We start from the raw sequence: 62,458 nt of genomic DNA on the forward strand, positions 1-62,458 counted from the left end.
ATTCATCCGTCAAAGTAGGGGCGCTATTGACGGGGAGACCGTGTGGTTATGCATGTATGTGAATGGACGTCGCCCAGAGTTGTGAACACAATTAAATGTGGGCATCTAGTGCCGAGTCAGGGAATTGAGCAAGTCTATGGGGCTTATTGTCGGGGCTGCGCCACACGCAGTTCACGTCACGAGATAGCAATCCGCCTTTATATCGACCGTAAGCTCCTATCAGGAATTATACCGCACCACCAGTCAGCTCCTTCAACCTACCGAGGCCCTCAGCGACACACGCACCACTCGGGACTTTGGCACAGTCACACTAGGCTAGGAAACTTCAACCATTGCACAGGATTCTTGACCCTTACCTCAGGGTCAGTCCTTGACTCGTCCGGACCACAAAACCTAGCCTGCGCGCCCCTTATGTAGCTTTGCGAGCGGGCCGCTGCTGCAACTACGCTTGCGCGCGCACTACATGTGACCACAGAGCTACACGATGTGACCATAGCAGTGACTTCCGCGTTAACCAATAATTGCTCTTCGCGGAGTCTATGGTTGTACTACACCAAACACGCGCCAGTAGAAAACAGTGCAAAATCAGACCGAAATAGCTCGTGAAGAGGTTGGCCTCCATTTTTTCAGTGGAAGTTGAAGATTATGGCCAGAAGATCACTTTTCGTTTCAATTTCGTGGGGGTTTGCCACGAATTTTTTTTATTCGCCTTTGAACGATGATACCCCAAAATAGCCATAAAACTAAGCGCTCATTTCTGAATGTAGCCGCCCGCCTCTATCCAAAATAGGTCCGCAATTTGGGGTTTTTAGTAAAAGAAATGCCGCAAACTGGAAGCTATCAGTCCTAAATTCGGGATTGATAGAAATATTTCTATGATGCCTCCTGGTTATGCCCTGTCTGTTTGAAAAATCCCGTGGGATCACAAAACATTCAGGAGCTCGCGCGCAGAAATACAACCATTTGTTGGAATGCACCCCTATGCGCTGCGCTTGCTTAACACACGAATATGCGCGTCCAACATTTGCTCTTGTTACTGGGCAGAACGCCATCTGTAACTTCGCACCATACCTTAGTGACTAGCGCCTTCTGTCTCGTCACAATACAGTTGTATCTTTCAATTACGTGAGCTTAAAGCTGACAATCAATGGTACGAAAAAAATGAATTTTTCTTCCCACTTCTCTTGTAAAACAGATGAAAAGTGGTCCTCTTTATGTACTCAAGACTTCTAACCCATCTATTTTCACCTTATCTCTCTCACAGTTGACCTATGTGACCAACAATGCTGAAGTTCCCATGGGAGGCATCTTTTACCAGTGCGCTGATATTCAACTGTTCTAGGGCAACACATTAGCTGATCTTTGACCATGCCGTAGCATTCACTGTTTACTCTCGATCTTTCTCGTCTTGCTATCTCGATATCCTTTCGCACAGTGACACACAATAATTCCGCAACAGTGTGGCCTAATGGTTTTTTTTAATGAAATGGAAATACCTGAAATACTTTTCAATCATCATGCAGTGTTCTATAATTTTGTCTTCAGCCTTCACTAAATCAAATCATGGGATGGATTGGACAACTTCTCTTCACTAATGTAAATCTTCAATATGAGAGTCCTCGCCCGGGAACACAGTTTGATTCTAGTTTAATTGAACTCTTTGGGTATAGAATAGTAATGCACGAGTTCAGCTGGCACAGTATGGTAATATTTTTTTCTTATCACTTTCTCCGAGACTTAAGTTTGGGAAATTAAAAATAAAGCACTGAAATAAAGGTTTACGGCAGATTAATTTATTTACAATGATGAATAATAAATATTTGTAATTTATTCTATGTCAAGGTTTTAAGAAACATTTAAAGTAGTCGGTACCTCCCCATTTGACAAATTACATTCAGGGAACATGATAAAAAGTGGCTTCTCTGAGAATAAGGTTCTTCTTTGAAACTCGTAATTGAAGGTAGGTACCAGAAGGTGATTTTGATGGAATAATGTTGTTATAATAAGGGAATAAAATAAATATGTGCTTGTCTGGTCTTAAACATGAGTTTCAGACCGGCTCAGGAGAATGGACACGACTGATCAGCGTTCAGCCTACTGCCAAGCGCATGTCTATTCCTGTTCATAAATACCTTTTTAGTCAGAGTCAAAAGAAGTCAAAATGTGACGGATTTGCAACGATGTTGTTCTAGAATTTTACTTTCAGTTTTCCGAACACCCTGTTCATTTATGGTATGTTCCTAGTGCAATTTATCCAAAAGAAACTCCTTATACGGACTTGGCGCCCGCGTGGCGAGCCGCATGCACACAGACTCTTGACCAATCAGAATCGATTGGCTATCTTGTATCCAGGTGCCAGCGCAGGCATTATCAAAATGTTAATACACGGTCCAGTTGCACGTTGTTGAATAGGGAGACTGTCTGAGTATGAATTTCAGATTCACTCAGTGAGTCAGTGCCTAGGTTCCTTCAAATCCATTTTAGATCCTCTCCAACCATGAATTTAACAAGCGTACTTTCTAAAATGCGAACACGACGTGTTGTCTCCCTTTGGTTATTGTCCCTAAATAGGAATTCAATACGACCCCCAGTTTCAAAAATATCATACCTCTGTAATTATTTGCCTTTAGTGAGGCACCGTTATTCCTTGGTGTGGGCCCCATTTGTTTTATTCACTTCACTAGGCCTAAATTTGTTATCTTGATATAAAGAGACTTAGTTGTCTTGAGTGAGAACAATTGTATTTTTTTTGGGGGGGGTGCTGTTTCAGTGAACCTTTCCTGATGTGAGATACTCTTTTGCTACATAAATATGAGATTGTTGGAAAGATCCGAGGTAGCTTCCCCTACGACTAGACATGCCCGCTTTGTACATGTAGTCCCTAGTCTGTTCAATCACCGGCATATATAGGCCTTAGTCTATTGGGGACATTGCGGTCACAGCTGAGTGAAAGGGAGCTATAAAACGGCGCTTGCGTCATTAAACTTGTGCAACATTAGCCTTAACAAGCAATTCGTTTGGTGTTCTAAAGCGGTCAGGCAAACGTCGTGATTGTGAGTTTGAACGTCTTTTTGTAAGTTTGAACGTCGTGTTTGTGAATTGCAAACGTCGGAGTTCGAACGTCGTGCTTGTGAGTAGTCAGGGCCAATTTCATGGATCTCTAGCATGATTTTTTTCCCTTGATAAAAACAGGATTACCAACCACAATACTCCTGTGTTGTATATTGCTTGTGACTGGTGTTCAGCTGATGTTCGCTTATCATAAAAATGACATGAATTTTTGTCTGGTAACCTGTTTTTCCTGAGGGAGATAATACTCTGCTAAGCAACTTTTTGTGCTTAGCAGCTTCATGAAATCGGCCCTGACCGCTTACAGACACGACGTTCAAACTCACACACACGACTTATACAAGGACAAGGTCATTCGAAAACAAAGCACGTGGGAGTCACCGTATATACTACCGAAGTGACGCTTCACGCACAATCTTGTGTCTCCGGTTCGTAAGTGTGACGTCCAGGGGGTACAATCAATTTCAAAGCGTATTTTCAGCAAATGTCAGCAAATGTGAGTTTCGTACGCCATTTTGTTTCAATTTTAGGGTGGAATGACGTCATACCGTCTCTTCCGTTCGTGTCTGCGTCTTCGTGTCTTGCAGACAGTCTGCATTACAAACGACCATATTGAAACCAGGCTTTACATTTTACTCAAACCTTCACACCATACAGCAAAACCGGCTCAAATGCAGTACAATAATAGAGTTCCATATTAATGTTCCACTGTTTGCGTCCCCATTTCTTCTCATGAGTCATTTAAGTTGACAATTCTGGATGAAATCTTGATCAAGTGTGACAAATGGAACAAGCAAATTACTATAAACGCCACATGTCGGGCATTTTCAGACACCATTGCAGATATACAATTCAAAACAAGACACAAGACCAGCTCAACTGCAGTCTAACTGAGGGTTCTACATAAATGTCATCTTCCATTAAGAGTTTGGGTTCCACTTTTTCTGTCCACATTTCTTCTTATGAGTTATTTATGTTGGCAATTCGGGATGAAATTTTTATCAAGTGTGACGTATGTGAATGCGATAAGCAAACTTCGTTAACAATTTCTAATCACTATAACACGAAACCACTAATTCACAAATCTAACGTAACGTTCCCCCCTTTGATAATTAATCATCTGTCAATTGGATATGTATACCACGGCTATTACTCACTGTCCGTTCATGGATTATTTTAGAGATATCATTTAATATACAAATAAAGTGCTACGGATGTACATTAATTAACTTGCATGCAAAACAGTGACTTGAGAAACAAACGCTATAAAAGTTTATTGCGTTAGGTAATTGTCTGTTTGGATATCTAAAATTCACTAAATCTACAAGGTCCAGTTCATGGCGCAGTTCAATCGCTGATTGTGCGCTGATCACAGCAAAGGCAAGCTTAACTCCATCGGAGGCAAAAGGTTTCTGAAATCGGTGACCTTACACCAGACATCTCCAAGCTTGCAAAACCGCCCCAACGCTTAGGACATGAAATAATTAATGATTCAACAGCATGACTTTCTGCTACAGTGAGCATAAATGTTCTGGTAACCGTAAACTATGCTCCACATTACGCATCGTAATGGTTATAATCATCTTTATGTGCATCTGAATTAAATTTCATTTGCTGCTTTATGAGCTCCCTACAGGCAAAACAAATCGCTTCTAAGACTTATTAGAATATCTAAACAGACAATTTTTCAATATGTATATTCACAACGAAACATCATTATCGATTATACTTCATGTCAAACATCAACACAATACTACTTATTAACCCATCTACGTTTTAAAAACTTGCAGGGCAACATGCAATTGCGAATGCAGTGACCCAGTTTGATGCTCAGACATCAGCCTATACAACCTTTAATTAAAATGTCAGACCTTAACGATGTGGACTATTCTCATTGTCTCTTGTCACTGTCTCATTGCTTATTACTGATGTCGACGTTAGACCTTACATCCCATTAATGCATGTAATGTAAGGATGTCACACATGTATATCTGTAAGTAGACTGGTAAATGGCAAAGTACCCCCATGCGGCGGCGTGGTCATTCATCGTGTAGTCTGGGTACCAGACCCGATGATTCTGACTACTCTACGAATCAAGGCTCCAGTATCACTCAATGTCCACGTGACCAACGCTGGAGGAATTCCTCCAGTTTCTCGGAAATAGCCGAAATATTCCGAAGTCGTCCAGTCTATATTCGGCATGTTCGGATGGTACCGTTGATGTTCAGTTATTCCCGGCCGGGTAGGTAGATTAGCCGTTGAAAGTAAACTCCCGCATCCTAATGACAGCTGTTGAATCTACAATATTTGACTTTACACTGAAATCGAAAGTCTCCTAGGTAATCTCCCTAGAAGAGAAGCTAGGAAGAATCAGGACCTGACGACTGGCAAATACATACAGTATGTACCACTGTCGTGAAATAAAAAAAAACTGGGCTCTCAACTTGTGACCCCTGACCCTTGCGTCATATCTATTTATATCCGTGGGAGATCCCTGACCTAAGAATTTTTATTAAGAGTAGTCAAGGAATCTTTGGGCAGGGAACTAGATTATTCCTCGTGTTGCCGTCGCCTCCGCTATTGGCCGGTTCGCTTCGCACAATTCTTCACTCGAAATAATACCAGTAGAGATCCGATCTGGGTGTTTCGGTGTACTCAGTTTGAAATCAGGCATACCCCCCCCCAACACACACACCCACACACACACCGAAATAGAGCCCCTTTACTATACTTAACGCACATTATACATTATGATGTAAGCGATGTGTCGCGAACAACGAAAACAAAAACGTAGTCCTCGCTGAACAATAGCCAAAGCCAACTGGGGAAAGCTTAACAGTGAACAACGTCGAACGCAGCGTACTAAGGTAATCGGTGTAACTTCATGTAATTTACTTACAAAAATGTATGTGAATTGCACAAGAGAGAGGTTTCTACAACTGTGAGACACTACAATCGTAACTTTATAAATGTAGAAATATTATTGTCAACTTTTGAAGAAAATCGAATCCTGTATTACGTATCTGATACCATACTGTCCTTTGCAAGTCATGACAAGAACCCCTCAACAGACGGGACTGTTGCTTAATTAAGAAGATTTCCGTATTAGGCTACTGAAAAAATCACAGTCACTGAAAATGTTAAAATGCTGATAAACCTGACAGTTCAGGGAAACCTCATTTAAGTTTCTAGAGGCTTCATTCCTTGTTGCTGCTTTCTGATTGGCAATCAGTCACTATCGCCATGCCAATCCCAGTGGACATAATACGGCCTCTGCAAACATATCCCTGTTTCGAGAGCTGCCTGCTGGCTTGCAGTGTTTATTGGTGGGTGGGGGTGGTTGTGGGATGGGTATGTGGAAAGGGGCTAGGGCTTACATTTCAACAACTATTTTACTTGCAAATTCATGTTTAACCAAAAGGTAAATTGCCAGACTGCTTCGGTTTGTCATATTCGTGCCAAGGGAGCCTACATTCAACCTTTTCATGCACCAAAGGACAAGGGACCGTTCAAAGCCGTCCTCTTCACATCTGACGTTTTCAAAATTTGTATTTATTTTGTATTGCTTGGCTGCTCTCATGACGAACAAATGAACACATTCTGTGTGCAAATTTGAAGCACATAAGAATTAGCCACATCCAATGATACGTACAAGAATATTAAATTGCACTATGGCTATACCCGTTCGTTCGCTTTGGCACAAGTCCGAGGGCAAACACCTCTCAAAATATAACGTGTTTAAAATATGCAATGCGTTGTGAAAATTGCCATTTTTATGAAGGTAGGTGGAGTATTTCTCATTTTAGGTCTAGAGCCTGGTGGTACAAGGACAGGCACAAATGGATTCTATCCAAAACAGTGTCAGACTTACTGTAGACTAAAGTGAAAACCCTTCTTAAAACGCGGTTACAGCTGGGACTTAGTTTCATGTTGAAGCTTATGAGTTACTTTTAGTTACTGAGATTCCCTTATACTTTTCTGCTCAAAGTAGTTTCATTACAACCGGGTACGTGAGACTGAGAGATAATTGATCTCACCCAAAATACATGTAATATATAATAAGATGAACCCCAATGACTACATGTACATTTGCACTTAGCCTACACTTGTTACAGCTAAACTGCAGATATTTTTAGGTGAACTCCTCAACGGCAGTCCCTGCTCCCGACTTGCCATTGAAACTTCCCCTGGTGCTTATGGTATGGAGTGGCACATCGGACGCCGATTTTCTTTGCTCGGCGTTTCTGCAAGCAAAGCAGGAGAGACTTTTTCTCCAGAGCGCCCTCACGCGTTGATTTAGACAAAACGCCAGAAATATGAAGACCCCCTGCAGCGTGTTCACGATGACGCTGATGTAGGACAGGACCACGTGGCTGACGGCCTCAGACACAAAGGCGAGAACCCATGATGTGCCAAAAAGAAGCATTAGCTGATGATAAAGATATTGATGAAAAATTTTACTCGAAACTCCTGCCAACAAAAATCCTGTATCAGTCATGCATGAAAAAGTCAAGTAGAACCATACAAGTTACATTTCAAAGTTATTCTTGGAATCAATTGCCAAAAATATTCACAACATCATCATGGGCGTAAATCCCGGAAGAATGGGGGTATATATCCCCAACCACTTTTGAGGTTTTTTTGGGGGGTTGGGCTTGCCCCCCCCACACACACACACACTCATCCACACTTTTTTTGTGATGAGCAAAGGAATTTAAGCGGATTGTGAAGAAATGTTAGGATTTCCTAAAGACTAAAAGGTTTGCAATGTCACTAAAAAGGGGAAACAACTTTATAAAGCCATAAATATGCCATTCTGATGTAAAATTCGGCATGAATTTGATACACAGTACAGGTGTACATCTTTATCATAAACATTGCCCCTATGTTGTATATGGTGTCCCCCCCCAGCCCCCCACTTTTCAAATTTCAGTGACTGGGCAAGTCATCTCCCCACCTTTGCGCTTCCCTCCAAATTTCCAGCACAGATTTTCGCAACTGACCATCATTTTGGGCTACTTAAAGATTCCAAAGCCCGAATGTATCTAATTTTGTCATTTTACTCTCTTTGAAAATGGACCCACCTTCCCATATATCTTCAACTCATCAAACGTCTCCTCTATCTGTCGTCGAGTCCGCACCATCTTGCTGTCTTTCTTCGTTTTCCGTATCTTGAAAATGACGATGGCTAAGGCAACGGTGCTAACGAGGAGAGACAACGCAACTGGGATGCCAAAGACCACCAGTCGCACAGTCGTCTCTGCGATCCAGCACGGCTGTGACTCACTGTACATCGGTGGGAGGTCGGTGCAGTTGCAGAAATTCAGCAACAGGCAGATTGAGACAACTAGCAAAGCGCCACCCCAAGCAAAGGCCATGGAGACGAGCAAGCGACGACACTTTGGCTTAGATCTCCTGGAAGCTACCACCATGGTCCTACCAAATGTTCTGGCCACGTTGCAGGAAATTATAGCCATCCAAGCAAATGCAGACAGCCACAGCCAATGGCTCATCGAGGCAGCTGCCACACAGACGTACCCTTCCAACTGCAGAACCCCCGAAAGAACTGTAATGAGGATAGCAATAAAAAGCGCCCCCATGAGGTTCATATTGACGAGACCGCCCGTGTTTCTGAGTTCGGGGAACGCACAGTAAGTGACAAAGGTGGCTGCAAGCGCCAGAAGCGACAGGCAACTGCACACGACAGAGACCACGCCTAATGCAAAATTACCGAAGTCTTTCGGATCGATGGGTCCACACAGTCCCACCTTACCGTCGGGCAAGGGGACGTAATTCTTTACATTCCACAGGGACAACTGAATATAATCAAACATATACTCGTTGGGATGTAAGAGCTTAACATCAGAGCAGTTCTGGATCAATTCCAGGACATCAAGACACTCTTTTTGCACTGACAGCGACACACGACCAGCGGACTCCGCATAAACACCTCTTCCGATCCAAGTAAATAACTTCAGTACCGTAGAATCGGGAACGGATGTGTAATTGTTATCAATTGAAGTCTGAACTACACATTTCGCCTTCATCGAAGCATTTGAGCAAACATTTATTTGTGACAATGCAAAGGCTCCCTCTTCTAGATACATTGCGGCAGTTGTGATATTGCATGTTCTGAAGACAGACGAACTGTTTTCAAATATCGCCATTGCATTACCAAGGAAAGTGTTAATCTTGTCAATTGTCTTGACAAAGACAGACAGAGAAAATTCTTCAGGAAAATTTTTGACATCAAGGTCAGGGTCAAACACTGTACCTTGTAAGGGGACGGCCTCCCAGTACGAGGCAACATTGCCAAAACTCGTCAGAACCACAGCGTTACAGTTGTCGTCCAACAAAGAAAACCATTGTGAAGATGAGTTGTTGGGAGTCTGCAAACCATCCAGGAAATCACCATCCTCATTTGCGACACCGGACAAGGACAAATCAGTGCCACATTTGCCGGAAGAAGGAACAAAAAGCTGTTCCGGCGTACAAATGATGTTCTCATGATTTCCCCAGCCGAAATCAAATATAACCTCAATGGAAAACGTCTTAATACGGTTATTCAGCAAAGATCTACCCAGGCGCCATCTCCGGCCGACGACAGGGAATATGTCCAAGTTGTTGAAAGCTGGATATCTATCCCAAAGGTCCCATTTCTCGAGAAAACTGGGTAACCTGGGAGTGAATTTTTGTTTCTCACAGGTGGCTGTTGGTTGAACTGTCAGGTTATTGCACATCGCGCAGTGGGGGTTATGAAATCGGGAGCTACCAACCTTGACCGAAGCAAAGTAGTCCCTGCATGCGTCTTCAAGGGTCGTGTTCCTGTACTCTTCAAAGCAAGTCCCAGTCGTTTTGATTGGGCACCTCCTGGCAGCGCCCTGCAATCCAGAACTACTCCGCCGTGGCGAGAACATAATCCTCCCCGTCGGTGTACCCTTGATCGTCATGTTGAGGTGAGGATAGTGAGTTACATTGTTCCCATTTATGTATTCTATACTTGCTTTCCATGTGTGTAATTGTTCGGTTTTGATCCCGTGGCAAAGTGCACAAAAGACGTTTTTGTAGACGGCTCCCTCTACGACGTACACAGGAAGTATTCCAACCAGGTCGCCTAGGGCCGCTTTGCGTTCGCATTTCTGTCTCAAAAAGGAATCAGCCAACGTGTCTGGACAAGAACTCACCAAAGCGAAGCCTGTCAATTCGTAGTCGCTGCCGTAGCCTGGTACCCAGACGCACGAGTAATGCTCTAGGCTCACAGTATTTATTTGTATTTCTCCCCAGTCGGCAGCAGGGTTGCAGTTAGCTCGGTAGTCATAGCAACAGTCATTGAAGTAGACGCATGCATCGTCGCATTTGCAGACTTCGCCTTTCATAATTTCTGGGTCGAACTGGTCTGGATTACATTCATACCCACAGTAGTTTTTCTTACCACACAAGTAGGCAGGAACGTCAAACCTTGTCGTCACTGGGGAGGAAGTGACATCACTCTCACATTAACATGCAATTGAAAACAGATGTCAGTATACCGTTAAAACTTATGATCAACTGCTTGGATTGTAAAATTTAAAAATGCAGGTGTTTGAAGTTATCTTTTTTCAGGTTGTACGGTTTTTTGATAATGTTCGGTTATTCAAACCTTCCATGCACTCGACGTAGGGGAATCCTTCGCAGCTGAACTCGACGTCGGACACAAGGTTGCACTGTGACAGCTCAGTTTCGTTCCCGTGACAACCGACCGCTGATAGGAACATCGATTCTGGAACAAGACTGACATTTGTTCGAGATTCGCCACTGATCTGTGATTCAGTTACTCTCACTTGCCCGAAGAATCCAAGATGGCGGCATGCCACTTGCGAGTCTCGTCCGTCCCAGTAGTCTGAGCAGATCGCACCCCAGTCGTCGGTGGGCCTGAACCGGCCCTGCAAGACACCGGATCCATCATGCTTGCCGTCTACCAGTCTCAGCTGAATATTTGGTCCTTGCAGAAATGAAATGAAAAAGAACCTAAATGATGGGTGAAATAGGGCATTAAGAAAATGGAAATCCTACTACGTGTGTACTATGAGGAAATGCCCCCCCCCACACTAAATTTCCTTCCATTTTATCTTTCCCCAAATCTCGCCTTCTCTTCTAGCATTCCTGCATTCTCTTTAGGAGCTTAGATCTCTTAAAATTTAACGTTGAAAGTCCATTTTCAACAATAAATCCATCTCAGAACTTGTTGATTTAGTTGTACACTTAACAGCTGTTCCCGTGTATGTAAACTGTGCTATAAATAGGCTTGGTGTGCAATCCAACATGGTGGCCGGTCATGCTATTTATCGTCAACAAGCGTCAACACACACAACTAGCGTCAACAAAGCGTCAACAACTTGAAAATACCCTCTAAAGATTTAAAAGTGATTTTATCATATTTAGAGGCTCTATAAGATCTGCTACTGTGTAAGAGAAACATCGAATTCGCTCCCAGATTAACGCAGAAACATGAAACTTTTTCGCGATGTATGGGGCCACCATCTTTCTTTACTGCCGTCCACGCCAGAGTAAGGAAAGATGGCCACTGGTCGGGCTGTACGAGCAGGCCCGAATTTGTCGCTCAAATATAAAGACACACGTGTAACTTTTTAGATAAAATGGCACATTGAACATAATATGTAGGAGCCTTACTAATAATGTAAATATAAAATATTTCCATAGAAAAGCTTGAATATTTTATTGACGCTTTGTTGACGCTCGTTGACGCTTGTTGATGCTAAACAGCATGACCCCATGGCGGCTATTTAAGTGTAACTAGGAGCTTGTGGATGGGTTGAAAGGTCTTAAATTAATTCCAGACGACTGAGAATTTTAACTGATTTATGACATTAAAAGGTAGTTTGGAATACTTATTTAGGTTCTTTGCACATAAATCGGTCGATTTTGGTGGGATTTTAGAAGTTTTATAACTTTGATGACAACTCTGGACATTTTCGTCTGGTATGGTTATTAGTAGTCACTATTGAATATTCATATTGACATCACTGTCATTTTCTCCATGAAACGTAGGGCTTGTTTACATTGGATTTCGGGTTGTAAACACACCGGAAAAATGAGGTTTTTTTATTAATGTATTCCACAAGTAAGGAAAGTGAGAAGTTATAGAAAATTTCATGAAGATTAGCTTTTAGTCATTTGAGTGAGGTTTTGCTAGAATAATATGTGAAAAATTAAGGGAAATGCCGCGAATGAATTTGCCCACTGTGAACTTCAGAAGCAGTGGGCGTGGCCAAATTGTGTGAGTATAGTATGACGTTCCGCATGAGGCGCGCAGTTCAAAGGTACAAATGAGGTAAATTCTAGGTGAATCGGGACTAGTTGATGTTGGTCAGAGAGGTTTTAGTCATGGTGTTAAGCATATTTTGAGTTGGGGAGCTGAACCGGGGAGCATTAAACTCAGAACCGGGGAGTTTTTGCCAGAGGAGCTGGGGAGCTTTTGCCTGAGGAACTGGGGAGCTTTTGCCTAAAGTTTGTCTGGACGCCTAAAGTTTAAAGACGATAGGCTTAAACGATGCCTAGTTTTTTATCTATTGATTGAACAAGTTTATATGAAACCTTTTTTCAATCATTGACCAGGACAGGCGAGACCTAGTTACTTGAGACTACAGCGTTCAAGTTACCTCCCTTTGCCCCTCGGCAAACTGGAATGTTGCAGAGCTTGGCTTATTTTTTTGTCTCACTGGATTATTTTCCAAATAGAGAATGTAAACAGGAGTGCTGACTTGGTTGGGATTGCGGATTTTACAGTTAAAGAATGGTTCTACATGTGTTTTAAATTGCTGGAGTTCTGACTGCATTTATTTTAGTCTTTTCTCTCTTCGCTTGTTACTTCTCTAGAGTAATTGCGTCATATATTTTAAACCGGATCCACGTTCACCATCGTGAATTGCTAAACCGGAGAGGCGGAATGTTGGAGGTTTAGGCCTTTACGATTCCCCCTGGTGGCAGTATTATCCGGGTTTCATAAGGAGTCCCCCCCTCCTCTCTCTCTCTCTCTCTCTCTCTCTCTCTCTCTCTCTCTCTCTCTCTCTCTCTCTCTCTCTCTCACTCTCTCTCTCTCTCTCTCTCTCTCTCTCTCTCTCTCTCTCTCTCTCTCTCTCTTTCCGTCTTCCTCCACAGTACATCTACACTCTGATTTTAGAAGAGATTCCGACATTCCGTGTACTTCAGACAAGACCTTCCACAATCGGTTAAAATAAATCATTTAAACTAACAAAATCCGACAGATCATCTTCTCCTGATGAGTTTCAGAGCCACAGTATGAATAGAAAGGTACTTTAACACATCTGTATGTTGCATTATAGGGTCACAACTTACATATCATCCCTAGGTTGAAGATAAGGTGAAATGTTTTTTCCATTGCCGATGGGAATCTGTTCCTGGCAGCTCAGTGTAACGGTCGTGTTTCGCTCAACAACAGCCGTTTAACTTAGGGAACATGACAAACCCAATTCTTGAAATCAATGACGGGGATTTAAAACTGCTTACTTTGGTTAGTGCACATCAATCCCGCGTAATTTCGGCAAGACGAGTGATGCTGCGAAAGATAACAATTAGTTAGGTTGTCCTCCTGTCCACTGCAGAATGCACCATGCAGAAAAATAGAGTAAGTGTTCCTCAAAATAAATTTGGGCACAACAAAGGCTGAACCTCGAACAGTCACAGGGTATCCAAGATGGCGGCAGGCCAAGTAATGTGCATGCCGAGAGCCCAGCCAGTCGTCACCACAAACTAGTTGCCACTGCTGTTTGTCGTTGCACCGAGCTTGAAGGATGCCCTCATCTTCGTGGTAACCATGCTCCAGTTTCAACTCAAAATCTCGATATGTGAAGGAAATATACAGAATGCGACATGTTAAATCATAAGCTTTATCACTGTAAAAAATAATGTTAGGACTTGATCGATTTCTATAACATGAAACTAGGTTTGCAAGTCCTAATAAAGAACGGCAATTCAGTCGAGGATTACCGTATGCATCGTAACAAAAGGTACTATACAAGAGATTATTCCAATAAATGAACGTAGTGCTAATTAATTCACTCAGTGCATTAGTCCACCGTCCTTACAGAGGTCTGAGATAGAAATGATCTAGTTTAATAACTTGAGCGTACGTCAGAACTACAATTAAGGACGTTATTTAAGCACCAGTGGGCTACTTCAATCAATTAATGGGTTTGCCGCCGGGGTGGCGTAACCCAACTATCGTTATTTCTGCTGGGGGTAATTTGGTTTTTATATCGTCCAAAATGGGTCATGGTGGTACCTTTAGCTGCAGTTATACTGGTGTGACGATGGGAAAAGACACACTAAAGCATTATTAAACAGATGTTACATACTCAACTCCGTCAGTATTAAAACAAAGAGGGATTGCAGCCTGTAAGCCCACTAAAAATCTCTCCAGCGTGTTCTGCACGTCAGTAAATTTTGTTGAGGGACAAAATCCGGCTTTTCGGACATTTTCCTTAATTAGTGTATCCAAACATATTGTACAGAACGGCAGGGGTTGAACAAATGCCTAAACTTACCCGAGTCGCATGTTAACCAAAGAGCATCGTCCAGCGTACATGTTGGTTCAAACCCGAATTTCCCCAACGGAAAGGCAGCCAAAGAATGCAACAGGCTTGCATTTACTGGGCTCACATTCAGCTTGTGGACGCTACAAAAGACGCTGTAACCCGGCGAGTTTACAAAGGAGAGGGGCCTCAACTGGAATCATAAAGCGAAATTGGGTTCAATTTAATGACAAAGTTGGGCCAGAAATAAGAGATGGTTCCATCCTGGGTCTCATCAGACTCAGTGCTTCATTTTTTAACCAGCTAGACGCAAGATGGTCTTTCTCTTCAATTGGACAATTCTCCTCCTACATGCCAAATGCCATGGCTCTGAGACAGAGCAAAGAATTTTGGCCACAAGAAACCCGCAGCGGCTTATGTATTACTGACCCAGCACTGCCGAATACTCCAAGCTGCAGAAGGTGTGCCACTCGTTGACGGCTCCACGGTACTGGAAAACGCCCTCATTCGGTGATGCTCCACCTAGAAGCCGGGTGAAATTGTCATTTCCCTCTGGAACAAAATTCAAGTAAATGCGTAGAGCTGTTATATAGAGTGACATTATCTCAGCGGCAAACGTTGAACCTGCTGCGCACGATCAACAGACCTTCCACACCAAGTTGATTTAGAGCAGTGGCGTGACAGGGGTCAAAATTCTGAAGGGGAAACTTGTGGTGTGAACGTTTTCAAGGGGCACCAAGCAAATGAACTTCAGTTGAATAAGCTTTCTTTCTGGGTTTTGTTGGGGGGACGCCACGAGGGTGGGGCACAGACATCATAGGGGAGCAAGTGTACCCAGTGGCATGCACGAAGTCACGCCACTAATTTCACAACGTGAAATGTATCCATTCTGGGACTGATCAATCTTTCAGATTGAGAATTGGAAGTTTTCAACCTACTCAATACACCATCACCATACTCAATCACCATGCATGTTCCACACTGATACAAATATTCCCATTTTTTTTACCATGTATGTCCAAAAAACTGTTATTGCTGAGCACATCACTTCATTAAAATGGATACAAATAATAGGAAGAGGTTCTATAGTAAAGATTGCGGTAACACCATGTATTTATCTCTTCTTTGAGTATGTGTGGTTCTGAGAAGAACCGGAAAATAACTCGACGTTTCGAACAGTGTACTCTGTCCGTCTTCAGGAGACTGCAGGATTCTAACTGGGAGTGGAGCTTATATGGTGTAGAGAGGGATCCAGATGTAGGGATTAGCTCAGTGAGGCGTTAAGGCGGGAACAATGGATGCTGCACTGGATCCTGGGGCTGCATGCCCTGTGTGTGTGTTTACCGGAGCGTGCATCGAACGATGGTATCCCCGCCGCATTAGAGAAGCCATGGAAATCATCAAGCACGACACAGTTCCCCAAGACATCGGCTTCAACATCAGCGATATCTGGCGCCCCATCCTCACATCCCAGTCCAATGGGTCTCCTATACCCTAGGACTCCCTAGTTAGGTTTCCCCCTCAGTCAGCCTATGGGTCTTCTATACCCCTTGGCACCCAGCTATTCACTCTCCCACTGCCAACTCCAACTGACAAAAGAATGTTCCCGCCTTAACGCCTCACCGAGCTAATCCCTACATCTGGATCCCTCTCTACACCATATAAGCTCCACTCCCAGTTAGAATCCTGCAGTCTCCTGAAGACGGACAGAGTACACTGTTCGAAACGTCGAGTTATTCCCCGGTTCTTCTCAGAACCACACATACTCAAAGAAGAGATAAATACATGGTGTTACCGCAATCTTTACTATAGATCTAGTTTCTTTCACCATGAAAACCTTTAAGTCTTCTAGGAAGAGGTTCATTATGAGCGATGTATACTATTGGTAAAAGCTTACTAAAAATGAATGCTATAAAATATCCTCTGTTTAGGCCTATACTTTGCTTCAATAAATTCAAAAAAGCTTGTAAGCGCCCTCAGCGTACGTCAGGATTCTGGTACTCCCCTCTGCGCTGTAAATTGTTCATGCATGGTCGAAGGCCATGGCAGCATTGTTGACTTTTCTGAATTCACAAATACACGTAATCATTGCTTTTCATCTATTTTGATTTTAACCTTACTGATGCGAAGAAACTTGCAGAGTGATTTTCTGTAATTTCGTCCGAAATGAAATTATTTATATTTAATTACAAAATAATGATGTAATTATAAGTAATAATTATCATTACCGCTAATGGGTCATTAGGAGACATTCCCATAAGAATACGCACAAAATTTTTCCAACTTAACTTTACCGTCCCATAATTCAATATTCCCGAGTCTGATCTGAACGAAACTTTGTATGTTTTCATTTTAGACCCTAATCCATCATCTCTCAAAATATGGACCGTAATATTCCTTCTGGTAGTTTGAAAATTGGGAGACACTGAAATGTCTCCCTTAAAGCCAATGTCTCCCTAATGCTGAAAAATTTACCACAAAATGTCTCCCAAATGACCTATTTGTAAATACTTAATTATTTGCTAAGAATCCTTGCTTCATATCACCTCCTGCTTCCACTGGTAATCTCCATTCTTCACCCTATGTATTGTGCTATTTGCTTCTTTCTCCTTTGATGTGATGAGTGGACATAAATCAAATCAAATCCATATGGCGGATCCAAATGTGTCTTATTGTTAGGTCAAGTTTGTCTCAGCTTTTTAAATGTTTAAGCTTTTTTATGGCGCTCTGTATTTATTTTATCGCAAATGTTGGTCTTAGCCCCATAGTTTGGATTGAATTCTGATTTCGTCCCTTGATTTGGATATTTCACTCAGTAGTTTCTTTCTATTTACATGTAAATGTCTTCGTTATTATTTGATTTAAATCTAGAAATTGTGCTTTTGAAATCCTTGTGACCGTTACTTTCAAAGATTATGTGTGTATAGTAAGACTATTATTCTGAAAACAGTAAAATTATTTTTTTACCAATAAACATCAGGTATTTGGTGAATCACAGTTAAAAGCAACAATGGAATCAAGTTCAGTGGGGAGATAAATTTAGATCAAGCATTCTGCAGGCCACATTAAATTAACCTTATTGCATCACCATACAGTTTTGTATCACAATCCTTTTCTAATGGTCGTCTCAATGGTCTTAACGATTCAGAATTTTAATAGCCCTGTATCTCTACCTCTCAGTTTCCACAAAAAGAAAGAGAAGCCTGAAACATGATGAAACTTTGTAATGTTGAGTGAATCTCACACCGTCCACATGCTCGCCCAGTCGCGAAACCTTTTCAGTTATCAAATACGATGCACAGAAGACAGAATTTAGTCCGTTTAAAGGGACCATGAAATAGAAACATTTTACTAAATGGTACTTAGAGCAATGGAATTGCACCTCTGGGTTTCCATTTACCAGATTTAATTTTTTTGTTTTGCAATTTTAGCCCATATTTTGGAGCTTTTTTTATATATCTACTAATGCACATTTGCATATTCATGAGCAAAACTGCGATGTCATCAGAGGCACCAAGCTTTAATGTTGCAATGATTTGTGCACAGAAAATTTCTAGATTTTTTAAAACACTGCTATCGTAGATTTCATTTCCGTTGGCAAATCATTGCTGTGTAAGTATATACCAATAGCAACAAGCAAGCAAGCACCTTTTCACAGGAATGTTTTCAAATTTGGATTTCGCAATTTGAATATAAAAACATGCAAACTGAACCATGTCTTCTTTGATTTACATCAAAGGAAAAGCGCCCTCACTTGTCCAGAAATGCTTGATCAGTTTGGAATGTTTAAAAAGTGCACTTTTTTGTTCACGTAATAAAAAAAAGTCAAACAGTCTTCATATATTTAAGAAGTGTACAGAGATACATAAAAAGTGATTCTAATAGCAATTCATTTCATGGATCCTTTAACAATTCAGACGGAAGCCATTCATACATTCATAAGGCAATGCCAAATGGAATTCCACAAGGCACAGGTAACCGTACTTCTATCTTTTATCTAAACTCCGCTTTAGTAATTGTTTGACGTATACCCTACAGAGTAAACACAAAAAAACGAAACCATTACATTTTTCTGGCCCGCTCGTTTAATCATCTTCCGTATTATTTATTAACCAGCATCGTTAATTTACACGTACGATGAATGCAAAAAGTGCAGCACTCATTTATAAAGCAATTATTGTGGGATCAACAGTTTCCCATACAAACGAACGGGAAAATGTTAACTTCTCCCTGCTGGTTTCTCATTGACCACTGCCAAATATCAATGGACAACCAATAGTGTACAATTTAAAATGAGCTTTAAGCTTTTTGCTCTAAGACAGTCTGTAGGCGGTAATATTCTTTTCCCAGGGAGGTCGTCATATCATGCCTATATTTTTCAAACAATTCAGCAATTTTTGAAGGAAAAGTTGAAATTTTGGGCAACTGAAAGAAACATTTGCCTTACACAGACTCTCGGGAGAAAAACACCACTTGTAAATTGAACCAATACAAGGTAAGCCAGGAAAAATGAACCCAAGAGAGTCGAAGCATGGATCAGTTTATTCATAGTTAACACGGAATCACCAACGAGGCTACTGCTGAGGCTCGATAATATTGGCTTAAACTCACAACGTTTTTTTCAAAAACGTTTAGAAAGTTTAGCGACACAAGTGTTCTTTGTACGTGAGTAAATTAATCAATGATTGTTATATCAAAACTTCTTTTGAAACTTCTGGCTTATTCACGACAAAATCGCATCATTTTCGTAAATATGGACCGATGATGGATTCGGATTTTGTGATTGGTTTAGAGAAGGTATTTTCCAATCCGATGTCCGCGTTTTTATCTTGAAAAGACCCCCTCTTAAGATGTTTGCACCGTTTCTAAAGTATGAGTATTAAAGTATTAATCCAACCTTCCACTGCAACATGCCACGAGGCTAACTTGACCTCCCCCCCCCACCATCTCGCTGATTACACCACTATTATGGATCCCAAACTGCTCCGTAGCTAGGCCACGATGCAAAAAGAAAAACAATTAAGTTGAACAAATTGAAAAATTCATCAAGGCTCGTTGTTCAGGAAGGGCTCAGACATACACTATGGATAACTCATATCATTTCGTCTGGTGGTTCCTTTTTTCTTATGCAATTCTTTTTGAGCAATCTCTGTCATTTTTATGCTCCTAATAACGTTGTAGTTTTATGTTTTAATGGTTTTTAATGCTTATGTTTCAAAACTCTTTATATAGGCTAGGCCTATTTATATTTTCCGAAATTCCCGTAATTTACGGTTCGCCGCTGCAGGTGATTTTTTGATAAACAAGTCAATCATTCAGCACCCTAACAGGGTCAGTGAGACGTTTTAATAAACACAAAGACCCACCCAAAACCACTTTTGTTTTCTCGCATCATTTTTTCTTTTATTATTTTTCAAAAGAATTTTGGCTCATTTGGTGACATGGCCCTGTTGCCTCCACCCCAACATCCGCCCTTACCTGAAAAGTGGCTTGGATTGACTTTTAATAACAATGTGAACTTCAAACTGGCCCTTGTCTCGCACCTGTTCCGCGTAAGTTGTGTTTTTCGTTTTATATGCGACACTTTAAGTTATCTCTAATTGTTGTCAGTAATTGCTATTGAATTATTTAAGTCATTGTGCACAGAGACCTTATAAATGATAATACTAATGTTTGTATCTTCAGGATTGGACGCATTGTAATGAATTACACCGTTATTGCAATTGCCATAAATGTTTCACAATCGAACGCAAACTAGTCGCCACAACCTTATCTTTCATTTTTTTTCAACAGTAAAGGAACTGGATTGATGTGGAGCAATACATGCAGTTCAACATTATTCACAGCGTATGGTTCACCATTTTAAGTAATTTGAAAAATACAATTTTGAAAATGTGGAGATATATGATCTCACAAAAATATTCACCAGGACACCAAGGTAAATATTAACAAAATCAATGATGGATCAAGAACCAATTTTAGGGGGAGGGACTTGTTTTAGGGAGGGCCAGAAATTTGGGAATGTTTTATTTGTGTGTCCATATATAACCTTTTTTTGGGTAAGACAGCACGTTGGAACTTTTTACTTGCTTTTGGAAGGAAGGGAAACGAGTATTCCAAAAATGGCTCTTTTCTTGGGAGACATGACCCCTGTTGTCGGCCTTAAACGCACATTTAAGACCGGTCAAGCACATTCCCTTATTATAGGCATTTGCATTGCAGTTGTTAATTCATTCCTTTCATTACCTTATTCTAATGTAAAATCTGTGTAACGTACCAAGATCTGTAAATATGCGCGTTAACTTGTCAACGTTGGTTTTACGTTGGCGTTGGGTGAGTACCAGTGATTCATGCTCTTTGTCACTTCTACGTTAAGATGGCGTTGAAGGTATGTTTTTGTATTAATTCGAACATGGTCAGTGATAAAACGTTGAAGCAATGCTTATATTTAGTAAGCAGTGTGAATTGAACAGAGCTTCAGTAAACGACGTTGAAAATCGTTTGTAGTGGGCTAGGCGAGGTTGATTAAACATTGTTCATCAAACAACGTTAACGCATCCTTAGTAGGCTTAAGCACGGGCCGTGGTTTAAGTGTCCTTGGATTGCCTACCAATGCTAAAACAACGTTTTCTAAGTATAACAAGAACAGTTCGCTTTATGTTACTACGTTTTCTTTTTCCGTAGTTCAAGGAAGAGCGTGATATCGTCGTTTGCCAAAGGCTATCGCAGTTGGCTGGAACGTACACTCTAAAACTCTGAAGGAACGTTTGCTCAAGGTTGGTTGAGCCCTGGATCATGAAACCACGTCAAATCATCTTTTGTGGAAGGTAATCACAGTACCTCGGAACGTAATACATGTACATTTAAAAACGTTCAAGGAAAGTTTGCATAGGGTTTACAAGGTTGGTTGAAATGTGGTTAATGGGATAATGTGAAATCATCGTTTGAAAGGTTAACAAGGTATAGTTAAACCTCGGTTTACTAATCAACGTTGATTAAAGCAGCGTTTGCGAATAAGGTTAGCGAGTTTGGTCGGAACGAACGTGGTTCATCATATTGCATTAGAAAATAACGTTTGTTCAAGGTTTTTATGGTTGGATTACGGGCCACCAAAAAGGTACTTTAAAAACTTTATGGAATGATTCATTAATTTGCTTCTAATATTAACCACACTATTCAAAATGGCTTTAATTCTTATTGGCTCCCTTCATTCAGTAGATCCTGCATGCACTCATTAAAGATAAGTACAATGTGCTAGCAAATATGGCACTGAATGAGTCTAATCAATACTTACAAAAACAAATACTAACGTAAATGGAAAAGAAATACCGTTATAATACTGTGCAATGTGGCACATAAGCAAGGGTTGGGTAAGTGCTGATATTTCTCAGGACTTTCTCCTCTGAGTTTTATACAGAAATATTAATGGCCCAAACATGTTCAGATTTAATGAAGGTTTAAACATTGGAATTTTCTTGTAACGACTCTAAAAGTTGCCAACGAGAAAGTTGGCCTTATGACATTGCCCATGGGCATAAATCCCGGGGGAAGGGGTACCACACACCCCCTCTGCCTTTTGAGTTGGGGGTGGTCTGTTGAATCACAACCCCATATACACAAACACATTTCTACATAAGAAGTTTGGATATTCCTTTGTTATCCTATGGTTAAGGTATGCTGTTGTTCCTCCCACTAGGAAAACTTCTTCGAGCTGGATTTTTGATGATGATTTCGTGGACTGTTCCTCCTCATTTCGCCACGGATAACCTTGACCCCGAAATGCCCCTGAAACTGTTTTTAAGAGAGGGGGAAACATTGTGTGGACGTGTGCGAGTCCACACAACGCCATCGAACCCTACATTATGTGGACTTCTTTTGTGCAGAGGTCCATATATGTATGGCACGCATGTACATATTTTGATCAAGAGACGGGCCGTTAAATCTCCTCCCCCCTTTTTTTGTGGTGATAAAGATAAGGCGGATTGTGAAGATTTTTTCGGACTTCCAAAAAGCAAAATGTATTAATTATCATGCAAAAACGGGAGAGCCACAAAAAACCATATGCCATTCTGACGTAAGATTCTTCAGAAATGCAATACATATTACAGATGCACATCTTTATCATGAACATCGCCCCCATAATCATAGTGTCATATGGCGCCAGCACACACCCCTCCCCCGCTTTTATTATTCCTACGGATGGGAAAGTGTCCCTTTCCTCAACCCCCGCCCCCCATTTTCCGGGACAAATTTAGAATGATTTATAATTAGCTTGAAGAATTTTTGTTCAACAACTAACTGTAGGCGGTAGGTTTTTCTCCAGGGGGGTCATTTGATATACAGTTTCATGGACATATTTTTTGGATAGCTGATAAGCGAAATATGCCTTCACAAGCTTTTTGGAGAAAAAACACGTGTAGCACGAATACCAAAATGTTTTGAAAATGAACCAAAAAGAGTCGATTCAGAGATGCGTTTACCAATAGTTAACGTGGTCTCGTGCTGCAGTGACTCGAAGTCTTATGGACAAGTGATGCATGAATCCAGGATTTCCGTCCGGTTGGGAAGTGGAATTTTTAAAATAAGTCTTTCTTTTTTTCAGCTTAAAAAGATATCCCGGTAGAATACCTGCACAGTTAGCATGCCACAAGGCTGATTTGCCCCGCCCCAACAGCAAACCTGTCAGGGCCCCCCCCCCCACTGCTTTGCAGCCAGGCTTTGATATCGAAAACAGTCTTATTCATTTTTCATCGAGCTATGTTATTCAGGGATGGTTCGGATAATTCCCTTCACGTTCTCAATTACTTATTTTGATGGTTTGGACGAATTTTTCCCAACTTAAACGACCCCAAAACTCGTCGAAATTTTAACGTGGTGTTTCTCAAGTAATATTTTGGAAAAAGTACGTAGAGATCCGTAAGAAACGAATTTCATGAACGACCTTTCTGGCAATGTTTTTGCACGTTTATTTTCCATTATACGTGAAAACGAAATTTCACAATGTTATAAAGATTTGCGTTCCTGCAGGTGACGAATTCCAAATTCAGTCGAGTTGACCTGACGCTCTTCTTGAGATTAGATTATACTTAAGTATCTTTCATTAACGCAGATTCTTCTTTGAAGTTAATTTTTTTATATGAACTGTAAAATGCTCAAGACATTTTGATCTGTTTTATTTTAGCTTTTACCGAGAGATTTCCCATAGATTATAATTTTGTAACTTCATCTGCGTAAGAGAACACAGAATTACACTGGTCTTGATGTATTTTAGATTCTATAGATTAATGTGCTAGCAAGTATTTTACAAAAGCCTTTCTCCGATATGATTTTGAGAAGTGATCAAAACCGTTGGGAACGAATACAATGTCGTTTTTCCTATCAATCTATCAATTGGTCACGGACAAGCGCCAAAAAGGGACTATATTTAGGCTCTACGATTATGCAAAATATTACCGTTAAATGTGCAGTATCGTACTGTATTTTGAAACATTAATCCACAGTAAACGAAGTTAACAGTAAACTAACGTGTTTGTTACGCGTATTAATGTACTTTTGTGAAATGCAATACAATACCGTTTCTTGAACAATAATGTTTTACACCGTAGGCCTAAGCTTTGACCCGATTTGCATGTTGACACGAACAGGGTTTTATTGCTTTCCCAAGTATTTTTGCAATTTTCTATTCTTTATCCAAGCATTTGATGTTATTTTAACACCTGTTCGTGCTCTTCGGGTGTAGTTTTGCACACAAACACCATCCAATGCCTAAAGAGATAAAGTTCATATGAAAAATGATACATTTGACGTTTTCGTGTACCAACCATGGTTACATACTATTATACATGTACTATGCATATTATGGGCCGCAATTCAGGTTTTGGGGTGCCTAGTAAGAGAGTCGTGTTTTATATGCAATCATACTTGAGTATGCGCCTGCGCTACAAGTAAAGTACTACAAAAATTCTCAGGAAATAAATTAAGCTGTACAGGTGAAGGTTGAATCACTGTAGTACGTTATTGGTATTAGTATTTATGTCTAGGTGTCAGTTAGTACTAATTGCCAATTTTTATGTTCAAATTTATCGTACGTTTAAAACTTGAATTGTAACGAACACTTAAAACCTACTGGTTGGAAATTATTTTAAATCATTTGGCAAAATAATATTCCCAACAAAACATCGAAAGTTGGCCTTAAAGCATTGATATCATCAAAATAAATTGACTGAGAGGTGAAAAAGACACATGAGATCAAAAACATGGAGCCACCGCTCTGACGTTTTCTTGTTCGGGGGGGGATGATAGTCTAGGATGCTGAAAATTGACAAATCACTATTTTGAAATAACTTACCCCATTGCGCGGCAATTTCTGCTCCTCCAAGGGATAAGATTAAAACCACGGAGCAAACACAGACGTCTGTCATGCGAAACATGGCGAGGTCCAGAAAATCTCTTCTTTTAATACAATGGCGTACTAATAACAGTGGCAAACGGAAAACAGCATCGGCCCTATGTAATGCCCATTGGTCGCATTGCACAACCCAAGTGCCCAACTCGGAGGACGACTGACAAATTTATATTAGGTGAAAAGCCATCCGGTGTGTCAACACAGCCTGCACTGATTGGTCTGAAGCAATGAGCGCTGCAAAGAGGAGCTCAGTGATTGGCTGAGTATAGTACAGGTCGCGTCGAGGAGTGACTAGCACGTATGAGGTGGCACAGAATACTTTGTACTTGAGTTTCTGCATTTCGTCTCCTCTACATGTATTGTGAGTGAAATATGTACAGGAGTTTCTGCAGTGATGTCAATGCCGATCAACGCTACTATGACGCAAACAATTACAAGTATTATCAATATTTTTCCAATATATCGTCATTGTTTCACAATTAAGGAGACAATATTAAAGAGACCACAGTTCTCACCGGAGAGTAAAATAGGTTTCAAGAAAATCGCATTTCAAGTTGGTCTGTTTATCAAACGCTTAGTTCCCCAGTATTAAGCATTCCTTTGACTTAACCAATGCTACTCTAATAAAGAGAAGGTCTTAAATGATACAAAACTGCAAAATAATATTTATAGATATCAATTACAATTGGTAAACTGCTAAGCGTTTTCTCGAACAGACACTTTTGTCTGTTCGAGAAAACGCTAAAATTCGTGTGACTTTTGTCTTTCGTGCCTGCAGTGAAAATGGCACACTCAGAATATGTGTTTGCCATAGCACGTACCAGGCGCAAAATTTATGGTTAGTGTATGCATTTCTGAAGTAAATTTGTCTCTTCGTGAAAGCGCCAAAACGAGTTTGACCCTTAGTTTTGTCCCTTATTGCTAACGCTTTATCTATGGAAGACGACTTTATCTCTTCGTGAAAACGAAAAATGCGGTTTACATGAATTTTGCCCCAGGAGATGGTCGTAATTTGTCTGATTTTAGTAGATTTCGTAAACAAAAATGATTGCACCAGTAGGCATCACATATAGCTTGGTTAATTTTGCAAAAGAAAACAGAGGTTTTAAAGAAAAAATCATGACATTGGGCCAATGTTTTTGTTTGTGAAAGTTTACGGGAATTTGTTGACACCTGTGGTTGTCAGGTTGGATTCCGCTTAAATTTACGGGATACTCTCTTCAGTATTCTGCAATGGGAACAGTCGGGAGATAGAAAATTGAGTAAGGGCTATATGGCAACTGCCTATACATGTACTTGTGTGGAAAATTAAAGATATGTAATAACTTTCAGTCAACCTGTAAAGGAAATTCCCATGGTGATGGCTGACAGAGGATTACATTACCAATCGGCTAATTGTGACGAAAGATGTATAATGGAATGAACAAATAGAGAATAATTAAAGGTTAATATACTACACGCACAGCAAGCACCAAACACCAAGCACCTAAGGATCAATTAGATAATTAGCTAATTAATGTTAATTAGGGCAAAATTGTATCTTGTGAACCGTACGTCCTAGAACAATGGGACCAAGAGTAAATTGTCACTTTTCTCAAAACACACATTTTTGGTGTAAAGTCCAAACCTCTCAGACCCTAGGATCAATTACATAATTAATTAATCAATGTTAATTAGAGCAAGACTAATTCTTAACACAGTAATGGAATTTTGTACTGTATCTTGAGAAACTTTGCGTCCTACTCATTAGTTCCCAAAGACTTTCTGACTTTCTGACCTACTTCGCTGTGTGGCAGGAATTAATGCCATTCATCTTCATCACTGGCCAGTGCAACTATGGTCGGTGGCTAGCTGTACACCTTCAGGATCTACTCCGACTTGAGAAGACATCGCCATCAGTATTTGATGAGTTTCTGCGGGGGACTTTGTGGTAACAAAGTCAAATCGCTTGAATTCGTCAATCGCCTTAGATCAGAACAAAGCTGCAGTAAAGTCTGCACATGGAGGACTTGACCTACTTAATAAAAACGACGATGGCAATGTCAGGATCCCTCAGGAGTATGAAAGCGAATACTGCAAGACCACTTGTCCCTCAGCTGGCTACCACCAACACCATGAAGGCTATGATGCATTCCAGAGAAATTTCAAGGCTGACGTTGAGAAGCTTGTAGCGATGATGAAGCCCACTTTTAACTCCTTCGGCAATGTCCCAAAGAACTTGAGGTTCATCAATAACGGCCTACCCATTGGGAGAGAAGATGAAATGTCGAGATTGCTTAGGACAATGGAGGCTGAAGGTAAAGTCTTTACTACACATTTGTATCAGAGCGCCTAGAGATGTGCAAGGTTGACTTAACAGCCAAGCTAACCAAGATAGTCTTCTTACTTCCCATCAGTGCCTCCAAAATCATCAATATCATCCCGGTGTTTATCGCCTAAAGAGGATCAGAAACTAGTACAGAATATCAAAGTGGTGGTTGTGTATCGCAGAAATGAGGTTGTCAGAGTTACAGAATTGAGCCAAAAAACGTGCTGGCAGCTTTTGCAAATGACGGTAAAATGTATCAAGCCCCCATATCGAGCATCCTTCCTCGGCTGAAGACAATGTCTCAACCTCCCGTCACTGATGCAGCAGCAGGGTCCTCTTCAGTCAAAAAGTAATCTCAAACCCTGCCTCAACTCCAGCCCCTCGTGCCAAATCCACAGAGTCACAGTTGGTTGTTGATCTGAGCATGATAGTGAATCTCATGCAGTACAGGGGCAAAAACTGCAAAAGTGTCAGGGAGTTTTGCGACAGGGAGTGGAACAAGGTAATGGGGACTGGCACTTTTACTCAAGTCGATTTCGTTGGAGACAACTATTTAGATACCTATCCCCTTAAAGTGCACACCCGGAAGAACAGAGGCCTAGGAATTGTAATGCCTTTGTCACTTGATATGGACCACCTCTTGGGAACTTGGTGACTTTCTCAGGAATGGTCCAACATGCAAAGCCTGCCTATATTACATGATGAGTCAATACTTTCTTGTATTCAAAAATTGTTGACCCCATCTGTGTCTTCACAAATGGCAGAGAGGTTCTATCCAATATCATGAGTATGCTTCCATCCTCCCATCTGGAGGAAGACTACCGCATGTTAGTCCACATCATGGATGGAATTAGATGTGCAATTCAACGCTGTACTCGTACTGTCAGGGCAAATGACACAGATATCATCTTCATTATTTTGGCATTCATTCTCTAAATGAAACAATAACTGAAGCTAACGTTGATTTTTGGTGTCGGAAATTCAACCGCAAACTTGAATCATCTCTGTGAGACCAAGTTGGACTAGGCTGCCGTTGATTACTATTCTTTCACTCCTTCACTGGCTGTGGTTGCACGAGTAGCTTTTTTGGTGTTGGGAAAGTGAAGTGGGACTATAGTATTTGTCAGAAAAGCAGGAAGATGGTGTGAATCAGTTTTTCAGGGTGTTAAGCTCAGCGCCATCAGAGGTAACCAAAACACAAGAAGATGTTATCGTCAAGTTAAACCTGAAGGTTTACGGCTGTCAAGAGCTGGCCTCTGTCCATAATGCTCTATTGGATACACTCATTGTTCAGTCACCTGCAGATCAATGCCTCCATCACGTGGAGCACTTAAACGGCATATCCAAAGAGCTGCTCAGCTGGTCATTTATGAGGGAGTGCAGATCAGTCAAGCCCACTACTGCCAGAAAAAGGGGAGTGGGGCTGGCAGGTTAAAGATGGCGAGCTGTAGCCCCAATGGACCAGCAAGACCTTTGTCCCCGGGAAGGATAAGTCCTACACTTTGACAACAAAAGCATGTCAGTGTGGTGAAAAAAGCTACCCTCAGCGCAATTGCAACAGTAGTATGATATCTTGTCTGCCACTTTGTAAGTGCCCAGGGGACTGCCGAAAGGACGATCCTGTGGACAGTGAAGAAAATGAGCTAATGATCTGCCTCAAAAGTCACTGTCACTAAGGAGACTTTGTGGCTGAGAATTACCTACAGCACTGATATACAAGCGCCTCTCTGTGAGTCTTGCATGTTAATGTACATGTAATTAAAGGGAGATGGAATAACAGGGAAATTATCTGAGTATGTTATTGATCCTTGCTTCAATGAACTTTACATCACAAATGAAAGTGGATTTTATCAAGAAAATTGACGGTCTCTAACCTACTGTCTTACTATATACGGTTTAGAAGTTGCTATCTCATCGAATTAAGGCTAATTAGCGGATCATCTAAATAATTCCAAGATGTGACTTTTTGGAATCTGCATAAAAATCGTTTAATCTGAAAAAAAGGTAAGCCTACGTCAGTCTTGGTCCCATTGTTCTAGGACGTACAATTCACAAGATATGATTTTGTCCTAATTACCATTAATTAGCTAATTATCTAATTGATCCTTAGGCATGAGAAGTTTGGACTTTATACAAAAGTTATTTATATTGAGCAGAGTCGGACAGTTTAGTCCCATTGTTCTAGGACCTACGGTTCAGAAGTTACAATTTTACCCTAAGTAAGGCCTTAATTAGTTAATTAGGCCTAATTAATGGCCAGCTAGAATTTGTCTCCAGCCCAAAATTGATACTGGCATCATTCTTGACCTTTTCTGAGATTTTGAACAAAGTGCTTCTTAATGCACGACTTTTCCGTTATGAGCTCCTACTAAATGAACGACTGTAGGTCAACTCGCCCCCTGGCCGACTCGCCCCCTGACCGACTCGCCCCCTAAGTTATCCAAACACGTATGGCCGGCCCATTCACCGTTTAATAAAAAACACAATCAGTCAGAGATGGAATCGGTGATTGCTGCCCTTAAAAATAGGTTCTGAGGTTTGCAGCGGGCACTCAAAGTTGAGAATTATGATAGTTAAAATGTTTAAAGCTTGGTGGATATTCCCTTTCTGTGGAATTTGGAGGTAACAATATGGGACTTTGTGCGCCACAACCGTTGCCCACACTCTACCATATTAATTAACTTTGCGGACTATTTCGGATAAAAAAATGGTACATATTAGGCATAATGTCCAGCGACACAAATCTATGGAAGTATTAAGGAGACATGATTTATGACAAAGGGGTAAGTTATAATTATTCTAGTCAGGTATAACTAGATAGGGAAACACCAAAAGGAAATTGACAAGATTAGAATGTCTTCTCAACTACATCACATCGTTTAATTAAAAAAGCTACCGGAAGAATATACATGAAGTTACTAGTAAAAAGATTAAAAACACTCTCAAAGACATTCAATTCCAAAAAAAGGAATAAAAATACGAATATCACGAGTTAAATCACTCCCAAAATTACGAAAATAAATTTAAACATTTCAAGTTGGGTCGACTCTGCCAGCGCTTGTCTGAACTGGGTACATAACAACATAGCTGGATATCGGGTCAGTACAGTGTGGTTAGTGGTGATGTCCAAATATCCATCACCGTCCGTGAGTCGTTCGTGTCGCCTCGTTGGTTAGAACCATTGGGGTTTTTTTTAATACATTGGGCCGGCCATATTTGCTTGACGTTCCTAGGGGGGCGAGTCGGTCAGGGGGCGAGTCGGCCAGGAGGCGAGTTTACGAGGGGGCGAGTTGGAAAGGGGCGAGTCGGTAAGGGGCGAGGCAGTCAGGGGGCGAGTTGACCTGACACCAAATGAACCATGCAGAACGTGAACAAACACGGTGCGCGTTCTCCATTCCGAGTCGTGTGCACTCCTTTTGCACTAAAGTCTTCCTTATGTCGTCGGTACTACAAGTATTAGTTTGATCAGCGCCGGCAAGGCTTTTTCGTTCTTCCATGCTCAGATGAAAAACTAACAAATACAAAGACATTCACAGTGTTGGTTTCTTCTATGGAGCTTTCAGATTTACACTTTTCAGTAGCCACATGTTTTACATCTTTAATATCCGTACTCCAGAAGTTAATTAAGTGGTTCCACACCGTGCTGACCATACAAGAGGAGCTTTATCCTTGCTGTTTACGTAATGACGAATTATAGCGCCCCCTAGACGTCTTAAGTAACGCGTTTACGTAAATTGTGTAGAGTCTGAAACCTTGTATGCTTTCATTGTAAAATGAAGAATGCTACCGTGCCCTTGTTTGTGCACCAGACTAATCGGACTGCGCTTGAGATCACGTACAACGTCGGCTTTTTCTTAAATCTTTCACGTACGTAACGAAGGCCTACACAAAAGAATATACAAAATCCGAAAATGGCCACGATTTTGAAGTTACCCTGCCGATCTGGCGTGAGTTTACTTGGTCGATTAACAAAACCGGTGAGTGAATTTCTGTATCTGAAGCGGCATGGATGCAGTCAGTTTCTATCTACCTGAGCTGGCCTGGATTGGGCCTAACGTCAGTATGGTCAGATGGTGGTCAGGCATGTTTTGTTAGGCCTGTCGTTACACCCAGTCACATGCATAATTCACTTTTTTCCAAAGGTTAAATGTGTGGAGACGGTAGCTTGTACCTTGAAGCTTAAACTCTCAAACGGTCCGCAGGCAACTGACATGACTGAAATAAATACCCTTTTTTTACTGGGTGTTACACTGTATCGTTTTCTAACAAGGAAGCCTAATTATAAATGCCGGACTTGAACAATGCTGTTAAGAAATAGTGAATGGCATATAGGCTAGCCCGCTACCGGTAGATTGTACCAGAGGAAACTTCAACTAGAATGTTGCTTATTTAGACATATTGGACCTAATATAACAACAGTTGAAAAATCTTGTTAACAAATCTTGAAAAGGGTTCTATCATGCTTATTTGTTGTAATGATCCAGAAATGCCAATGATTGCGTACCCTGACCTTCACCATAAAGTTCAAATACTATCTAAGAACCCTGGTTTTCATAATATTGAGTGCTAATGTCTTGGAATATGCAAAATGTATTTACAAACATGGAGTTACATGTATATGGAGCTAGACAATGCTACACGGTACATGTACTGTAACACACATGTCGTGCATTTACATGTGCTGTGCAGTGTATTCACAGTCCACTGATTATCTCTTGCAACAACTTTCCCTGAAATTCAAAGTGAAGGATGTGGTTTTTCTTCAAACATTGATATCTTTTTGTGGGAGTGAATTCTTGCCTGCCGACATTGTGGATGTACTACCACTAATATAGTATTCAAGATGGACTTTTCTCTTACCATCAGGCGACATCATCCCTTGGTGCCAGGCCATTCCATTTCACAGTTGAAGGGAGGCAAACAGGAGGAACCGCAAAAACTGGATCAGTGAGTATACTAGTAGTCATTATACTACCCAGTCAAATCCGGCTGATGATACTTGTTAGATGAATAACCATGTTTTTCACCCACAAGCAGCATAATGAAACTTCAGTGTTGAATCTTTCTTCATTTCCCTGGCTTTGAAGTGAGATTTGTTGTATCTGTTGTAAACAGTAGATGAACATGTACATATGCATTTATCATGCATTTGTAATTTTTACATAATAAAAAGAGAGGTCAACAAAGAGAGTGGGGTGTCCCAGAAATTACTAGACAAGGTAATGTAGGTTTACGGTGATCATTATAAAAATTTGATGAAGCAACCACTCCTGAGCATCAACAGTTGTTTTACCCAGCTGTTACCTTCCAATTGAAAGTTTGCATCTGACGTGTAAATGATGGAATTGGAGTACATGTACATCGGAGAATGCAACGTATGATTGCAAAGATTCAAAAGGAATGAGTTGGAAGGAAAATTATGCAATAGCTGGGGAATTTGTTTTCCATCCTCAAAGATGTACATGCATCTTGGAAGGCTCAGGATTTCGGATTAGTGTTCAGTCAGAGCTTTCGTCCATAGTGTTTTTTGGAATCGAAATTCAATTCCATCAAGGATCACAATATTATGCTAAATTCAAGTTTTCAATGCCAAAACACAGACCAAACATGTCATACATTGTCAACTGTTATTGTTCACCGCATGTAGAATTCAAGACATTTAACCTGTCTCAATCAAGTTGATCAATTTGATTATTGCAGGAACTTTTTTAGTTTTACGAGCAGCACACAATTTGATGAACATAACCCCTCTTGCAGTAGTTTGGCTGTCTCTGGAATAAACTTTCACGGACACAGAATCAATTGACACTTCAGAATTTCCTGACTTGCGATTCCAGTTCTAAGACTGGAATTGAGTCTCATCCATTTTTTGCATGGGATTTTTGCAATACTACATGTACTCTTCATGAGCGAGTAGCATGCTTGTCTCTTTCAAATGTTGAAAGTTGGAGGATTAAGGAATGTTGGGGGCTAATTCATCGTGTATGTTTTCCAGCGTTGACGCCGTTGATTTTGTTGCAGATTTCCCACGACTACCCGGTAGTGGACCACACATTTGATGCGGTAGTAGTGGGAGCAGGGGGCGCGGGGCTGCGAGCTGCCTTCGGCTTGGCCCAGGAAGGCTTCAGGACGGCATGCGTATCCAAGCTGTTCCCTACACGATCACACACAGTGGCTGCTCAGGTATATGTACATAACAAAGTGTTCTCCGACCTGATGGCCCACACAGCCTGGCTCGTCTCCCACCAGGTTTAAACTCTGGGCACCAAGTTAAAAATTACTATAATTGGGTGCTACATTTACACCGTGGCATAAATTTATGCTAGAAATTTGGAGGTATGGGGACGGGGAATTGTGGGGGGAAGGGGGCAATGACACCATACATGTATATGGACCAATGTTCATGATTCACATGTTCATCTGTAATGTGTATTACATTCCCTCCAAATCTTACATCAAAACGGCATATTTATGATTTTTATTGTTCTTGCTGTTTGAGTGCTTTTAGATACATTTTGGTTGTTGGGAAGTCTGGAAAATTCTTCACAATCCACCTTTTCTTTCTTTCTCACTACAACAAAGTGTGGGGGATGATTCAATAGCCCATCCCTGGGTCAATAAAGTGTGTAGGGGGATATACATGCCCCAATCCTCCCAGGATAATACGCCAATGATAGTAATCCATTTGTTGTCCATTGATATTTGAAAGTACATGCACACTGAATAGAAATCGGCAGAGAGAAGTTAATGGTTTCTTGCTCTTTGTGTAAGAAATAGTTAATCCCATCATTACTGCATTACAAATAGTTTTCGTCTTTTTGCAGTTGTCTGGCATTATACTATTAAATACTTGTGGCTGTTTGTTCTTTCTTTTTGAGTACCATTATTTTGGTCATTAACTATTTTTCTGACTGATGGCGGTCATTGTGATTTCCATGATAGGGTGGCATCAATGCTGCATTGGGCAATATGGAACCAGATAACTGGAGATGGCACATGTAAGTCAAAGTAGAGGAGTAAGGCACACAGTTACATGTACCTGTGAGTTACACATTCTCATAATCCATTCCAGATTGACTGAGGAATCACATTCAACCCATCATGCCTTGATTTTTATGGAAATACTGTGTTGGAGCTAAACACACCAAAATGACTGGTTGAAACGCTAGAATATTGCAATACATGTACATCAGCTTCTTTGTGAAGACATGTCATTTTGTTATTACGATTTTTTTTCAAGTAACATTGTAAAAACGTCTTGTAAGCTCTTGCCAGAGGTACATGTATGTGTAATACCTGTACATATATGTTAACAAGTCACTGATTTTTGTAACTTGAGTCAAGTCATTGTAGTGTAGTAACTCAAGCCGAGTTGAGTCATTGTATTGAGTGAATTTAGTCATTTGGGGAAAAAGTCAAGTCGAGTCACTGGAACTCGAGTCAAGTTGCCAGAAATTGTGACTCAATTCGAGTCATGCACTCGAGTCATTACAACTCTGGTTACAGGCAGCTTCATCACCCAAAACATCAGGTAATAGTTTCATTGCATTACGTGTGCAAACCTGCATGCATCATGTATACATGTACATCAATGCACATGATATCTTGTTGCACCTCAACATCTATACATTTCATGTACACTCTGCTCTCTTTTACATGTATTTGAATTTTCTCTTTGTGAATAATTTAATAGTTCAGGTTGTTGCAGCTAATGAGCTTGTATGAATATTCATGAATGGGCAGGTATGACACAGTCAAGGGTTCTGATTGGCTGGGAGACCAAGATGCAATCCATTATATGACAGAAGAAGCACCAAAGGCTGTCATTGAGGTAATTAGTGGGAGAATTGGAGATGGTTAATATTTACCAGTTGTTGACTGTTGTACTATGGGATATGAAATTTCGAATACTCAAGATGGATATCAGATAGTTTTCATATTTAAGGAAAAGAGAAAGTTGTACAAAACACATTCCCAAGTATAATTCATTTTATGAGCCATGAGACATACTGGAGGAAGAACTCCAATTTTTTTTTCTATATACTCTGCACTCTTTCAAAACAATGTTTATTCCTGGTTTCCTGGAGTTATCTTAAATTTTGTGCCACATAGCTCTAACCTGAAAATTTCAATTATTTTCCTTCCAAACTGGTTTAACCCTAACCGCCAAGCATATTGTTTGGCTTACGCTACAGTACTACAAAATACTAAGTAATAGCCTGAGCCTGAAGGACCTAGCACTACAGATTACTACTTCTGGCTAGGTTACTTCCATTGTTACTTGTACAGAGAACAATAAAGCCGTGCATTCGTAGTGCCACAGCATTGTATGGTACATTGTCTTATCTATTGTATCTTATGGCTTCACTGAACAATAAAGTCATGTCCTCTTACAAATGACAGCACTCAGTGCTGCATTTCACTACAAGTAGTAATTTGTAGTATTATGTAGGGTTAGGGTTAAGACCGGGAAACATGTGGACCTTAGCAAGTTAATACACAGCTAGAATTGTGTCGGGCTATGGTTAAGCTCACTCTCTGTCACAATTTTCTTTGAAAAGCTGGAGAATTATGGCATGCCCTTCAGCCGCACAGAGGAAGGCAAGATCTACCAGCGAGCCTTCGGTGGGCAGAGCTATGACTATGGTAAAGGAGGCCAGGCCCATCGCTGCTGTGCTGTAGCGGACCGCACTGGGCATTCCCTACTCCATACACTGTATGGCCAGGTTAGTAGGCAGGAGAGTAGTGGGACAAGTTGAATGGGGGGGTCCCGATATCTGACTCTGTAGTCCATTTTGACCATAATGTCGAAAAGAATAAAAAGATTTCTGTGTTTTTAGTAAGATGAACACAGTTCCCTGCATTTCTAACCAAACACGACTTTAATATTAAAAGCTGAAAACTTGACAGTCGGATGATCAGGGGGAAAGTACAGAGAAATATGTCAGCAAAGCTGAGATTTAGAATATTGCCACCGAGTTCTAGTTTAATTGAAGTCACTTTGGGACCTTCTTTTCTTCTGGGAGAACCCAACTCTTTGGTGGGGTTTGTCATAATCATGACCAGTGCAAAGCTCTTGAAATTTTTCCTCATTTCTTAGCCAAGTGCTCAATGAAGCACTGCATGTCATATATGCAAGCAATGTGTTGGTTAAACTCCTAAACAATTTGTGAAAGTTATTGATTGCTTCCCAAATAAAGCTGAGTCCTATCTGTCACAGTTTTTGATGATTTCGTCTGTTTGGGTTTGTCATTATCACACAGTCCCTGCGGTATGACTGTGAGTACTTCATTGAGTACTTTGCACTGGATCTAATCATGGAGGACGGGGTGTGTCAAGGGATCAGTACGTTGTGTCTGGAAGATGGTACCATCCACAGGATACGGGCTAAAAACACCATTCTTGCAACTGGGTAAGACAATCTTTAAATCTCTTTTCGTAGTTCATGACATAAAACATCCATAGCTCTCATTCCCACTCCGTTATTTTCCACCATTTTTCCTGACACCGTAGTCCTTGGATATACCTAAAATGTATCTAAATCTAATCTGGGTTAAATCTAAACCAAATTCACTTTTCTTTTTACCCGGAACAATCCTCACAAATTCTGAACAGCTTTTCAGTCCTGCAAAGAAAGCACAGTTGTATATATTGATTAGTTTCTAATTAAAACAAGACAACATAGCTTATTCATCCAGAGAATGCCTCCAAAAATTGTTCATTTAATTTTGACGACTCCTACAGTAACATGGCGGAAGGTAGATAGTCGGGGATCAAGCGACAACAAATAAATTTCTCTACGCCTATGTCCAGTGTCAGGTTACAGCTTTCAAACTACAGTTCGGAAGTGTAGGGGTTTCTGGTAACACAATGCAAGTTTGTCATTTTGGGACTCAACCCCCTCAAGACTACTGATCAGAGCATCAAGATGCACACCACCCAGTTTCTTTAGCACCTTACATTTTCACAAAAGATGTTCTTCTGCTTTGTGTTACCACAAACCCTTGATAGTTACAGTGTAATGGAAGTTCTTGAGTAGCTAATTGAAAAGAAAAGAAGCCCATTTCAAGTGAAGACCAATGCACAACAACCATCATTTTGTGTACGTAACTGTAGTTACCCTAGTGCATGTGGTTACATAGACTCTCATAACCTGCGGTACAGTATATGGTACTGATGCCTGTGCTTTTGAAAGGTCTGTGGTATATGTGGTTTGGACGCATCCTCATTGCTTAATTACATGCAAGTAGGTTGAAAACTTGGTTATTGTCTTGTGACAGGGCTCAATTTATCAAAACAGGGATGTTTTTCCTTTAACTATAGTCTTGTTGGCTGCTTGACTGCATGGATGCCATTTTTTTTTTCATTTGCAGGGGCTATGGGCGTGCCTATTTCAGCTGCACTTCGGCCCATACCTGCACCGGGGACGGCACTGCCATGATAACCAGAGCTGGCATAGCCAATCAGGATATGGAGTTTGTGCAGTTCCATCCAACAGGTGAGACATCATAGAATGTGCTGTGCTTGGCCCTGCCCACTTATGCAAATGAAGTCCTTTGATTGTTGAAGAATGATGTGTTGAAGTTACAGTGATGGAATGTCTTTTCGCTTATTTACAGGCATCTACGGCGCTGGCTGCCTCATCACTGAGGGTTGCCGTGGCGAGGGTGCCATTCTCATCAACAGTGAAGGCGAGCGCTTCATGGAGCGCTATGCCCCGACGGCTAAGGACTTGGCGTCCCGTGACGTCGTCTCGCGCTCCATGACCATCGAGATCCGGGAGGGACGTGGGGTTGGCCCCTTGAAGGACCACGTCTTCCTGCAGCTTTCCCATCTGCCACCCCAGCAGCTTGCCACCCGGCTACCGGGCATCTCTGAGACAGCCCAGATCTTTGCCGGTGTGGACGTGACACGGGACCCGGTGCCCGTGCTGCCCACAGTGCACTACAACATGGGTGGGATACCAACCAACTACAAGGGACAGGTATATATGGAATAGACCTTTTCACTAATAAATTTATAATTGTGCACACATACGCACAAATGGCCTTAGCAGTAAGGGCCATTGAAAATGTACAGAGGTGCAATTTTGATCATTGTCTCTCTCTTAGATCAGAAACTAAATAGCAAAAAAACAATTTAATTGAATTTGATGAAGAAAAACCTGAAGGAAGCCAGAAAACCGGGGAGAAAATAATCAAAATCGCACCCAGGTACGCTTTCAATGGCCCTCGCCGCCAAGGCCATTTGTGAGCATGGGTGCATAAATTATGAATTTATTAGTGAAAACGTCCATTGTACATGTATGTTTGCAGACATCTGTGCAAGAGCTGTTGCACAGGTATGTACATGTGCAGTGAGCCATTGAATGCGTGTGACCAGTTGCACACAAAACTGTTCAACCTCTATGAAAGCAGAAGGCATCTGGTCACAATATACTGGCATGGAAAATACCTCCTTAGCCGAAACAGTTTGCTACCAGTGTATGTCTTGTGATTGGTTCTCTGCACATGGAAAAAAAAAGCATATCAAACTTTGTCAGAAGCGTCCACAAGACTTCACACTTTTATGTGGCATTATGCATACATGTAGAACATGTTTCTTTTCATTATCAATAGCTGTATCATTACCTATACAACAAATTCCCTTAAGATGATAGTAATAATTTCCTCCAGTGAATTCATTTTCATTGCAAGCAAATCTAATACGAGCTATTTGGCTCATCAAGCCCTTGTTGATCTGCGATTGCCTAGCTATGAAACCATGAAATAGCCGAGGATAGTTGTATTCTCTTATTGACGGGATGCCAGACCATCATAGGTTGCTTTCTGGCTTTTTGATGACCAGTTTTCCTAGCCCACAATGACTGGCCAGCAGCTGGATTCAAACCCCTGACTCTTTCTTTAATATGTGTCTTAATCCTTAACCACACATCGTGCACTCTAATTCACTTCCACCCCACAGTCAAACCAGGTCTTCTTTTCCCTGATGAAATGGGAGCTACAGTATTTTTAAAGACAAACGACGTCACATCTCCTTTATGTAGGCATGCAACTTTTCCTCGGATCAGCAAGTTTTCTTGTTTTTCACCTCCTACTCATGGCACTAAAAATTGAAAACCCCCATACAGACTTTTCATGCTTGTTTACGATAGCTAATTAAACACTGTAGATATTTTGCAAGAAGCATTCTTGTCAGATTTCATTTGAATTGTATGTGACTTGTCTTGAGACCAGATGAGTCGGTGACTTACAACATACACATACATACCTTTAAAATGAAAGGTGGATCTTTCATGTCCCATTCTCGGTGTGCAAGCAAGATTGAAGCCCGTTCATGTATGTGCATTCCTTCTCGTGGAAGGCGTTATTGTGCGGATGAACATCTGAGCAGTTGCTTGTGTTTTGTCAATACACATTCATCATGAGAGTCACTGTCCGGTCTAGGAATTGTCCAGATATCTTGTCATTATGATGACTTGATTGCAGTTGTGCTAGGTTTGGCTTTATCTGTATTCTGCATTCTTCTTTGAAAGTAAGACTTGCTTTTATCTTTCAAGGTGATCGTGTACGAGAACGAGGAAGACAAGGTGGTGCCTGGCCTGTACGCCTGCGGGGAGGCAGCTTGCGCATCGGTCCACGGAGCCAACCGCCTGGGGGCCAACTCACTTCTGGATCTGGTGGTCTTTGGGCGTGCCTGTGCTCACACCATCATTGAGCAGAACCAGCCTGGTGAAGCCATGCCTGAACTGAAACCAGTAAGCAAACGTGTCTTGGGAGTTGCTCTGTAAACTCTGCTCTTGAGTTAATGAAGAGACTGGTTCATATTTTGGGCAAATACAAGGTCAAAATTGGAATGGCAGATCAAATATAGGAGCCGAGTATTTTTGCGAAGTTGAACAGACTTCAACTCCAGCAAATTTTATTGTAAATGGGTCCTGATATTCAGTTAGTTGTACTTTGGCATTGGCGTGAAGGCTTAACTGGTCGTATTGATTGGCAAAACAGATCAGCTAGTTTGTCTCGTTTCAAGGACTGAAGTGTTTAAATGCTGCATAGAATGGACCTCTAGGGAACTGGAATGAGCATCTAAAGAGAATTTTATCTTGAAAGTTCTGACTCCAATGCTAAGTTTGAGATTAGTTCTAATCCGTTCTGTCCTAATTGCTTCAATCCACAAATACACATGCGCTATCGTTTGAATGTGACTTACGGGACGTAAATGAACGACCACATAATTTTTACTTCTTATCTTTTTTTTCTCTCTTCATCCTCACCAGAATGCTGGTGAAGCTTCCGTTGCCAACATTGACAAGCTGCGCTTTGCCGATGGCAACACTAAGGTTGCTGATATCAGGCTGAACATGCAGAAGGTACACCAGAGAAGCATGGCCCAGTAATGGTTCACCTATCCAATAAAGATAATTGTCTTTGTGTAATATCTCAATATTTATATCCCTGTCCCTAATTTATTCCAGAGTGCTTGAAAAAGGTATCGCATTCAGCTTAAAGCAAGTCAGTACATTGTACCAGCAGCAACATGCTATCCTATTGATTCCTTGAGGAACTGACTACATCCGTTGTTGGCCTGTTGACAGTAACCAATCATAAGTGTCAAATCGTAGAGAAGAGCATAGGGCCTGCGAGCAGACCATTTTGCCATAGATGTGCATTGGGAAAGCTCTAAATACTGGTCCATTTCAACCCATCAGACTGGGGTGACAGCACTTAGAAGAAGTTTTTGAATTCTTTTTGGAAATACTGACTTATGAGCATTGGCTTTAACGGTATGTGGGCAGTGCATAGTAAACACGAAGTGGCAGACATTCACTCTTTTGGCCTTCAGCAACCCTGCAATTTAGAATCTCAGAAATACACCTCTGTCTTTGGAATGTCACGTTTATTTGGGAATTACTTAGCATCAATGGTGCTTTGTTTCTTATTGTTTCAGATTATGCAAAATAACGCTGCTGTGTTCCGCACTGGCGAGACCTTGAAGGAAGGAGTTGACCTCATCATGGATTCATACAAGACCATGGAAGACATGAAGGTACAAACCGGGGCCTGTGGGGTTTTTTTTATGAGTTAAAAGAATTTGCTCTCTCGTTTTCCCAATCCTTTTATTCCTTTTCTGATTGACTATTCCCAGTTGTACGATCGTGGCATTGTTTGGAACACCGACCTTATCGAGGCCCTGGAGCTGCAGAATCTGATGATTAACTCCGTACAGACCATGGTGGCAGCAGAGGCACGCAAGGAGAGCCGAGGGGCACATGCGAGGGAAGATTACAAGGTGGGAGACTTGACATTGGTAGAAGTCATGGCACTCAGATGTGGCAGGCACATAGTGCCGTATTGGAATGACTGGTTCACTGTTGGATTAACGTCCAATTTGGTTTTCTTCCAGAATGATGTAAAAATGATGACAAAACCCTTCATGTTTTCTCACATGACGGGTCTAAAGTGTTCATCAACCTCTTGTAGAATACAAATGGTGTTATATTTGCCTAGCTGTGACACATGGCCACTCCGTACGTGCTCAGCCTCCACAACATAGTGCAGTGTACTATTGCTGAAGGCTGTTGTTGCCTTGAGTTTCATGTCCATGACAAAAGACCAAGGTGTTTTGTTAGGCAAAACCCACAGAGGAAAATCATCTACAGAGGAGAAGTTTTAGAAGTATAATGTGTGTGCAGTCTGTATGTGCAGGTGTGGCGGAGCAGTTTCTAAGGTCATGAAAAGTCGAAGTCACAGGTTTAAAATGTTCCACATGCTCGTTTTTTTCTGGGCTATTTCAGAGTCGTATTGATGAGTATGACTACAGCAAGCCTCTGGAGGGGCAGACACCAAAGCCTTTTGAGGAGCACTGGCGGAAACACACCCTGAGCGACATGAACGTGGAGAGTGGAAAGGTAGGTCTGACCTGCGGAGAATGTCAGCTCTCATTGTTCGGATAATTTTTTTCCTTTCATATTCAGAATTACACTACCGATAATGGAGAGCATGATCTTTCAAGAAGCCTTCAATTCCAGCTACTTGGAAGCAGGCTGTTGCATATCCGTCAGTTAATGTGCCATTCCTTTGAGCGCACTGTGTGATTTTCATGCTTGTCGTGCAAGTATGTCTTGGTAGACAGTGATGGAGGCAGTCAGTCTGATGGAATATTGGAATGTGTGGGATGTAGCATAGCAATGGGCAGACGCCAGGAGCCAATGATGGCCTGCTGATGACATTTCTCTCCAACATCTTTTCCATTTCTTTTCTGCTTTCCTCCACCCCCTGCAGGTTGACCTGTTGTACAGACCCGTGATTGACAAGACTTTAAACCAGGAAGACTGTTCAACCGTTCCACCTGCCGTTCGCTCGTATTAAAAAATACAGAGACCCATGTTAACATGTAAGAATATTGCAAACTTCATAACAAGTTTTGGACACTTTGTTTTCAACCTTCTTGCAAGCAAGGGGGCGGAGTCTTCGTATTGCCCCCCTCCCCACAAAGGTTCGCTGTCCAATACCCTGTAAGTAAGAGGTGTTCAAGATTTAAGTCCAATATGTAGATAACGAAATGCGTTGTAATAAGTGACATTTAAAAAGTCTGGGAATGAATACTTTGTATTCTACTTGAGCTGTAGAAAATGTTGATATTCCAGTTTGGTGATAAGAAAAGTCTCAAGTTTAAAAGGTGTCAAAATGTGTTCAAACAACGGAAGGCTGGACGCAAAAAACAACACCAAGCCAAAAACAGAAACCTTAGAAAAAAGAGAAAAAAGCCAAGTGTAATACATGTACATGTACTGAAGACATGTACTGGTACATGGTTAGATTTAGGAAGGTTGGATTTGGAATAAGTGCTTAATGGCCATTTGTGCTGGAAGCATGTTCTAATCTCATTTCTGTTTTCCTGGAAGATTGTAAAGGCAGCAGTGAAGCAGTTCGTAATGTAGTCTTTGGAAGGCTTTTGTTGAAAATGTACAGGATCATTGTACAATATGATTGTCAACACTATAACCGCCTGTAGGCTTGTGCTAGCAAAAAGCTTTTTTGACATCCCTGTCAAATGTGACACAAGGAAAAGAAGTGGGTACAGAAACAACCTGTAATTGTGTTAGTGTGGATTGAACAGGTGTGGGACAAACTTTCTGCATTGTCCATGGGAAATAGAGCTGCTATACAAAGGCACCTTTTGTTGGTCGCAAATGGTTTCACACAAAGGCCCTTCGGTTGTTCACTTACGCTTTTGTAATGGACATTTCAGCTGATCAGTCAGTGTGTAGAACCAACACCATAGCAACTGATGTCGCACTTCATTGCTTCTCTGTTCAAGGAACGTGTGGTAATGGCAAGGGGACATTTGAAACCTAAAAGTAGAAATAGCCTGTCTAAATATACCTCGAAAGGCAGTGACCTCTGAAAATCGAGAAATTTCGTACTGTAGGTGGCTGTACGTTTATGAATCTTTCTTGCCTGAAGGCTGGCTTTGTTGAAGTTGCACATTATGTGCAAAATGATACATACAGTGGGCATTTTGTGCACTTTTTCAAAGACCTTCACACTAATTAATGTAATCCTGTGCCTAAAGTCATTCTTGCTGAAAACTGAGTGGCTCCGATTGCTGCCAGACTTGACCCAAAGGATAGACCTTCATCAGACCTTCGCCGTGCACACATTACATGTACTTGGCTTTAGCTTGAAAACTGAACACAGCCAAGAAATTTGGACAAGGCCTCATTCCAGCATGATTTGTCACATACTAGTCAGCCATGTTGAATTAAAAGCAATGCAATCTGTGTAAATATTTTCGAAAACCTAAAGACCTGTGGTAATGAAAAGATAATGCAATACTGACAAGTAAATAACCTCAGTGTGCTCGTGTTGATCTTCATTATTCATTACGGGTGAAAGTCATCATGTTTATGACCCAGATTACAGATACACTGACATCAAAACATACACTGATAAGTATGTCTGGCATCCTCCTACTCCTGGGTGTAGAGTTAATGAAATGGCCGAAGGGAGCACAGTCTAAAACTGCCATTACTTAAATAACCCTACCACAATGTAGCTTATTAGAATCTTAGTCCGTGTCCGAAACGGGCTTCCAGAGCTACGGCTAGGTCTATTGTCTGCAAGTTTCCACGTACTTTCAATAGAGTGAAGACCTAGACCCTAGCTCTAAACAACAGATTTGGATGCAGCCTTACTCATCTTGCATGTATGACCAACAAAGGTCATTGAGTATTTACTGACCACTAGTTGGTATTTTTGGTAACCTGTGCACTCAGTGTATCTAGGTAGTGGGTACCAAGCAACATTGACAAGTGGTGTGTTGCAGTTCAGAGTGTATCTGCAGTGCATTATACCCTTAATTCGAGCCTTGTTAATGTTGTTGGCTGTGTGCCTTGTGTGTGTTACGTGTTTTGACATTTTCTGACGTACCAATGCAAGTCTTTTCAACAAATAAGTTGTTAACTATCCTTTTTTTGATTTTAATCGATTCATACTGTATGATATAAAATGTGTTTGGTAGATGCACAAAGAACTTTCTGGCATAGAGCTAATGTGCCGTACTGTACATGAATATGTACACGTGTACAGTTTTGCCTTTTGCCATCTGAATCATACTTTTAATTTGTACATCAAAGCCTATTAAGGTCAACGATTTAAATAGGTTAACGCATGGGTTAAAATATAATTATCCCATTCAAGTAGTCAACACAGGTTGATTTTGTGAAGGGGTTTAGCAGTTAAAATCTGCGAAGGGTTAATGAAACTAGGTACATGTAAGTCCAGAGTAATGATAGATTGTAATACCTTTGTCTATAAATATAACTTGTTGGGCTTGAAGACGGATGTTCATGTATGCTTGGAATGACTCACAGTTTGATGAATAAAAAGGGAATATGAAGACTGTTAGATTTTAAATACATGTACATGTATCTTTACTCCATTTTTGACTGCACATTGCGTGTTAATTTTCAGATTGAAATAAACAGAGCAAAATTCTAATAAAAAATGTAATATAATAGAATCTTAAAAGTGAATGAATTAGGCCCCAAATTATAGCTAAAATACATAACTCACACACAATACACAATTTACAGTTACATGTAGCTTGCTTGTGATTTCATTCATGGTTGGATTTATTGATACTTAATGCCGAGAACATCTTAGTTCTATTTTTCAAGACAACTACATTATGAATGCTGAATCACTGAACAGCGGTGTAAATGTAAATAAAAGGAAAGTCAATTTACTTTCATTTTTTGAATAGCACCATAAAGCACGATGTGACACATGCAAAGAATCAAATTCAAAAATTACTATTTGAGTTGTAAAACCCAACTTACACGTACATTGTATGCCTTAAATAATATAAAGACATTCTAAAACCCAAACAAAACTGGCATAAATCAGCCTTTCTGCAATCTGAATTACGTTCCAGTTTTATAAACTTTAGGGGGCAAAATTACAAAATTATCCGCTGTGTGCCTCAAGGTGTGTAAGGTCCTAATATATATATTTGTAAAGTGAAAAACATGGGCTTATATAAGGTTTATTCATGAGCCTTTGAGGAAATAAATAATTTCATAATATGTGCGCAAGATGTTTCCTATGCAAGCCCCAAACCTGACCTATGAGTTTTAATGTCTGCAAGAAGTGAATTGCAGTAACTGTTGTAATGACCCTTAACTCCAACCCCCTAAGACTGTGAAAAAATTGATATTAATGTAGCTGAAGGATTGAGAACTATTGGGATTGATCTCATTACAGATACTGAATCTCAAATCTTCTTAGTGTCTTTGATCAAAGACACTTACAGTTGGGGCCAAATGACCCAATGCTACTGAAGAAGCCACATTTTTAAATATTCCTTTTATATTACAGAATACTAGAAATTTCTCCAATACATGTACATGTAGGCCCGTGCACTGATGACACCACGCTCTAACGACTACATGCTACCCATAAGAGAATGCACTTGTGAGCAGAGCCTCATGTTATCGGTGCCCGGACCTATTACTAAAGAAGAACACAGCAAACCATCTCTCCATTGAGCCTAACTTTGCAAATCCTTCAAAATCTGTCATGGTCTTGGAAGAATTTGGAGGATTTCAGTAGTCAATGTACATTCATCTATAGACGAATCCAGTAACAAAGGCAGCACTGTCACTGGTCAGTTGCAGCAGTCCTAACTAATGGCAGCTGCTCTGTACACAACCCCACACAGCGCTTTCCACCATTAAAAGGAGCCACCAACCACGCCCAGTAAAACTCTGCCAGATTCCGCGATACTGCCATGACTGTCACACCCAAATCCACTGTGAACGAGGGACTAGCGTCCATCAGCAATAAGTACAAAGGATGGTTCAAACAGGGTCGATTTTGGAGGATTCAGGAAAATTCATGGGATATAACATTGTTAAGCACTGCAGGCATGCATTGGTGCATGCAGTTTTTCATGATCTCTCCTCATGCACAATCAAAGCACACACACATAAAACCTCTCCACACCGGAGAATACAAGCGGATGTTTACAGAGGTGAGATACCCTGTATACAGTCCCTGCTGCTAAGTGTTTCCTTGTTATTTTCGAATACACAGTTCCATTAGCTACAGAATAGTCTTATTTCAATTTGCAGTTAACATTATATATAGTCATCATTTGACAATTATCGGAAATCAGCCCAGTGAGCAAGATCAAACACAGATAGAGTATTACAGTGTGCATTCATGTAATGCCTAGTAAATGTCTACAACTTACGTATCCTACATTGAATATCTCTCACATTTCTTGCACATATCAGTTCATCCTAGCTGCCTTCATGTACATATACAGTGTGTGCATGTATGGACCATTCCGGCAATCAGAACTAGAGGCCTCTTGAACCTGTACAACCAAGGAGGTAGGGTACATGTACAACAGAAATATTTTTGACCACCAAGGCATTTCCACGTAAGCACGCACATGTACATTGCCACAATGCATCCGGCATCAAATGTGCGAGACATGTAAACTTCACAAATGTGCGAGACATGTAAACTTGTGGTTCTCTTTCAATAAATGGTACCTCCAAAGATCTGTATAATAATGCATAAATGCATGTACCATTTTGAACACAAAGCTGGGTTATGCCAAAATTTTGTAAATTACATGAATACAAATATATTTAATTGTTTCCGTTTCTGGGTTTTTTTCTAGCCCGGAAACTTGTACATGATTGTAGTTGAAATCATCTGAATTGCAGTTAATCATACATTGTATTTATGATAGACACTACTGCCAATTGTCAGCCACACAATGAAAACATTAATGCTTCTCAAATAGTGCACTACATTTGTGAAATTGTACAAAAATATACCTCTCTCCTGACATACCCACACAAGCCACACACATATTGTTCCTACTCTGTTGTTTTTTTTTACACAACAATGCACAGCTTCAGTCCTTTACATTTTATCCACTTTGGACAACTGCATGCACAAGTAGAAGGCCTGACAACGTAAAAATATTGTCTTCCCAACCACGTGTATGAATCTTGTAGTCAGGTTACTCTCGACCAAGTCAGTAAGATTATCTACCAAGTTTGTCAGAACTGTTTGATGTTCATAATAGAGCCTGTGACAACAGGGCCCCATGATTGAGGCTGTGCTCAGTGTCTCCAAATTTAATACATGTAAATGCATACATGTACATACTGGCAAAAATTTACTTATACCTTACATTCTTTGGCATGAATGGCACTGTAGCAATTAGCTTGATAAGTTTGCACACTGACTGCATTATGTACACATAGTAGACATAGCGGTAGTAGTAATAATCATTACATATAAATCCAAACTTCAGAGGCAGTTCATTTCCACAATGGAGGAGATAGGGATGCAGCCCGTGAAATATTAGGGTGTCCCTTAAACAGGTAACAACTGCCCTTTTCTAATCAGAAAGACGACACCTGTCCAGCACTGTCCTCTTGAAATGGGAAGATGGTGGGATATACACCCCCTTCCCAAATAATAGAGTTCAGGCAGCTGGTGGTGGGGAAAAAAACCTTCCAGCCTTGTTTCCTACCATGTTTACCCTCCAACCAAATGACCTTGCTTACATACACTTTACTAGTGATAAGGGAAGAGAATGCACTGTGGCTCAAAAAATACATTCCTGACACCCTCCCCCACCCCTCCTCTAACATCACACTAATAACCCCCCCCAAAAAAAACACACACAAATGAATTAAAGTTCTTTTTCATTCAATGTTTAAATTCCAATAGCTTTAAGATGTTTCGAAAGTATTAGAATTTTTCAAGGCTTTGCTATACATGTACAGATACCATCCCAAATATGTTTCTCTAGAGGTACGCCATCTAGATAAGGATGGTACATGTACTTGTGAACCAACATGCATCCAAAAGGTAATGATATCTGTCAACAAACAGAACTGTCCTCTTACAGACAGATTCGGTGATAAGAAGCAGGAGCTATTATTGCTGTGTCTCCACGCGCCTGAACAAAAGAGATGCAGCCATCAGCCAATGGGAGCGCACTGCCAATTAAATGCCAAGTTCGTTATCTACGAAGGTGCACCTGAGTGACAGGGACACTGCAGTCATGGTGTCAATAAATCGGTCTATACAGTAAATTATCCTGAAAGCCACGTTTCATGAACACATGTGCCATGAAAGCTGGTGTAATATTCACAAATACATAGAAATTGCATAATCTCATTCAAAGCCTCCCCTAAAAATATAAATGTACCAAATGACAATTCACGTCCACGTACATGTAGAGTCAGTATGCCACTTACTCACTGCCTTCATTGCATGTTGTGGTCACAGAAATAGAAATTCTGAACAGTCCGAAAAAACAAGAGCATGAAATACATGTATCTGAGTTAAAACTAAGTCTTTTTTGGGGGTGGGGAACACAGGATTTCCCAAACCTTGTCTTCATCTCCTTGCAAGACTTAGTCTGTGACACTGAACTGTCTACCTGTCTAAACTGTTCAAACTACAAATAAATTAAACACTTCCATATTTGGAAGGGATCAATGCTCCTCCAGCAAAACATGATTTTACATGTGCATGTATTACCTACTGGTACCGTAAAACTCTTAAGTTTGGGGACGAAGCTCGAAATGGAAAGAAAGCTAGAATTTGGAAAATCCTCTTGTTTGAGTTGCTTGTTTAACCCTCTTCCCTCATTGCCTTAAACATCTGCAGGCAGAGCCTTTTTTTCTAGCCGTGACATCAGCGTCTGGGCTGTGACAACAGCCATCCTCCGCTCTCCCCGGATGCGCTCGTCCCCCATTGTGTCCACATTGTCCAGCTGCAGCATGTGCCTCATAAGCATCTCCTCAATCCGCAGGTACTCCTTGCTGCCCTTGTGGCCTGTGAAGTCCTCAATATCACCACCCAGTTCGAGGATCTTGGCCAGGATGTCACGGATCTGGACCACTTGGGTTGGCATATCCGGCAGTGCGGGTACGGTCTCTGCCTCCGCCGTACCCTTCGGCTCCTGGGTGCCATTTGCTGGCCCACTCAGCGAGTTGATTGCCTCTTTGCTGACTGGACACGGCTTGTCTCCTTGAGATGCCTCAGCCTGCTGGGAGCCCCTCTGCTCCTGAGGCTGGACACTCTGGCTCCACTCTGTCTTGAATGTCTGTTCATTTTCGCACTCCTTCTGCACAGGGAATGGCTTTGGACTTGCTGGTTCTTCACTCCTAAGACAGTCTTTTGGAGAATAATGCTCATCCCCTATTGCATCTCTCTGCTCATCCTTGAGGTCCAGTTGCCTGGGAAACTGCTGTGGACTTGCTGGCACAGCACTACCGCTTTCTTGCTGATCCTCTTCGATGGGCACGTACCGTCTTTGAGGGTCCTGAGGTTGCACTTGCTGAGGAACAGGTACTGGCTTTGGCATACCCTGTGGAGGCACAGTAGAATGAATCTCATGGGGTTCCCCGTAGGGGGATGGAGCACTATTTCTGTTATCCCGCCCCTCCACTCTGATGGGTATATGTATCACGTGTTCCCCCTCTTCTGATAGATGTTCATGCTGGGGGTCAAGACGGTGAGCCCTAAGCTCATCTGTTGGCACCCTTCGCCCATCATGGGGAGCCTGGTGATGATGCTGTTGCATTCTGGGACTTGATGGGTACACCTGGTGCTGATGGCCAGGGGTCCGGCCTTCCATGTACTGGTGGGACAACCCATGGTGGATATGGCCAGGGACTCTGGATTCTGGATAAGGGTGGGGTGACCCATGGGTATGCAAACGATTCATCTGGCTTTCTAGCGTTGGGGTGAGCCTTCCGCCTGGCTGGGGGCTTTGAGAGCGCCGAACATCCTGAATATTGGGCTGCATCCTCCGCTGCACAGAAGGGCTCCCTCTGGGACTGCGACTGACATGCCGGCCTCCCGGACCAAATGGATCCCAGGTGTTCTGCCAAAACGGGTCCTGGTTGTCAAATGCACTCCGGAAGAAGTTGTCTCCTGCAATTGCTGAATCCATGAAGGCCTGTGAGGATAAATGCTTAACAAACAATTATTGAGAAATCTTTGCTACTGAAGATGTACCAACTATCCAATGTGATTTTTAAAAATTATAAGCAGAATACAATAAAACAAACACACACATAAAACAGAAACATGTTTTGAATGAGAAAGCATGCATCAGGAAGTCTGTAATACAGGTATACAGTCCTTATTCATGTAAAACATCAAAATTACAACAAAAGAAAAAGACCCGAGGCTCCTGACTTAGACAACACTCACTGTAAATATGTACAGCGCTACATGTACATGTGTATGTACATGTTTGTACAATGTACATGTATGTCAGCAGTCAATTTCAATGTGACACAAAACAGCTGTCAGTATTTTGACAATCATTACTCATAATTACAGGTGCTTTTGCAGACTTCCCTTGAATTTAGAAATAAAGGAGTCAGGGTCGTGACCGCGTTGGCATGCAATTTGATTGACTAGACAGGTGCTTTCTCAGTGCTCCAACTGCTTGGTATAAAGAAGTCGGGATCAGATGCAAGTCAATTTGAAAACAGCAACCTGCACATAGTTTAAAACAATCCTGTCAAATTTCAGTTCATAAAACTTAACGGATGTCAAGTGACGTCAAAAAAGAAAAAAAGTCAGATGTGTTTCTATATTTGCAGGTGTTTCCTACATCCAAAGTCAGTGCCCAGAAACGACAAAGGAGTATACAAATGGCCGTTCAGCCAGTTAACTTCAGCAACTGTGCTTTGACCCAATCAAGCACAATGCATTAATATATCAACTGCGAAAATGAAAAAAAATTCTTAAACGAGTGTACACGGGGGAACAAATAAGGAAAAGTGTTTTTCATCATCTGGCATCAAGAGGTTCTAAATCTGGGGCTGAGGCCTAACTCTGAAATGATTCTTAGTCTGGATGAAAATAACCCTCATTTTGTACTGTACTTCATGCTCTTATAAAAAACAGTAAAAAAGGCAGGATATGTGCAACTTTTTTAAAAGTTGTAAATTCTGACCCTTGGCCTGGGCATATCTAGTCATCAGTTGTGACATCAGTCATGTCAGTAACAAACCAAAGCATTTTGTTGTTGAACATGTTTTAGTCATTTCATCTTGGCTTCTCTTGGTCATGTTCATGATTTTGGTTTGGCAGTATTACTTACTTTATAAAGAAGTAGGAACTAGGCCTACCCTTTTTAGATTTTGTCTTTTTCCTGCACGCTGTAGCCCCTCTATTTAATTTCCAATTTCAAAATGTTTGACATATCAAGTGAAGCCAGCATTAAGTTCATTAAAAAAAAAAGCACAAAAAAAACGAAAAATGTGAATTTTAAGCTTTTCAGTCAAAATTCACACCACATTTGTCTACAAAGTAATCACATTTTGCTCTGCATTACACATGTAGGCCTACATGTAGGCGAACCAAAAAAATCCCAAAACATCCCGAGTTAAATAAATTTTTCTTTGATTCGGATAGAATCCAAACTTTAATATTGAAATGTTTCTTATGACATTCTCTCCAAAATTACTTCAAAAACAAAACCGAATAAAATATTCACAGCGTTACGAACTCATTTTGTCATTAAATGTCGTACTCGGGCTGCCACTAAACATGGTAAATACATGTACATGTAGGTCTGGCCTAGACGTGCACATGTACATTGTACATACCTGCAACGCTTTTGGGCGCCGGGGGTCTTTCCAACTCGTTCTGCGGTTCCTGTGATCCACAAAAAAGGGCCACTGTGATTCTGGATCGATCAACATTTCCCAGCCGTCAGGTAAAGGATCGTCATCTGTAATTGGTCTAGCCATTCGAGTCTTTAATGGACTTTCAGGAAATCCCCAGAATTTAGACATTTTGGCGGCCTTACTCGAATGTTCCAAACTCAACGTCCCGTCTGTGACTCTGCTCGAGTTTTCTAGAAAAGTCTGCTACCCTTACGTGTGATACGCATTTAGCTACTGGACAACCGCCCGAGAGGCACGAACCAGACTGCATTTTGCGAATCATCTGGATGTTTCCACCTGTCTCAACATGTCACTCCTTACTATTGGTTGGAAAAATGAAAATGTTTTCATTGTGACGAATCACAGTGACTGTTGTATATAGACTCTAAGGATTGCTTTAGAGTAGTCGTCTGCTCAAATGGTGCACGATATGCGGCAGCACTTTCGACCGCATGTCCGATGTAGGGTCTACAAGCTCTACAGACTCTACACAATGTTATCGAATACGCCCTTTGCGAGTAGACTGACGCCTACCCTCCCGCCTAACGTCTTGGGCATTGGTGTGTAATGGGCACCGTCCAACACATGCACAATTGCTTTGGCTCATCTGGCTGAGCTGAAGGTTGCCCGCGATTTTGCCCGCGATTTCATGGAGTAAAGGGAGGCAGAAATGTTTCCACTTTGCGGTACTCCGTTCCACGATAAACTGAACGAATTTTTGGATGTTTTTTAAGAAAGCAGTTTTTCTTGATGAATTGAAAAAAAAAATACACCACGGGGCATGGCCGATTATCTCGCACTTTTTGGCACACCTCATGGATCTATGTAAATTTTACGGAAACCTCTTCAGAATGATGATAGGAAACTCAAAAATAAAATCCACAATTCCGTCGCGAACCAGTTTTAGCAAAAAACGCCACCCAAAATTTCAAATTTTCACGTTTTGGGTGCAGGAAAGTGCGACATGAAATATTACGTCATCGTTTTTACACGGCCAATCAATGAGACTTTTATGGTCCAAATTGAGGGTTTTGCCTTTCTCCAAGAAGAGTTGGATGAAGTTCCTCGAGTGTGCCGGCAGGTGGAAAAATGTGCAGGAATCGGCAGAGGCTAAAATCGTTGAAAAAGCAGAGATGAATCTCGGCTTGTCCTTCACGTCCAGTGCACACGTCATACACGCAGACATGGTAGAAGACGTAGCGCTGTCAAAGTTAGGCCTAACACTCCCGATGATCAACTCTTTAAGTAGCCTGTTTATAGGGCAAGTATAGTTCTTTTATTTTTATAAAGCGTTTTGATACGTCCCCGTCGATAAATGCACAAGCTCACAGGAGGCAGTAGTAGTAGGCAGGAATTATTTGAGTCCATTCCTGACTTCAAAATAAATTCACGTGTTCGTCATTAAAGTAACACTGACTAAAGTCATTTAAGTGTCTGACCACCATGATCATGACCACTCTGGCTGCAACTTGTATTCTTATGCAGGGTAGGCTACAGTACAACCACAACGTACATTATACGTTTTGCTCACTTCCAGTGAATGCCTTTTAAAATTTGGAAAAAGTTTCATATAGGCCTGCAAAGTTCATTCAGTTTTGTCTTTCATAGGCCTAATCAATCAGTCCATAGAAATCAATTACAAGTCAGGAAAGTCAATATTAGCAGTGAGAGAGTACAAGCATTTTCAATGAAAACAGAATTGTATCAGACCAGTCTCATACGGTTTGTAAACAGGATGTCAAGCGAACTTTGTATATGGAACTCTTTCCTAAAACTTTTTTGCCTTGACAATGATAGGCCTTTATTGTAGTAGTCTGTCCTGTGTAGGCCCTAATATTGTAATAATATCCTATGCTACCAAATCTTTTTTTTTAACACAGGGATTTGGATACCACCAGAAAAGCTACATGTATAAACGCTTCTGTGATGTTACCTTGATAGGCCGTGCTGAACGACATCCAAAGAAGCGACCACCTGAGAGTGAAGGTGTGTACCTCTTCATTTTTGTATAGAGTCATCACTGGTTGTTGTCACAATTTCAATAGCACCGAGCATGCAGAAAAACTAACTACGTGACTTCACATGTTGTTGTTTCATAACCTGTTAGAATTGATAATCTGTGAGTTTGTTTTGTCATATATTAACAGAGACCTTTTATTACTCATGTTTGTGCGTACTTAAGTGGATGGTTTCAACTGTACAACCATTCTTTTTTTTTGTTTCATTGTTGGAAGGTCCGATCACAAGACTATATCTACTGAAATTTTAAAAAATTGGCATTTTGGAATTGTCATGTATCTGATTTGCTACTGTTCACAGAGGTTTTAAGTGCCCGCAAACAAGTTCAGTAAATCATTTGCATTTTTTGAAGCTGTTGCTACTATAGTGTCACAGTATGCTTGAGACTTTTTTATCAGATTGTATGTGATAAACACAAATACAGTGTCATCTCGCTACTCACAATCTCGCAGGTAAAATGCAGTCAGCCTATCGTAAATATCGTAGTGTGGAAACAGCTCTTCTGCGTGTTTACAATGATTTGCTATTGGCTGTTGATGAGGGTCGAGAGGCCGTTCTTGTGCTGCTTGATTATTCAGCAGCCTTTGACACAATTGATCATCATGTCTTGCTACAACGCTTACATCACCGCTTTGGCATCAACGACTCTTCCTCGGAATGGTTCACTTCATATTTTGCAAACCGTCAACAATCTGTGCTAATCAATAAGATTTCATCTCCCTCGCATAATGTTAATACCGGAGTGCCACAGGGATCTGTCCTAGGTCCACTATGCTTCACAATGTACACATCCCCACTGGAAGATCTCATCGCATCATACGGCGTCAGCTGCATGATCTACGCTGACGATATTCAACTCTACGTCACCATGACAGAGCAGCAGCGTCCTGACGTCATTCAGCGACTAGAGTCATGCCTCTCACCCATACAATCTTGGTCCACTGCCAATAAACTCAAATTGAATAGCGACAAAACTGAAGTCATCCATATCACCTCTTAGTTTAAGCACCATACTCCAATTGAAAGTCTTCGCATCTCTGACTGCTGCATCAGACCTGTCACCTGCGCCCGTGACCTTGGAACCATCATCACGTCAAACCTCCGAATGCAAAACCAGGTCAACAACATATGCCGCTCTTCTTATCTAGCTCTCCACAAGATTAGACAAATTCGAAATTTCCTTGACAAACAAACGACGGAAAAGCTTGTCCATGCTTTTATCTCCTGCCGCCTTGATTTCTGCAACAGTCTACTACACTGTATCCCCGATTCTCAAACCTCGAAACTTCAGCGCATTCAGAATTCAGCCACCAGACTTGTTACCCGTTCATCATCTAGGCAACATATAACTCCTATTCTGCGCAGCCTTCACTGGCTACCTGTCAATGAGCGAATCGTTTTCAAGATTCTACTCCTCACTCACAAGTGCATCCATGGTTCAGCACCAGCATACCTCCTTGAACTTATTCAAGTACATGTATACGAGCCACAACGCACCCTCTGTTCTAGTTCAACATTGCTGCTCAGTACACCTGTCACTCGCACTAAGACTTATGGATATCGTTCATTCAAGTATGCATCACCATCGCTGTGGAACTCTCTCCCACACCATATCAGAACTGTCAAAAATGAAAACGAATTTAAGTCACTACTTAAAACTCACCTGTTTCATTAATTGCGTTATTTCATAATATTACTGTGAAGCGCATTGAGATGTGCTATGTGATGCGCTATATAAGAAATGTGTTATTATTATTATGTGGAGTCATTTTAGATTTTAATTGAAAATTTTGGATTTTGCCTTTTCAGGAAGCCATCAAATACCCAGTCTTTAGAAGAATTGGTGACGATTTCACAGTGACGACGGAGATCATTGCAGGAGTTGAGGAGTTCGTCTGTCATCTATACAAACAGTTGGATTGTTCTGATGTGAACACTGCAAGGTACATGTTGATCTGAATTACATGTAGTGCTTTTTTCTGATGTGAAAAAAGTTAGAGAAACTATACGGCTACTTTTAGAGTGACCATCACAAAATGTCCTATTTTGTATTAGGGTATTACTTCCTTTACTTGGAATACAAAATGCTTTCAAATTAAGATTGTTTTCAGAGAATTGTATTCTATCCCAATATTCAAGTTACACAAAAATTGCTCACACTAATAAATCCGAAGGTATACATGTGCACTCAAAGTTTTCCACGAAGTCCTTATTTTCAAACATTGAGTTTGGTTGTGTTTTGCAACTAATTGAAATCTAAATAGATTCATGTAACTGATTGTTGTGCATATTCAGAAAAAATCAAGTTTCTAATCATAATTGATGCTTTTCAAGCCAAAAGACATTTCTCTCAATCTATTTGTCCAGATACAACCTGTTGCAGATGGGAACTGGGATGAAGTTATCAATGCCTCCAAACAAGGATGCCTTGTGCCTTCATGTCAAGAGGGCAAACTACCAAGCAGCCATATACAAGAGAGCCCTGGATCCGCATCCTGTGGTACCATCTCCACACGGACATGGATGGAAGGTCAACAGCGATGACATTTTCATCCACTGGATGGATCTTCCATCGCTCCCAACAGTGTTATGGAATTAGCCCATTGTCCGTGCAAAAAAAGCCAGTGTGCCAAAGGAAAATGTAGCTGTCTTGAAAACAACTTGCTATGTACCGACTTGTGCAAATGCAGCAACTGTGAGAACATGCAAAGTGACCAGCAGTGTACTCTACCAGAGAGTGATGATTCCGATGTTGACGAGTACTCTTAATCCCTTACAGCTTTCTTCATAAATCCTGTAATCGTTCGCATGAATTAAATTTTACTCTGTCAATCCTGAAAAATTTTTGGAGCATGTTAATTGGAGGTTTACCCTCTGTCTCAGTCCTTCAAAATTATCGTTTATTAGCTATCTTTGTGCTTAGGCAGGGCAAGTGGCATTCTAAAGCAGAGTGATTGCTTCCCAAATAAATTTGGGATGGATTTATATGTATGCAGGACTTGGAGCATTGACAGTGGGTTTCCAAAGATAATACATTTGATGAGGATGTTTTGAGGCAAGTAGAAAAGCAATGTTCATTTAGGCCACCGTTTAGAAATGATGCCCAAGGTTTGCTTCAGACTATGACGAACCTCGAACCAAGACTAGCCGTAATGTGACTGTATGCCATCATGATAAATATCCTTAGTAGTTTGGAATAACCCTTCTGTTGTGTGAACAGAGACAATTTCACAAACCAGCTCACCAGAATTTTCTGTGTATTTATGCTAGGTTCGTATGTGACAGCGAGTATGCCATTGTGGTAAATTTCCTTATTATTTTGGGAAAGCCTTTATCTTGTGTGAACAAGAGACAATGTCGCAAACCAACTTATCAGAATTTTCTGAGTGTTTTCATGCTAGGATTGTACTAGTATTGTCTACATGTATGTAAATAATTTTGTCCTTTTGAAATGCAGTTTGGTCGGTTGTGGACTAATGAGAACATGAAGTGAGTCAGACATAAAAACTGGTACATCTTGTCATTTCAGACAAACAAGCCCCTTACTGCAAATGAACGTGCAATTTGCGAATTTAGACCAAATGATTGAAGAAATATTTAGTCTTTGCTTGATCTAGTCTGTGAATGAGACATGTACATCACCATTCATTGATATCAATATCATGATGACATTGACAGTTTTTTAGGTTTTCAGTTCAATGGGATAATTTGCCAACAGATGTCTACTTTCAGTATGGTGTTTGTGAATCATGAAGCATTCCTCTCATTTAGGTACTATGAACCTTCAGAGTTTTGGAGGTGTTACATTTGGGATATCATAATTACAAAGTACAAAACATGAATGCATTCCTGATGACTGCTAAAGTTTGTGCATGTGATAAACTCTTCCCTTTTAGATTAAATTAATCAAGAAATATTAATGTTATACAGGTAACACTGATAGTCAGTGTCAGCATGTGTATTTCAGTATACAGAAGAGCCACTTTCAATTTGAAATATGACTTGTGTTTCTAGTAATTTGGAAGCAGGTGTTTTTTCCTTATATGGAGTGAAGGTGCGGGTATATGAAGTACAACGGAATAAAAGAATTAATGAAATTTTCTTGAAAAAAGTGATAATTTACAAGAGTTTATTTATTTAAAGGGTTTCAACAAGAAATACATGTACATTTGTGTACTAGACATGTTAAAAATTAATTTAACAAGGAAATACATTTTTCAATATAAAGAGCTTGATGTTAAAGAAGAGGAAGAAAACTTCAGTGGGAATAGCATTGTGATAAATCTACCAGATACTTTGCAATCGACACTTTTGGACAAAGTTTTACTACCTCAGCAGACACTCAGTCCCTTTTCAGCAAGCAAGAGCAATACCAAAACTTTCCCCATAGAAAATGTACATGGTTTTCTAACCCCGGCCAATAGAGGGCGCCCTTTTTACATCGATAATTAAAATGCAAATATTTTAATAAATGGTGAACTTGGGATTGTGGATCTTTTGTGATCCATAAGGTCTAAACTAACAACTGGCAGTGATTCCACTTAGATCCAAGAGGTGCGCCAAGGAAATTGATTTCCGAGCACATTTTGCTGCCGTGGCCCGTGGTCTAAACAGTTTTATAATCGATCTGATTTCATCGTTTATAGGTCAGTTTTATTTCTTTTATTTGGGGGACTTGCTCTAGGCCATTCACGATCAAGGATATTCAGTACAGACTGTCACAATGTGTTCTGAAATATATTAAATTTATTATTCTTTGACTCACATATACCTTGCACTGTGTTTGAATCCACCTCTTTAGCAATGAGGTTGACCCAGGGAGTATCTGAGTTTATCTTTCACATGGAAATCAGCATTAGGCAAATTAGGTTTTGCTTCAGTGATTTTGTTTAACACTGAGATGCCATGTGCATCCCCCAAGTCACTGCCTTACTAGCTTGCACTGTGAGCAGTCACCTCCTGTGTGGAGTGTACTTTACATTGGTACTGTGTGTACCAGGGAGTGGCCCATGATTTAAGCCAGTATACCATAACTGTAAGTGGTTTCTTTTCTCTTTTAGTGGAAGAACATATTCCAAGATAAGGATTTTGGGATGAATTTTACAGATGTGGGGTTATTTTCTCTTCATACTGGTTACTTAAATTATTGGATGTTTCTTAAAGTTATAATTGAGAGAGTAGGTTTGATTCAGGGTAATTTTCATGCCAAGGAAATTATGGATTAATTATCATATCCAGGTTAAACTTGACGGTGAATTTTGAGATTATTCAAGTGTTAACTAAAAGCTAGAATTTTTTAGAATACTGTCAGTATCCACAATATTTGATCTTTTTCTAAAGGGCTTTCCCCCCCGTTGGTACTACATGAGGCTGGGTTGTTTGTCCTTAGTGGACCACCATTTAAAGCTTAAAATAATCCTGAGTGGATTTGGTGTGAGGTGGACGACGAGTCTACTCCTGAGTAGGGAGAGTCCGCCGTGTACAGTTGTACACAAAGCTGAGTCCTGTGTGGACTAGTGAGTTGGGGCCCGCTGCCTACGAGTACCTACCAGCCGTGTACCTACCTCAGGCGTGTCAGGCCGACGGTAGCTGGGGAGACCAGAGAGACTACTCACCGGGGAATCTGCTGCAGAGCAAGGCCATATCTTCCCTACAGTAGTGGCCGTGGAACAACTGCCAAGTCCCTGTTGAACTCGGACACTTGTCTGCTGCTGAGCATATTCCTATGCAGGGGTGGGCTAATCCCTGAAACCTGGTACCGGTACCGTAGAATTACAATATCTTGGCCCCTTTAGACAGCAGTTGTATATATATATATATTTATTTATTTATTTATTCTCTTGTTTATCTTACTTTTGGGGATAAGATAGATTTGGTACTTAATTAAATTAAGAGTTTATTTTCTGAACACAATTTTCGCCCTCCTGAGTTTTTCCTTACAAAGTCCACACGTCTCTCAACCTTTACCGCTGCAGTCCTCCATGGGAAAGACGGACCCATGTTGTGACACAGACTATTCCATTGTTGTAATTTGATTTGAGAAAAAAATATTTTAAAAATGTGCTTAATATACTTAATATACTACATCATGTTTTTATTTCATTATTCACCTTGCTTCATGGAATGGCTATATGGAATGCCTATTTCTGTGTCAAAACGCCTCTCAAAGATATCCCGTTAACGTTTTTAGGATACAAGAATGCTCATTTTGCCACAATTTGTAATGAAGTGTAAAAAGGAACTTCGTGAATTTTTCAGTCAACATTTATTTTGACATGCTATCTCCTTGAATATGTAAAAAAAGGAAGTGGTGTCCATACCTTTTACAGGCAGAACTTAAAGCATATTTTTTAAAATTTGAATATGCCAAATAATCTTTTAACTCTAGTATTACATGTATATCAATTGCGCAAAATAAGTCTCAGTTGAATGTCACTTGGTCCATGCATATGCCATGGTCCTTTTGCTATATTTTCTTTAATCAGCAATTTGACATATCTAACAGTAATTCAAATCAAGTTGCATAGACGTATTCTGCAGTGTAAAATGTCCTGTTAATCCTATTATTGCTCTCAGAATAAAGATCAAAAGCCACGTCGACCACTCTGATGATTTTCACCTTGTGATAATTATATTTGCGATTGGTACTTAAATTTGTGACAAATACTTAGCTGAACAAAATCTACAACTAACTCCAAACACTTGATCTTGCATTGCACAAGGATTTGTGTATTCTTGAAATGAGGATTACTTATACTCCCCTCAACTCAAATTTCAGATTGGTTGGTATAAATCTTCTCCCCATTTTTAATGCTTTGCTAATTAACACGGTATTTTATTCAATGAGAAAAGGATGGCAGTCACGCCATCGACATGTTAATTGCTGAATTTCTATACATGTAAATTTTCCGATTAATTAGTGACACGAAGCAATTACAGACTACTTCAAAGACAACATTGTCCGTCGCCTTCGCGAACAACGAGGGATCATAGAAATATTTCTATAAATCCTGAATTTGGACTGATAGTTTCTAGTTCGAGGTATTTCTTTCACCACCCCCCCAAAAAAAAATTGCAGGCCTATTTTAAATTTGGATAGAGGAGGGCAGCTACGTTCAGAGCTTAGCGCAGAGTTTTAATATTACATTGGGGGTGTCATTGGGAAAGGCTGATAAAAGACTATCGGGCTAACCCCCATAAAACTGAAACGAAAAGTGATCTGCTGGCCATAATCTTTAATTTACATTGAAAAAAAGAGGCCAATCTTTTCCCTATAGAGTCAACAGGCGGAGCTATTTCGGTCTGAATTTACACTGTTTCCTACATGGGTGCGTATGTGATAGTGCAACCTGTCAACTTGCGGCTCCCATGGCAGCAGACCAAAAGGGGGCGTCTTGTCTTTTTTTGTGAGATATTTACCAGTTTAAAAAAATGGCGTTATTTTTTTGGTCTGCGGAAGTTGTCAACAAATAAAGATTACTGCCAAATTTCAGAGTAATGTTCACCGTCCATCTCGTGTTGGGTTCGTGTAGGGTTTTTTGCACAGTGTTTCACAGTGTAGAGTTTGTGGATCTCGGCCTCGCCAAAAAAAACAAGTTTCCGCGGTGTGCACGACTCAATGGAGTAGGGTTTGCCACTCTCGTGTAGGATTCGTGTAGGGTTTTTTGTACAGTGTCTTATGGTGTAGGGTTTGGGGATCTCGGCCTCGCCCAAAAAATACAAGATTTACCTGGTGTGCACGACTCAATGGAGTAGGGTTTTCTACTCTCGTGTAGGATTCGTGTAGGGTTTTTTGTACAGTGTCTTATGGTGTAGGGTTTGGGGATCTCGGCCTCGCCCAAAAAATACAAGATTTACCTGGTGTGCAC

The 62,458-nt window shown here is 40.8% G+C and overlaps 4 protein-coding genes and 1 long non-coding RNA gene across 6 annotated transcripts in view; 3 read left to right on the plus strand and 2 right to left on the minus strand.

The window, feature by feature from the left end:
• LOC110986721 (uncharacterized) overlaps nucleotides 1–2,834 on the plus strand; it is a 12,177-nt gene extending 9,343 nt beyond the window's left edge. For both annotated transcript variants that reach the window (XM_022248857.2, XM_087133486.1), the window contains exon 7: nucleotides 1,265–2,834. In XM_022248857.2, the coding sequence (XP_022104549.2) occupies nucleotides 1,265–1,342 (78 nt within the window). In that variant the 3' untranslated portion in view covers nucleotides 1,343–2,834. The remainder of the gene's footprint in view (nucleotides 1–1,264) is intronic.
• A 1,867-nt stretch (nucleotides 2,835–4,701) lies between these two features.
• On the minus strand, nucleotides 4,702–25,144 carry LOC110986690 (uncharacterized). The gene is made up of 7 exons (XM_022248791.2): nucleotides 24,970–25,144; nucleotides 15,051–15,173; nucleotides 14,634–14,814; nucleotides 13,597–13,926; nucleotides 10,709–11,050; nucleotides 8,154–10,537; nucleotides 4,702–7,498 (listed from the first exon to the last, which is right to left on the minus strand). Exons 2-7 carry the CDS (start codon nucleotides 15,126–15,128, stop codon nucleotides 7,202–7,204), a joined length of 3,612 nt encoding a protein of 1,203 aa, XP_022104483.2. The 5' UTR covers nucleotides 15,129–15,173; nucleotides 24,970–25,144; the 3' UTR covers nucleotides 4,702–7,201.
• A 6,007-nt stretch (nucleotides 25,145–31,151) lies between these two features.
• On the plus strand, nucleotides 31,152–45,255 carry LOC147799824 (succinate dehydrogenase [ubiquinone] flavoprotein subunit, mitochondrial-like). Its single transcript, XM_087132973.1, has 15 exons — nucleotides 31,152–31,311; nucleotides 32,201–32,281; nucleotides 33,356–33,517; nucleotides 34,277–34,332; nucleotides 35,078–35,165; nucleotides 35,896–36,060; nucleotides 36,598–36,746; nucleotides 37,708–37,832; nucleotides 37,954–38,318; nucleotides 39,894–40,091; nucleotides 40,614–40,706; nucleotides 41,285–41,383; nucleotides 41,483–41,626; nucleotides 42,132–42,245; nucleotides 42,619–45,255. Exons 1-15 carry the CDS (start codon nucleotides 31,246–31,248, stop codon nucleotides 42,703–42,705), a joined length of 1,992 nt encoding a protein of 663 aa, XP_086989099.1. The 5' UTR covers nucleotides 31,152–31,245; the 3' UTR covers nucleotides 42,706–45,255.
• Nucleotides 45,256–45,449: 194 nt separating this feature from the next.
• LOC110986693 (uncharacterized) lies at nucleotides 45,450–52,757 on the minus strand. Its single transcript, XM_022248798.2, has 2 exons — nucleotides 52,512–52,757; nucleotides 45,450–50,845 (listed from the first exon to the last, which is right to left on the minus strand). Exons 1-2 carry the CDS (start codon nucleotides 52,698–52,700, stop codon nucleotides 49,535–49,537), a joined length of 1,500 nt encoding a protein of 499 aa, XP_022104490.2. The 5' UTR covers nucleotides 52,701–52,757; the 3' UTR covers nucleotides 45,450–49,534.
• A 382-nt stretch (nucleotides 52,758–53,139) lies between these two features.
• LOC147799825 (uncharacterized) lies at nucleotides 53,140–56,974 on the plus strand. The gene is made up of 4 exons (XR_015424447.1): nucleotides 53,140–53,832; nucleotides 54,452–54,557; nucleotides 56,400–56,533; nucleotides 56,958–56,974. It is a non-coding gene; the product is annotated as an uncharacterized LOC147799825 (long non-coding RNA).
• The last annotated feature ends 5,484 nt before the right edge of the window (nucleotides 56,975–62,458 follow it).

Source organism: Acanthaster planci, linkage group LG02 (genome assembly GCF_054643075.1).
Source record: "Acanthaster planci isolate LZ-2023a linkage group LG02, COTS_SCS, whole genome shotgun sequence".
Taxonomy (NCBI): domain Eukaryota; kingdom Metazoa; phylum Echinodermata; class Asteroidea; order Valvatida; family Acanthasteridae; genus Acanthaster; species Acanthaster planci.

Bases quoted from the DNA above. Each gene is read 5' to 3' on its own strand.
- LOC110986690 (XM_022248791.2), bottom strand. From the start codon at position 15,128: ATGAGGGCGTTTTCCAGTACCGTGGAGCCGTCAACGAGTGGCACACCT. The intron at 14,815-15,050 runs GTCAGTAATACA...TTATGATTCCAG, and splicing joins GGAGTATTCGGCAGTGCTGG to TTGAGGCCCCTCTCCTTTGT. The intron at 13,927-14,633 runs GTAAGTTTAGGC...TCACATATCGAG, and splicing joins TTGGTTAACATGCGACTCGG to ATTTTGAGTTGAAACTGGAG.
- LOC147799824 (XM_087132973.1), top strand. From the start codon at position 31,246: ATGGCCACGATTTTGAAGTTACCCTGCCGATCTGGCGTGAGTTTACTT. The intron at 33,518-34,276 runs GTATATGTACAT...TTTCCATGATAG, and splicing joins CACACACAGTGGCTGCTCAG to GGTGGCATCAATGCTGCATT. The intron at 41,384-41,482 runs GTACAAACCGGG...GACTATTCCCAG, and splicing joins AGACCATGGAAGACATGAAG to TTGTACGATCGTGGCATTGT.
- LOC110986693 (XM_022248798.2), bottom strand. From the start codon at position 52,700: ATGTCTAAATTCTGGGGATTTCCTGAAAGTCCATTAAAGACTCGAATG. The intron at 50,846-52,511 runs GTATGTACAATG...TTATCCTCACAG, and splicing joins GGCGCCCAAAAGCGTTGCAG to GCCTTCATGGATTCAGCAAT.